The following is a 70,665-nucleotide window of genomic DNA, read 5'->3' as shown; positions in this document are numbered from 1 at the left end:
AATTCCGGAATCCGCGTAAAAAAACGCGGAAATTCCGGAATCCGCGTAAAAAAACGCTAAAAAGCGACCTTAGTGTATATAAAATTGCGAAATTGTATGGGAAATTATATTAAATTAAATATTAAATTATATCTTGCGAAATTTTTTGAAGAGCTCGGGAATCCCGGGAATCAATATTTCTGTTCCCGGGATCCGGGAATCCCGGGAAAAAGTGATTCCCGGGAAATCGTTCCCGGGATTGCAAACCCTAGGTCCTAGATCCTGCAAAAAGAAAACAATTAGGTTTTAGTAAATATAATTGAACCAAGATTTTCTTAATATAAATTAAGCACTCACCAAACACTGGACCAGATTGAGTCAGTGTTCGAAGGCAACGTGAGAACTGTAGTTGGCATATCCCTTATAAATATTAATGGCACCATTCCTAATTGGTAGAGATAGTTGATTGTATTTCATTGTCTTAGTTACTAGAATTATTCGTTAAAATTTCGGTAAATGACCAAACCTGGAAGTTTTCTCGTTGAAGCTGGTTTTCTTAAGCCAACGAGTTCAGCATGAAAAAAAAAATTTTTTTGTGATCCAAGCTCACTCGAAAAGTTTATAGTTTTGTCAGTCCGTGTCGTAATGATTCTCACAGGGTTTAATGTGGATGTCGTAGTGATCCTCACAGGGCTCAACACGCTTCTCACATGTGAGTTCCAATATGAATACTCGTACAGCCTAGCTGCAAGGAATCGGACGGGTCCCAGGTTGTGGATAGCGAAACGGCCTCCATACATGTAGGTTAGGTGCGAATATAATGGATAAGTACCCCCGAACAAGCAGCAGGAGTTAGTTAGGGCCAGGAGATGTGTAGTGAGCTCTACACAATCTCCCCTAATGACTCCTAAAGATAATTCGACGCCGCCATAAGCGTCTTAGCCAAAAAACCCGGTGCGCCTGTTCTCCAGGAGGATCGGCCCAAACAGCGTCTGTACTACAGAAGAGCAGCTGAAGTAAAAAATGCGGTGTAGCTACACCCAAGACTACTGCAGCCCCGTAACGAGACTAGCCATCGCAGAAGAAACGGATCGGAACAATCGGCAGCGACCTAGGCGACGAATAAAGGACACCGATTAGAAGCTCGGAACATGGAGCTGGATATCAAACATTCCGAAGGGGAGCTGCGTAGCCGCAAGGTTATAGAGTCCGTTTTGTCAAGCAAATTGTCGTGGGTTCGAATCTCAGTAGAATCAGGCCATTCGATGTCAAAACTGGACTTTAAGTATGGGTTCATTCTCAGGCTCCCCACCACTTACCCTTCCTTCACGCTAAAATCTATAACACCTTTGCGTAACTTCCTCTAACCAAAAACATAAGTCCTCTTATTAATAAAACTGGCCAGAAGGACGCACAACGAAACTTCTCCAGGGTATTATAATTGATGATATTTGGTAAGAAGAACGAGCATCGGTATAGCAGAACAGTAAGCGTGTGAAAGGAAGAGTATCACATTACACACAAGCACTGATAAACAATAATAATAAGCATGCCACTTCTCAATAGCGGTATTGCTAATAATAGAAGTGCGGGATACAGCAGACACCCGGGCATATCTCACAATAGATCTACGATTCTGGTCGCAGTGAGGAAGTCCATACAGGAAAAAAAAATCAAACATCCCGGGTGGCGACTGGATCAGTTGGAACCACGTCGCTTCGGCATCGTAGCGCTGCAGGAATTTCGCCGAAAAGGAAAAAAAATGTACGAAGGATGTTTTGTCGCAGGACCCAGTACTACCAGAGCGGAGGCACAACAAGTGAGCGGGCACACCAGGACGAACAACAACGGGCAAAGATGCGTAGTCCGAAGTATAGATGCTTTCCCCGCAAGGACATCCTCAAAGCCACTTGGAAATCAACTGAACAACGAACAACAAATAAAATTGACCATGTGCTAACCGAAGGACAGATTTTCTCGGACATCACCAACATACGCACCTACCGAGGTGCGGACATTGACTCAGACCACTACTTAGTGGCGATTTGTATGCGCTCAAAACTGTCGACTGGCTATCAGTCATGACCAAGCCGATCCCCACGGCTCAACATCAAGCAAGCTGCCAAAGTCTACGCGCAACAGCTTGGACCGGTACTACCCACGGTAGAGCAGTTCGACGCAACTACTCTCAAGGATGGCTGTATCATGATCCACACGGCCATTAGGGAATCCGCGACGACGCCGCTAGGAACAGAGGCGCCGAGTGGCAGCAACGACTGGTATGATGGGGAATGCGAGGCAGCCGCGGCAGAGAAAAGCCAGAGCGTACAGATGACAAGGAACGACATGACCACGATCTTGAGACGTAAAAAGCGCCAGCAGGAGGATCGTGATCATGAAGAGTTAGAAGATCTGTTCACTGCTAATGATACGCGAAAATTTTACGAAAAGATTAACCAATCCCGTAAAGGCTATGTGCCGCGAGCCGACTTTTGCATGGATGTGGAAGGTAATCTCATCATGAACGTTAACGAGGTGGTCAACAGTTGGAAGCAGCACTTCGATGAACACCTGAATGGCGATGCAACAAACAGAAGCGGAACTGAAACGGACCTGGGAGTGCCAGCAGTAGATGACCGGTTCGGCAGCCCCGACCTTCACGAAATCCAGCGGGAGATTGAGAGGCTGAGGAACAACAAAGCCTCCAGCAGAGACGGCTTGCCGGATGAGCTCTACAAACATGGTAGAGAAACACTTGCTAGAGCACTGCACTGGGTTATTCAAAATGCGGGAAAAGGAAAAAATGTCGGAAGACTGGAAGGAGGGAGTCGTCTGTCCCATCTACAAGAAGGACGAGAAGCTAGAGTGCTGCAACTAACGCTGCTTATGAAATACAGTAACAGGCGGGTTTCATGGGAGCTCGCGCAACCACGTACCAGATATTTTCAATACGACATATTTTGCAAAAACGCCGTGAGTACTTCAAAGCAGCCTATTATACAGTTGATCGGAACAGCTATGGCAGATCATGCACGAGAACGAGTATATTTTCCCGGATAAATTGACGTGGCTGATCCAGGTAACCATGAATTGTTTGATGTGTTACGTGAGATAAGGTGTTGGACTTTCCTGTTTCCTTTTTAATATCGCCCTCAAAGCTGCTATACGAAGAGCGGGCATGGATAGGAGTGGTATAATTTGCTTAAAGGCTCCGCTGATGACTTCGGCATCATAGCACGAAACTTTGCGACAGTGAAGGAAATCTACCCCAGACTCAAAGCGGAAGCTAAGCGCTGATTAAAACAAAGTCGAATACAAAGTATAAGAGAGAAGAGGCTTCAAGGAGAACAATGTTAACCTCCCACCTCGTATCATCGTAGACGGCGATGAGCTTGAGGTGGTAGACGAGTTCGTGTCCCAAGTAACACGGTTAGTCTTTAATAAGTTTAGGTAATTGTTACATAACAAATCTCGTCACTGGTACAATAACGTATAAACTTATATACAACTTGTTAACAACTCAAAAAGCGCAAGGGGCGGAGCCAATATAACACATATATTCAACTTTAAATTAATTGTTCACACGACTTATATAAAACAACTTTATAACGACTATAACCACCACTCTTAGCGGGGGCCTAGTGTGGTTGGTAACGTCTCCGCCAACCACGCTCGACGCCTGGGTTCGAATCCCACCGCCGACATAGGTGTCGATGGTTGTGAGGTGGCGTGATCCACTCACAACCAACCCAACTGGTCTAGATTCAATCCTAGCCGACACCGGGAGATTTTTTGAGGCGAAAAATCTCTGGGATCATGCCTTCCATCGCATGAGGAAGTAAAGCCGTTGGCGCCGGTCCGTTAATAAACGGGTCGTGAGTTAGGGTCCTGGGTGTGGAGTCGCCTTCCTGGGCGTCGGTGATTGGCCACAACAGTGGCGGAACTAGACCGACGGAAAATAAGCTATGCTCAAAGATTTTGTCCGTTATATTACCACTATCTATAAAGTTTATTACGGGAAAAATATCGCAAAATAATTGAAAAAATGTACATTGAAACATCACCCATACAAGTAAAAGGTGAACTAAGAAGTCAGGGACTGTGTACTAATTATTTGAACTTTCTTACTCTTTAAGCGATAATAACGAGGAGTAAATTCTGCCACAATTTGGATATGGAATCGTGAAACCAATTAAGCAAGGCAATATAAAGCTACTAGAATCTATAAAAAAAATCGCTGTCACCATCTTTATTATTGTAGTAGAGCAAATAATATAAAAATTCTTCAAACTAAATCACGCATTAAGTAATATATTTTGAAATTTAAGTAAAACCGAAATATTCAAACGTTGATCTGAGGTTATTAACGATGATCAAAATAATAATAATAAAACCGCAGATCGTTGAGCAAAACAAAAAAGTGAATTGAAACAAATCATGGCCGATGTGTTAGTCGATGCTTTTTCAACTACTTTTGAGTTCATTTTTTTCATTACTGCTAATTATTATACCAAAAGTTTGGGCAAAACATCACCTACTGAGTTCAAGATCTGTTTAGTGAAAGTAATCATGCATATGTATATTCAAAACGGCATATGGCACGTAGACTATACTATACTATCCTGTTCTCAGCTTTAGAATCGAACCGGTTTAAAAGTTGTTTTATAAATTGACGAAACCGTTTCCTTCTAAATAAACATTTGAATTCTTCGCTGCACCACATGTGTTTTTTCCTAAAGTTTCACTCGTATGTGTTGCCTATTAGCTGGCATTGCTAGCCAATGACCTGATGTTTAGAATAATTTCATGTTACTGTCCGCGTAGGGGAAATCTAACTGACATTAAAATTATTCTTCAATTTATACTAGCAAAATGAAGCCAATAATCATCGTATTCTAAAAACCATGTAATTTTAAGAGTTTTTCTGACTATTCAATGACACATTAGTTATTACATTTTGTTCGGTTATGTTGAAACTATGAACATTTGAAATCCTTCATCCCTAAAACGTTACATGCTCATTATTGTTTTCATGGATGGTTCGTGGTATGCAGAAAAAATGACGTATCCTCAAAAAATCAAAGAATGGTAATTTGCATTGAAATATAACTTTGATAGTCAGTGAGTGCGTCTTGAACTGTCCTACAGATCAGACGTTTTTTCGGTTGCTTGTGGACTGGTCTTTGACTGCCTATAGCTTCAAAGTTTGTGTTTTGTCAGTGTGTCTTTTAAAGACTACCTGAAAGTTATTTCCCATCAGTCTTTCTCAAGACTACCTACTTTTGAATTTAACATTTGTTTTAACTTTTTTCGTATCACCTGAAATGGCTGGACGGAAAAAGAAACCTCGCATCGCTGCGGGGAGGAAAAAAGAGGCATCTCTTTCTGACACATCGAGTGTCTGTAGTGACAATCCTTTTGATATTTTGCCTGAGCAAGAAGCTGGTGAAATGGAAGTTACCAATAATGAAACTATACAAAATATAAAATCTTTAAAAAAGGAGAAAGTTCCACCTATTGTGGTAACTATTTCTTCTGAATTTAATATATTCAAAAAGGAACTTTCAACGTTTGTTTCTGACGTTAAAGTTACCTATCAAATTGGCCGTAGAGGTGAATGCCGCTTATTAGCCGACTCAGTAAAGGGTCGTGATCGTCTTGTTCAGTATTTAACTGACAAGATGTACAAATTTTTTACATATGACACCAAGAACGCCAAGCCGTTCAAGGTTGTCTTGAAAGGTCTCACCAACGATCAAACCGTTGATGAGATCAAACTTACTTTAACAGAATTACTTGGCATAGCCCCTACCCAAGTAATTCTAATGAAACAAAAATCACGAGGCGAAAACAGTCAGAGAACTGGAATTTCCCTTGTTAATTATTAAATTCATTTTAACCGCAATGAGGTTAACAACTTAAAATTTTTTGAAAAAGCACATGCTTTGTATAATGTGCGTGTAAAGTGGGAAACTTATAGGAAGTATGGCGGAGGTGAAAAGCATATCACCCAATGCCGTACTTGCCAACGTTATGGCCATGGTTCCAAATTCTGTAACATGGACCAAAAATGTCTTAATTGTAGACTCTTCTCACAAAAAGGACACATGTCCTGTGAAAGAGAGTAAAAATTTTCGCTGTGCGAATTGTAACGGCAACCATATGTCAAATTTTTATCAATGCCCAGTCCGTTTAGCAATTGTTAAGGCAAGGCAAGGTAAACAAAATTCAATTTCTCAATTAAAACCAACTTCAAAACAAAATTCTCCAAGCGTACCAGTGACGCAAAGTTTACCTACTCCTTTGCATACCCGTTTAACTTATGCACAGGTTACAGGTAGTTCGAACATTATACCGCCTAGTGTTGGTAGTTCGAAAATGACCGTTAATATGGGTAAGCAAAACACGCTAGAAAATAATTGTACACCTATTACTCCAGCTAATATTGCTGCCGAAAATATTTTTTCTAATGTCAACTGCCTGGGGCCTATTACGGCAGGTAAACTTTCTTTTTTGCAACAGGCAATGTTCGATCTTATGAACGCCATGTTGCAGGCAAAATCAAATTTTACTATTAAAATTGTTTCTAATTTAAAATTTAGCAATGATTTTAAATAAAACAATTAAGATATTAAATTGGAATGCTCGCTCATTGAAGGCCAATGAGAATGAGCTTTTTAATTTTTAACAGTAAATAATGTGCATATTGCAATTATTACTGAAACATTTTTGAAACCTAACATAAAATTAAAATATGATCCCAATTACGTGGTTCATAGATATGATAGGATTCATGGTTCCGGCGGTGGAGTTGCAATTGTTATTCATCGCCGAATCAAACATCGTGCTCTTCCCCATCTTGAGACGAAAGTTATTGAAACTTTGGGAATTGAAGTTCAAACTGAACTTGGGATTTTATTTATTGCCGCAGCATATTTACCATTTCAATGCACACGCGAGCTCAAAAATTATTTTAAAGGTGATTTACAAAAACTCACCAGAAATCGTTCGAAATTTTTCATAATCGGCGATTTTAACGCTAAACATCGTTCATGGAATAATTCTCAAAGTAATTCCAATGGCAAAATTTTATTCAATGATTGTTCTTCAGGATACTATTCTATTTTGTCTCCGAATAGTCCTACATGCTTTTCTTCTGTAAGAAACCCTTCAACAATTGATTTGGTGCTGACAGATCAAAGTCATGTATGTAGTGATTTGATCACACATGCTGACTTTGATTCTGACCATCTTCCAATAACTTTTTCATTATCACATGAATCAGTTTTAAACCCTATGAGCTCTGTTTTTAATTATAACAAAGCTAATTGGCTTGATTTGCAAAACGAAGTGAATATTGATTCCGCTTTGGAAGCATTAAAATGTGCAATTGTTGATGCCAGGAATTATTCTGTTCCAAAGGCTCAAGTGAAATTTGATTCACCAATAATTGACGAAAATCTTCAACTTCTAATTCGTTTGAAAAATGTTCGCAGACGTCAATATCAACGTTCTCGTGACCCTGTTTTTAAAACTATTTATAAAGATTTACAGAAAGAGATTAAACATAGATTTACTCTTCTGAGAAATCAAAATTTTGAGACTAAAGTTGAAAAATTGAAACCATATTCAAAACCATTTTGGAAGCTGTCGAAGATTCTTAAGAAACCTTCAAAGCCTATTCCAGTTTTAAAAGATGGTGAACGTTTTCTTGTATCCAATGAACAAAAGGCTCAAAGACTTGCTCAGCAGTTTGAGAGTGTTCATAACTCAAATTTGAATTTTGTGAGTCCAATTGAAAATGAAGTCACACGTCAATTTGATTCAATTTCTTTCCAGAATTTTTTACCTGCAGAAATAATTGAAACTAACTTGAATGAGATTAAATCAATTATTAGAAATTTCAAAAATATGAAAGCACCTGGTGACGATGGAATCTTTAATATACTAATCAAACATCTCCCTGAGAGCACAATGGATTTTCTGGTGAAAATTTTCAATTGCTGCTTCAAAATTGCATATTTTCCCAAATTATGGAAAAATGCAAAAATTACTCCCATTTTAAAACCGGATAAGAACCCAGCTGAAGTTACAAGTTATCGACCAATCAGTTTGCTTTCTTCAATAAGTAAACTGTTTGAGAGAGTTATTCTTAACATAATGATGTCACACATCAACGAAAATTCAATTTTTGCAAATAAACAGTTTGGATTTCGCCATGGGCATTCCACAACTCATCAATTGCTCAGAGTTACTAATATGATACGAGCTAACAAATCTGAAGGTTATTCCACTGGAGCTGCTCTTTTAGACATAGAAAAAGCATTCGACAGTGTTTGGCATAAAGGTTTGATTGCGAAATTGCAAACTTTTAATTTTCCAATTTTCCTAATCAAAATTTTAAAAAATTATCTTACTGATCGAACTCTGCAGGTTGTCTATCAGAATTCAAAATCTGATAGATTTCCTGTCAGAGCAGGTGTGCCTCAAGGTTCAGTCTTGGGTCCAGTCCTGTACAACATATTCACTTCAGATATTCCTGATTTGCCTCCAGGATGCACAAAGTCATTGTTCTGCGATGACACAAGCATTTCCGTAAAAGGAAAAAGTCTTCGTGTCATATGCAGTCGATTGCAGAAAAGTTTAGATATTTTTTCTTCCTACTTGCAAAAGTGGAAAATCTCTCCCAATGCTTCTAAAACTCAAATGATAATTTTTCCGCATAAGCCTAGGGCTTCTTTCCTCAAGCCAAACAATAATCATGTTGTCAAGATGAATGGGGTTATTTTAAGTTGGTCCGACAAGGTTAAGTACTTGGGACTAATTTATGATAAAAAACTTATTTTCAAAGAGCACATTGAGAGTATACAAGCCAAGTGCATCAAATATACGAGATGTTTATATCCTCTCATTAACAGGAATTCTAAACTTTGTTTAAAGAACAAACTTTTGATTTACAAACAAATTTTTAGACCAGCAATGCTTTATGCTGTACCGATCTGGTCAAGTTGCTGTTCAACAAGGAAGAAAACGCTCCAAAGGATTCAGAATAAAATTCTGAAAATGATTTTGAAGCGTCCTCCTTGGTTTGGTACACTCGAATTACATAGACTTACTGGTGTTGAACCATTAGAAGCTATGTCAAATAAAATTATTAACAATTTTCGACAAAAATCGTTGCAATCCTCAATTGCTACGATAAGCTCTCTTTATAGCCAATAAGTTAGCAATTAAGTTAGTTGTAAGTTTACTTCCCCTTTTCTGACAAGTAGGTTTAAATCCCTACGAATGATAAGTCCTAATTGCGAAAGCAAACAAATCCAAACAATTAAAATTACAAATTTCTAACAGTGTTGAGAAGTCACCATTTGTGATTGGACACACATACTCATTATTTACTAATATTTATCATAAATACTTAAGCTACTAACAAATCCCCCCTTAAAAAAAAAAAAAAAAAACTTTGATAGTTTTCATACAAATGTGCGAACCCTTAGTTTTCTAAAAAGTAATGAAAGTCCATCCTGAGAGTTTTCTATTGAAATTAAGATGAATCACAATTACCTAGAGATTGAGATTACCTATTACCCAGATATCCCCATCACAGTAAAAGTGTTCGTATGTGATTGACCTTGAAATGTTAGACATACCACTTGATGGATGACTGAAATATTTTGCTGCGAAAAGACTTTGATAATTTTGTATTTTTTGTCAAAAATTTGGTTCGTGGCTTCAAAAAGCAGAATCAATTGCAAGCCATTTTCAATGTAGAATTCCTGGTGATCTTTTTTTCAGTGATCAATAACGTAGCTAGCCACGCCCAATGCAGATCAATAGAGAAAGGCATATCGGGGGTGTTACCCAGTAAACATTTTCATAGGCATATTCGTGTTTCGTTTGAAATACCCGTACTCATATAGGGTATCGAACGTCTTCGTCAGTGGTTTTCTTCGGCAGGTTTCTCCAGTTTGATGCCTATATCAAACAAACTCGCATTGGATTGGAAAACAGCATATACGTACTGTTTTGGAGGCGATGTACATACTGAGGGATAATAATATGCAATTCATTGATATAAGTATCGATATACGATATTCTGTATGCCTGAAATGCCACTGCGACATTCTTGCTGATTGTCTTTTGTGGCGGGCCCCGATTGCTGTGCACAGGTTACGGATTGCTCGTACTCATTGATGGAGTAAAACTGTTTTGTTGTAAACCTGTACCCCAATTAGGTACAACATAGTCGATGAAACTAATTACAGTCTTCGTTCGATAACTGCAACATGTTTACATTGCAGTTATCGAATGCCGTTCGATAACTGCAACACTTGACACATGCCAAAATTAAGAGGGGGATCCGTCACTACCATTTTTGTTTTCAAGCTTGTCGATATGTATTTTTATAATGGAATAGTGGCAAAAAATAGCCGAAAACTAAAATAGGGAAGCTTTTCGATTGATCAATTTGATATTCATATTTCCGTATCATAATTTATTGCGTTTTAGTAACTACTTTACATAACCAATATGTCGACGAAGATAAAGTTCATCACTACAATAGACCATTTTACGAGGCGCTGCTGAACTCAATTCATGAACGAAATTTTGACAGAAAGCAACATTAATGTCAGCTGGATCCGTGACACCTGTCAGTTCCTAAAATGGTCTATTTAACGCTAGGTCAAAAAATATTGTTTGTGATTCACTATGCAATACAACGCTGAGTAGTGTAAGCTAGCCAAACAAGGCACAAGGGATATTTTTTTCTCTCATAATAATTACGGAAAGTGAACCACATAACATGGTGATTTTGCTTCATTGATTAATAGTGGAGATCTATAATCTCCCATCTAGAATAAAGAGACAACAAGTAAACGAAATCGAAAAAAGAAATCGAGTGAAATGAAAGTGTCCTTTTGAAATGTCTCTAGAGATTCAACAATTTTCATTTTCGAATGCATTTAGAATCCCCCGCGAGATCTGTTTCTTCAATTTCAAATATGATTTTGACATCAGTTTTGACGGATTGCGGTCCGATAACTGCAAAGTTGTTGCAGTCATCGGTCTTGCAGTTAAAAAGCGTTGCAGTTAAAAGTCTTGCAGTTATCGAACGGCGACTGTACCTGTTTGGGATTAGAGCTCCACACTTGGTATGGAGTTAAAAGGTAGCTTCCTAAGAAGTTGTACCTAGAGGAAGCAAGAGCTTCGCAAGAGCAAAGCAAATGCTCTGAACTCTCTGGTTCAGGTTTGCAGAATCGGCAGGTGACGTTCAACACTACACCGATTTTTTTTAAATGATAAAAAGCAGGACAGTGTCCGGTAAGGAGTCCCGTGATTATCCGTAGGTCACTACGATTTTGACTAAGTAGCTTTCTGGCGGTTCCAGAGTTCGGATAGATAAACTGTTTAGCTTGTCTACAACCCTGTGGCTGTTGCCATTGGGATACTATTTCTAGCCTTTCTCAAGTTAGTAGTTCGCTTTTGATAGCGGAAATGGACGTACCCAGAAACGGCTCAGGGCCAATAAACCGCTGAGCTGATCCCTGTCTTGCTAGGTAGTCAGCGTGTTCATTACCCTCGACTCCGCAGTGTCCGGGCACCCAAAACAGAAAAACTGAATTCTGTCGGGAAAGTTCCCGTAGAGTTTCAGTGCATTCCCAAACAAGTTTGGAAGCGCATTTGACGGACTTAAGTGCTAGTAGTGCTGCTTGACTGTCCGAGAATATACCGATTTTCGCATGTCTGTAGTTGCGTTGCAGACATATTTTTGCGCAGATATATATGGCATATACCTCTGCTTGAAAAACGGTGGGCCAAAAAACTGACGATGCCAGGTGGAAGATTAGGCCCTCCATTGTTCCACATAGAACGGTTTGTTTCAATCACTCTATATGGAATATTCATGTTGGTCCTAACGTCCATCCAAGCGGAGACGGTGGTTAATAGCGGAGTTAGTTTGAACTCCCTAAGTATGCGAAGGTGGCCGATTTGGTCCCCTCAAGTATAGTTTTCCTCCTTTGTAATCTTAGAGCGCCAAGCTCTGCTTCCTTTTCCACATGAAGATGTAGAGGTAGTAGGCAAAGCAGAGCTTCCATGGCTGCAGTTGGAGTTGTTCGCATAGCGCTGATAACCGAAAGACATGCAAGTCTTTGAACTTTTTTGAGTTTGGCTTGCGCAGTCACTTCGTTCACCTTAGGCCACCACACTAGGGCAGCATAGGTGATTCTTGGTCGGGCAATGGTCTTGTAAGACCAGAGTGCCAAGTCTGGTTTCAGTCCCCAGGTCTTACCGAACAGAGTTCTGCAAGCCCAGATCGCTGAGATCGCTTTCTTAGCGGCATGATCCAGTTGTGCAGACCAGTTCAGTTTCTTGTTCAGAATAATTCCGAGGTATTTGACTTCATTGCTGAAGCCCAGTCTAACTCCATTCAGTATTGGAGGAGTGATGGAGATCTTCCTTCGTCTGCCATATGGAATTAGGACTGTTTTAAGGGGTTTATGTTTAGACCCTCCTGTAAACACCATGACATGGTGGTATTCAGAGCCGTTTGTATTCGGCTCGACAGAGTTGCGTCATCTTTACCTCTGACGATGAGGACGATGTCATCGGCGTATCCAATGACCTCGTAACCAAGCTGTGAAAGTTTGTTGAGAAGTGCGTCGACAACTAGTGACCATAACAAGGGCGAGAGAACCCCTCCTTGCGGGCATCCCTTGATCGCCGACATTGTAACAGACGAATCTCCAAAGATTGCTGTGATTACTCTGCTAGAGAGCATTGCGTGTATCCAGCTCCTTGAAGTGTGGTCGATTCCCTTATGAGAGAGAGCCTTATCGATTGATGCAAAGTACGTGTTATCGAAGGCCCCTCCAATATCAAGAAAGGCACATAGCGCCGTCCCCTGATAACTCAGGGACTTTTCAATCATCGTTACTAAGTTGTAAAGAGCAGTTTCTGTTGACTTGCCGCTTTGATAGGCATGTTGGTTCCTATTCAGCGGGGAGTCTTTAAGAAACTCATCACGGATATATTTATCCATTATTTTCTCCATCAACTTGAGAAGTGATGAAATCAAACTTATGGATCTGAAAGTTTTAGGTAGGGTTTTGTCCTTTCTTCCAGCTTTGGGGATAAACACTACCTTCACCTTCAACCAGTTATCCGGAATATGGCCCAGGATAAAGCTGGCTCTGAAGAGGTTGATGAGTTCGGACATGATAACTGCGGCCGATTTTTGTAGAAAGATGGGTAGTATGCCGTCTGGACCTGGAGACTTCATAGGGTCGAATGAGCTAAGAGCCCAATCTATTGAAGCTTCCGTGAACAGTCGACGGGCCAGCAGGATGGACTCCCGAGGCGCCATATGTCTCGAATTGCCCTGCCGCGACCCATCACTATTCAGTTCTTCGGTCTCTGTCGATCCAGGAAAGTGGGTGTTCGTAAGAACCTCCAGCGTTTCCTTGGTAGTGACAGTGAGGCATCCATCCTCTTTCCTCACTTGTTCTAAACCGTTAGTATGGTCTTTCGACATCGCATCGATATACGATAATATCCGACTAAAAGCGATTTATTTCATACTGTCTAACGATTCTAAGCCTCAAATCGTAATTCAATCAGGTTTCGGAACGATATACGATTTAAAACTAACCTCTGCATTATCCACAAGTTTCAAAGGAAGGAATTAGTGTTCGTGGAAAGGAATTGATCTAGATCCATCGAGGTTGATGGTGCGATCTTTTCTGCACAAATTCGCGCACGATATGGTTACTTCTTGGTCTCTGGGAAACCGGCCACCAGAAGACGACATCAATAGAACCGCGCCACGATCGCTGCATCGGCATACAGGAGAATCGAAGTTTCTAGTTATCTTCGGCAACCTACCAATCGTAAACAGTCTGTATCACACCAACCAAAATAACCCCGATATTTGTTGCGAATAATTACGATATTTTGTCGCAAATAATTAATTTATTACGATATTTTCCGAAAATTTGGTGACTTCAGAAAGAGTTCCAAAACTAAATGTTTTGAAAGGTATCTAAGTACAGTGCTTTTTCGATTTTCACAACATTCGTTTTTATCTCTACTCGCCAAATTTACGCTCGGTTTTCTCACGCTTTCTATTTCGATTTTATCACGCTTCTCCATAAGAATTCTAAATCAGGAATAATGGAGTGTCAGTTATAGAAAGTGCATTGAAAACATAATTCTCATCATGTTCTTATTGCATGTGTATAGTTTTATGAACTCAGTTTATTGGCTCATTTTTTTGTGTAGGTCAACGCATTACATATCTGTTTCAATTTATTTATGCTATAATTTTTATGAGACTGAATCATAAAAATTGTATTTCATTAATTTTGAAGACAAAATTATGTATTTTTCGAGCAGTTGAGAAAGAAGATCTATTCAAATTGCCGAGTAGTTTGGTGCTCACGAAACGTCGTGGGCCCCTAGTTACTCATAAACTAGAATTAGTCTCTCCTAACAATACAAAAGGGGAAGAATAAAATCAAATTAATATTGCATGTATAAATACCCTTTTCTCAATAAGAATCTTTTGTTGAAGTATACATATACATAATCGTTTATTTACGTTCAATTAAACATTGCTCAAACGGAGTTGAACACGATTCAGTTAATTCTTTGAATCGCTTTAGAGAGAGTATTGTACGATGTAACTGGAATGAAACGATTGCCTCTGTCGAGTCAGTAGACAAAAAACTCAATGTACTTTTAACAATAAATTTGTTATAAAATATTTGCCTAAAAATAAATCTATTAAAATTTGATACGCAAGGAACCCAAGCAATACTGAAGTAATATAGAAAAGTAAAACTAGTATAACAAAAACCAACTAGTATTACAAAAACCAACTAGTATAACAAAAACCATATTAATATTGTGGTGTCCACAATTACCACCAGTGTAAAAATATTGTTGTAGTCAAAATAATTCAGCATTTAAAGAAGGTACCATACCGGAAGCGTAACATAATTACAATAAAGCTTAAATTAATAATTGTTTCGAAGTAAAATTGGCAAAAAGAATCCCTAGAAAACAACTTCAAGATACAAGTTTCAATAAATTAATTATGTTTTCCACAAACGCAAAAACTACTCAACGACGTTGAATTTTGTAGCTGATCGTACTAAGCTTTGCGCTCCAAAAGTGCCAACTGCAACAAGTTGGGCTCACCCTCAACCGGCAAACTTTCGAGTCGCTCTGCACTTTGACTTGTCGCCGATTTACGCTGCTTGGTGCCCAATCCCAAATGCACCTTAGATCGATGCCAGCCGAGGTCACATTTGCGTCGAAAAGCCTCTCCACACTCACCACAACGAAAAGGTGTCTCGACACTGTGCACACTCATATGTCGCCGCAAATCGGCACTGCGTATGAAACCTTTATCACACTCTGGACATCGGATTGGCCGCTCGGTCGTATGCTTTCGAATGATGTGCGTCTCTAAAACGTGCGCCTGTTTAGCGAGATAATCGCAGTGGGGACAGTTGAAGCTTTTGTCTGGATCATGCGACTTCATGTGCTCTTTGAGATATGGCGCGTGGGAGTACGCTTTCGGACACAGCTCACATTTGAAGGGTAGCTCAGTTGCATGCATTTTGGCAATATGGGCAGTTAGGTAGGATTGGTGTTTAAAATGATTACCACAAATGTCGCAAATAGCTTTTTTCTCAACCGAGCGATGTTCTTTGTTTTTGTGGGACCATAAGGAGTTTTTAAAACGGTACCACTTGCCGCATGTGTCACAGCTATAACGATAACCAAATTTCTCGCGCTCTTCGCGTGATCTTCGTTTGATGATTTGCTCCTGTTTTTGTCCTTCGCTCTCCTGTCGGTTGTGAGCATCTTTATTGTGCTGTAGCAGAAATGGTTCTGTAGTGAACTGAGCATTGCACTGTGGGCAGTGGTGGAACATTGCACCATTGATGGCAATAACAGTAAACCGTTTAGGTTGTGGTTCTTTGCTACTGTCCGTTGAATGCTTCATGCGTTTGTGCCGATCCAAAAACGTTTGGCTCAATGAAGTACGATCACATTGGTCGCAAGAAAATAACATATCTGGATGCTTCCGTCGCGTATGTGCAATCCAGGTGGCAGTGTCTGCGAACCTCTTATCGCAGTGTTTGCACTGGCGATGTTCAGCCATATGAGCGAAATGATCCTTTTGCCTGCAAAAAAAAAAAAAAAAAAAAAACAATATACATATACAATCAATCGCCATACGTTGTATTTATATAACCTACTCCATGAATCCTTCTCCACAGTAAAAGCATGTGAAATTTACCCCTGAAGTGTTGTGAATTTCACGCACATGTGTCATCATGCTACCCTTAGTAGTGAAGGTACGATCGCAAAATTCGCATTTTGCTTTTTCGCCGTCGTGCAACAAAACGTGGTTGCGAAAGGAGGTCCTTGACGCCAAAACTCGTCCACATAGGTCACAGGCCCATCGGTGGAATTTCCTCTCATGTGCCAAATAAAGCCCGCGATTGCCCAGTTCATATTCTTCATTACAACCAGCTAACCCACATAGCTTAAATCGAGCTCCATCACGATGTATTATCTTCCCAGCTGTTTTTGGTTCATGAATTTTTCGTTTTCGTTTTCTTTTAGACGAAACCAGCTCATCAGAATCCGTGTCCGTTTCGGGTTCGCTGCTTTCATTAAAGCTGTCATTCACAATAGCAGGTGACGGAACACTTTCTGTCTCAAGCTCTTCAACTTTAATCTCCTCTATCTTTAGACCTACTACTGGATCGGTTTTAATCGTTTCGTCCGGTGGTTCTGACTTGCACAAGATATCCTCAAACAATTGCTGCAGACAAAAGTCGCTCTCAACAACGTTATTCAATGCACATAAACGCTGCTTCAAAAACTGTGCCCCTTGTTTGAATAGTTCCTGCATGGAACTAAAGTCTTTGCACCTCTTGCCGTCCACCAGGGCGATGCAGAAATGTAGAACCAACGTACTTTGCTGTTTGAATTGGACGAATTCGTCAAGGCGACCGGCGCACTCATCGCATAGGAATGATGGAATTTCATTCGAAAACTCCTGCAAACAAATTATAATCTGTAAAACAAACGAAATAATAAACCATTATTTCCACCTACCTGCTGCGGAACAAAAGTTATCTCGTTAAGCACAGTCTCATAGGTAATCCGCGCGTTATCGGAAACAGAGTTCTGAATACTGCAGTCTTTTGTAGGTTTGATACAAATACGGCATACAGATGGAAAAGCGGAAAGATTGTACATCCTTTATCACCAGTATGGGTTCATAACGTTGAACTTATTTAAATTTGATAAAAATCACTTGCTTATTGGATGCATCCTTGTTTACTACAACTTGTTTTTATTTTTTCCAATTAGTTGGATTTGGGCAAACTGTGAACGTTTTAGAGTTTTGTGTTATTCTGTTGAGTGTTGATGTTTTTTATATATCCTTTGAACAACTGTCAAAATCTTTGAATGGAAAAGGCTATAGATCAAACCACGCACTGATAGAAACGATAGAAACACGAATCAGAAATGAACCATGTACATGAAAGCGACATCTAGCATAAACTTAAGACACCAGCGTCAGATGTTTCTTAAATCAAAATATGAATCAAGCACGAATTTTTCAAAGAAATCTTTGTAAACTATTTTAAGGCACGAGTCATGAAATATTTGATAAATCTGTTGAAATAATATCAGATGAAACATGAAAAACAGATCAACGGCATTATTCTAGAAATAACCATGTATTATAATGACCTCGAAAGCGAACTAGGACTCGAGCTAAGTAGAAACCTTAAATATAGATTTCGCCAATAAAGTCCAGTAAAGTGGGTAATAATCGTAGCGTATAACAAAGCAGGGCACGACCCTATTTCTCTAAAGAAGATACATCGAATATGACTCTGGTTCTTCTACCGACAGTTTGAAATTTTATTCTTCCTTAAATGTTATAGAACCTTCTTTAAAATTATGTATTTCTTCATGCCATATATCGTCGTCCCCATACACGTCATTCTCGGACTCGAAGTGAGTGGGAAAAGCAGGCGCCTCTTTACACTTCCTCAAAGGCAATATAGTGTCGTAGATATAAATCAAACCATTCGTACTGCCGGCTATGTTGCTACTTTGCACCCACATAACATTATACTTGGTATTGATTCGCCATATTCTGAGACCTCTTAGAGTACGCCACCGATTTCCCATATGGCCAGGCAATTTAGTACCAGGCCAAACACGCGCCTTTTCTCCACCGGCTCCGATGTTGCCTGGTCTACGATGAGTTTTCGTTACACCATGGGACGCGGGCATTCCTTTGAAACCGTGTCGTTTTACTACACCTTGAAAACCATGATCCACCCTAAAATGAATTTTTATTGTGGTAATCATATACATAACCGAAATTGTCTTTTACGTTTTTCCACGAACGTCGACGTAATCGCCCACTCTAAAATGCGACACATTGAGCGGCGTTCCGGGCAGCAGCCGAGCCTCTGGTGACACGAAAAATCTGCACAAGTGCTGTTTGGGCATTACACCGGAATCCTTAAACAATCCACAGTATTCCTTGGTGAACACAGAGGGATCCTTACTTTCTGCTCCCACGAGTAAACATCCGTATGGTTTTCGCCAGTTTCGTTTCTGACGCGGCTCTTGAGCTGGATTAAGCTCTTCTGGAGGTATATATTTAACCACGTGATTATCTATGATCTGCAACATAGGCGAAGCGTTATTTCTGACGGTTGAAGTATACGTAGAATTAGGTACTAACCTGTAGCAAGGTGGTACGAATTTTCGTTCCATCTTTCTTCCATAGAGGATATTGTCCTATTTTCTTTGCAATGACACCTGTTCGTTTAAGACCAGGAGTCCATGTCGTTGCCGGAAGCTCTTCTGTTTGAATAAGGGACTTACTAGCTTGATCAAACGTTAACACACCCTTTACCAGTGCTGGAGGACCAAATTTGTCGTGTAAAACTTCTTTAATAAATGCGGTGTTCTCGGGTGTCAGATGTTCGTCGTGCACCTGGAAGTCAAAGGCTTAGCAATATAAATAAGATATAATATTCATCATTACTCACGGTTCTTTCTTTTCTGACGAACCAAACAGGATTTCTTAGTCGAGGCCGGTTTAGATAGTTCTTTCCTCGGAGCTGATTGAGGCTGCAACGGTCCAAAACAATTATGTGATACCTTTTGAATTGAACTATTTTCTATTTACCCTGGTAGTAAAACATTACGAGCAATTAACCCACTCGGATAAAAGCTGGAAATAAGCATTTCCTGATATTTTTGAGGCAAAACAGACGGCTTCACACCACGATTCACGTAATATTTATGTGTGCACGAATGACAGATCAGAACAGAAGACATGCACTATACACTCATTCTACTGTTTGTCGAAAATGGGTTGGAAGTTACTCATCTTATCCTTGTTCGGGTTAGTAACGAAAGGCTGAAACTCAAAAGGCTGAAACCCGAAAGGCTGAAAAGTATGTATCATAACGAAAGGCTGAATGCACAAAAGGCTGAAACCACAAAAGGCTGAATGAACGAAAGGCTGAAACTTTTGTTACTTGAATCATAATCGTTGAAAAATTCGGACACATGGATGGCAAATCTTTATAAGGTGACAGAGTTCAATGTTTGAGTACTAATTGGTTTGTGCAATGGAAAATGAATTTTCGGCAACATTTGAATCTATATTGACTCTTGTACACGTTTCCTAGATGATTCAGGGCGAGACGGCCGAAGGCCGCAAGTGTGTGCCGGCGCCCCGCCGTCGAAAGCGCTGGCCACTGCGGGGGGGGGGGGGGTCAGCTCCCCCGCAGAAATCACCTCTGCATAGGTTCGTTTTCCTAGGTCTACTGACTCGTAGGGATGATCCCCTAGTTTAGTCCGAACGAGCGATAGCGAGTAAGGACAGCATACATCTCGGACAATCGGCCGTAGGCCGCTAGTGTTCTTTTAGAAATAAACTTTGTGAATTTCAGCCTTATGATTTTTCACCTTTTTCGTGATTCAGCCTTTCGTGTTTTTTAGCCCTATGTTGCTTTCAGCCTTTCGTGATTTCAGCCTTCCGGATTTCAGCCTATCGTGTTCAGCCTTTTGAGTTTCAGCCTTTCGTAGTAGACCCCCTTGTTCTGATGTTTTATTCATTTATTTATTTATTTTTTGATGCGCTGTTGAATGGATTGCAATAAACTTCACTTTTATTGCAGTAACAATTTTAACGGAAGAATCGCTAATTATGAACAACTAAATACTTGCACAAAAAACCCTTACTGAGCAAGAGAGTGACATGGAATGAGATATGAAATTTCAACTTGGTAATCAGCAAGCCGTTAACTGATGTTGAACAATGGTCCATTAAGTAATCTACAAAGCATGTAGGAGATGCAGAAGCTGACGGTTAGACCAAAACTAATAGAAGGTTGTAAACCGATTATGAGTGGTCACGGGGTTCAGTATGTGAACAAAATCGCGGACTGGTTTTTGGCAGGGGCCTATAAACGTAAACATTTTGCCTACCAATCATAAATTCATCACGGCGGTAATCATTTCAAATGCTTACAAAACTTATCTTATTCATTGAAAGTGCCCATTGTACTGAAAACAAATGCTGGGCTCTTGTTTTTTCGCATCTGAAACGACATTTACTCGAGAATAAGTCTACCGACAAAATGGGACGTTTACTCTATTTCACTTGTTTTAGGGCAAACCAACCAAAAAGTGGGTACCAGAATCAATGAGTGGTAGATGGAAAATGTACCGAGTTTGACAGCCACAAGAGCCCCCTGGTTTTTGGTCCCTATTTCCGTACTGCATCGCATGTGACCAGTCCAATGGCATCGCGCCTTGTTTCAAGGGCGAACATCTCAACATATGTGTAAACGAAATAGCATATCATCGCCACTTTTCAAACACCTTTATCTGACAGCTGACAACGGGCACAAATGAGTTTGAGCCCAGGACATGAGTTCATTGTCATTAATTGTTACTCGGTATAGGGATGCCAATGGCTCGCATGTAACAATCCAGTAATTAGTACACCGTAGAAAATCTACACGTTTATATAAAGTGATTTGCTGTTGAATTTTCACTACTTGCCTAACATTTCAATTTGAAATGTCGATCCATTGAATTAGATGAAACAAACCTACACATTGATATAAAGTGATTTGCTGTTGAATTTTCACTACATGACATACGTTTAAATTTGAAATGTCGTTCGCTTGAATCGGATGAATACACGGTAAAAAATGGACACGTTTATTCAAAAGGATTCTGCATTTAACTCAATTTGTAACAAAGCACTACGAATTGAAGTGAATGCGTATTGATTTTCAAGTGGTGCAAATTTTGCAGTGAAGTGATCCTTAGTTGAAACTCATACAAAAGAAATCACCTCCAAGTTGCAATGCCTATCCCTTGAATTAGCACCACTGTTTTAATCCTTTGCATTTCTGTTGTTTTTCACGCTATAAATGTCAAAACAAAACGAGGATGGCGAACCAAATAAACACGCTTCAAACGCAGACAAATATTTCTTCCGGATGAAGTCATATCTATTCTAGAGCGTAAGTATGGAATAATTATAATAGTATTTTGACTAATTAACAGCTTGTTTCCAGAACACGGAATTGATCCGACGGACACGACAGCTTTTTTTTTTTTGGCTTGACTGACTGCACATATCAATGGTTGCACTCCGTGATTGATCCGAATCAGTAAAATTGCACAGTGAATCAACTGAATGGGGTTGGGAGTGACCGAACATTTTCATTGTACAAGTTTAGGTGACTCAATGCTTTGAAGGATCAATAACGACGCCGGCCACATCCTTGCAATCAGGTGGGAAGAGGAAAGGAATGTTAGTGTGACCTTTGCTATTTGGAGACCGTGTTTACCTCTGCATCTCCACAAAGGTCACAGGAAGGAGCTTTTGTTAGTAGGGGAGAGGTCGTTAGATCAGGATTCACTTTGATAAGTGATGCGATCATACATATAACTCCTACCCGTCTTTATTTAGCTATTTTCGGTTTATTCTATATTCAGCCGGTTGACTAGAGAAGCACAATTAGCTTATTTCCCAGCAAACAAATTTGTTGATTTACAGCTTAATAGGCTATTATTCTATGGATTTCGGCTGAACTACAGCTTAACAAGCCGTTATCCAACAAAATTGTTTGTTGGGTTATATTTGATACCGGTTTAGACCAAGAAACATTAACAATGCCTTTGGGGCCACGCACAGGTGTGCATGGTTTATTTTAATAGAGAACAACATTGTTTAAATTTGCTGATTTGAGACCGATATACACAATACAATGCTATTGAAGCCACACACATTATATTACACGATGTTGATCTGACTTAAACCAATTTTTGGGGACACACACACAAGTGTGTGTGATTTACTTGAATGAAATACAAAGGTAAATGTTCCAATTTTTTGGAAGCGAGTTAACCCAACACAAAATAAGAATGTGGTTTGTATAGTAAATGTTGAAGCTGAAGCAAGCCTTGAGTTTTAGCAATTATTATTACATGTCAGAAATACAGTTATTCATATTCTAACCACTACCAAAGACAGACGTCTTAACTAACCCTACAATGGGGCTTAGTCAATGCTAGAAAATGACTACGAGTTCAAATAGCACTTCAAGTTCCAACGGAGTTTCCGGATCATCCAGCATTCCAGCCATTGAACGTTTGAGAGGACGTGAAAACTGGTCGTCATGGAAGTTTGCTGCGAAAACTTTTCTTCAGCTGGAAGGCCTCTGGGATGCCATCAAGCCGAAGATAAAAGAAAACGGAACCATTGAAGCGGTAGATGAGCGAAAGGATTTACAAGCCCGATTGAAGCTAATCTTGCTCCTCGACCCTACAATCTATGTCCATATCGAAGACGCGGAGTCAGCGCGTACGGCGTGGGACAAATTGGAAACGGCGTTCGAGGACAAAGGACTCTCCCGGCAGATCGGATTACTCCATAAGCTCATCAAGACGAATTTGGATTTTTGCGACTCGATGGACGAATATGTAAATCAGGTGATTTCGACAGCGCATCAGCTGAATGGCATCGGGTTCAAATTGTCGGATCTCTGGGTTGGTATGATTCTGTTGGCTGGCCTTCCAGATGTATACCGTCCCATGATCATGGCCTTGGAAAAATCCGGGGTCGCCATAACGGGTGACTTCGTGAAAACCAAACTTCTCCAGGAGCAACCATTGCTTAGCAGCAAGAAAAACAGTCAGGCCTTCGCAACCAACAAACGAAATGAAAAATTTTCAAAGCAAGTGAAACAACCAACTTCTTCCAAGGGCCCGAAGTGCAGAAAATGTGCTCGATTCGGTCACATCGCCAGGGACTGCAAGGACGGAAGGAAAGGTGAAACATTTCACACGGTGCTTTCTACGATTTGTAAGGAGGACAAGAACGATTGGGTTTTCGATTCTGCGGCGTATGCACACATGACAAGCAATAGAGAGCTCCTAACAAATCTCGAACAAGCGCACGGCAAAGTTGTCGCGGCTAATGGTGGCACGATGGATATCGTTGCCTGCGGAATGGCAAATCTTAAGCCATTGTGCAGGAATCTTCAGGACGGCGTTGTGGTGAGTGACGTGCAGCTTATTCCTGGGTTGACTGCGAATCTTCTGTCAATTAGCAAAATTGTGCAGAAGGGATATTCCGTGATGTTCAACAACAATGGCTGCAAGGTTTTCAATCTCAACGACGAGCTGGTGGCTATAGGGAGCCACTCCAACAATCAATTCAAGCTAGACCGAGCGGTGGATAGCAAACAGGTTTTGTCGTGCACCGTTGCTGGAAGTCTTGATCTCTGGCACAAACGGATGGGCCATCTTGGTATCAGAAATTTAAAGAAACTTGTTGGTGGCTTGGTGACTGGAATTTCACTGAATGATGAAACTAATGCTACGGACTGTCGTGTTTGTCCGATGGGTAGGCAATCGAAGCTGCCGTTCCCAAAAGGTGGATTTCGTGTGTCCGAGGTACTACAGCTGGTTCATTCAGATATTAGTGGACCGATGGAAATGAACTCGATCGGTGGTAACCGTTTTTACATCACATTTATCGATGATAAGACCAGACGCATCTTCGTGTACTTCCTAAAAACCAAATCAGAAGCGGAAGTGTTAGCAGTATTCAAAAACTTCCACGCCATGGCGGAGCGCCAAAGCGGAAAGAAGCTCAAAGTGATTCGGACTGACAACGGTAAGGAATACCTAAACAAAGGTTTCAAAAATTACTTACAGAAGGAAGGTATCCGACACGAGAAGACCAACGATTACACACCCGAGCAAAACGGTTTGGCAGAGCGCGCTAATCGAACAATCGTAGAAAAAGCGAGGTGTCTCTTGTTCGAAAGCGGCCTATCGAAAGGATTTTGGGCAGAGGCTGTGTCCACAGCCGTTTATTTGATGAACCGATCGCCTACGTGTGGTCACGACCTGACCCCCGAGGAAGCATGGAGTGGAAGAAAGCCCAATCTTTCACATGTTCGAGTTTTTGGGACTAAAGCCATGGTCCAGGTCCCAAAGCAAAAGCGGCGTAAGTGGGACCCCAAATCTCACGAGTGTATACTGATGGGATTCGATAAAGAAACCAAAGGCTATCGTCTGTATGATCTAAAAAAGAAGACTACAATCAAGAGCCGTGAAGTCGTTTTCCTGAACGAAGGCGTTCCATCCGAAGCAGCGTGCCCTGAAGCGCGGCGTGTCAAGCCATCATATGTTAGACTGGACATCGAAGATCCGGTTGAAACCGTGCTTGAGCCGACACTTTCGACTGCAACACCCTGCGAATCGGAATCAGAAAACGAATATGATGAAGGTGATTTAGAAGACGATAGCGAAACCAGTTCAAGTACCTTGACTGATCTTGTGCTCCCTTCGCGACAATTTTCACAACCACCTAGGTCAAAGGTGTCGAAGCGCAGCGAACGGGAGCACGTTCTTGCAGGCAAGTACAATAAAATTCATGTTGATAGCACTGGCCTCCCTGGTATCTAACTTCCACAGTCAACCCCTGATAAAGACTCGAGCTCGGACTCGAGCGACTTCGCTGGTTTTTCCGATGATGAAGGCATCAACGATGGTTTCGTGGCAGTGATATCGGGCATGAATGGCGAATTCGGCAACGATCCAGTCTCACATCAGGAAGCGCTAGCCTGCGACGATAGTGATGCCTGGAAGTGTGCTATGCAGGAAGAATTTGACGCCTTGGTGGACAACAAAACTTGGACTATCACTTCACTACCGAAAGGAAGAAAGGCAATCAAGTGCAAATGGGTCTACAAGACGAAGCGAGACGCTGAAGGCAATGTTCAACGGCACAAGGCACGTTTAGTCATCAAAGGTTACTCCCAGCGAAAGGGGGTAGACTACGATGAGACGTACGCTCCCGTCGTTCGGTATAGTTCGCTGCGGTACCTTTTCGCCCTGGCAATCAAACACGACCTTGTGATTGACCAGATGGATGCAGTGACGGCCTTTCTACAAGGCGATCTCGATGAAGAGATTTACATGGAGCAGCCTCCTTGTTTCACGGACGATAATCAAAAAACGATGGTGTGCAAGCTGAACAAGGCATTGTACGGCTTGAAGCAGTCAAGCCGAGTTTGGAACCAAAAACTCGATGCGGCTCTTCGACGTTTTGGCCTGAAACCAACACAGTACGATCCATGTGTATATATTGGTAACAAAGGAGGCAAAATGATGATTGTTGCAATATACGTCGAGGATCTGATGATCTCTCTCTCAGCTGCTTCCGGATGAAGGATCTGGGACAAGCGCAACACTGCCTTGGAATCCGAATCAAAAGAGCCAATGATTCCATCAGCTTGGATCAGGAAGCCTACACAGAGTCGATTCTGAAACGTTTCAACATGGAACGATGCAAACCAGTAAAGGTGCCGATGAACAGCAGTGAGAAGCTTACAGAAGATGCGAGCCCGAAAGATGACAATGAATCCACTGCTATGAAGGACGTTCCGTATCAGGAAGCAGTCGGGTGTCTCATGTATTTGGCGCAGAGCACTCGACCGGATATTCTATTTGCGGTGAACACTCTTAGCCGGTTCAACAACAATCCCGGAGTCAAACATTGGAACGCAGTGAAGCATGTTCTGCGTTACCTACGTGGAACTTTCGGTATGAAGCTGATCTATAGAAAGGATGCAGATTCTAGCGTGGTCGGTTATTGCGATGCTGATTGGGGAGCGGATCCAGATGAAAGGAAGTCCACAAGTGGCAACATCTTCATGGCACAGGGCGGTGCAATCTCGTGGATGTGCAAGAAGCAATCAACAGTGGCGCTCTCAACGTGTGAAGCCGAATACATGTCCGTTTCGACTGCCGTGCAGGAGGCATCTTGGTGGCGTGGTCTGTCAGCACTTTTCCATAAAAACAACGATGAACCGATTGAGATCCGATGCGACAACCAAAGCTGCATTGCGATCGCGAAAAATTGTGGTTATAACCCGCGCACGAAGTACATTGACATACGCCACCATTTCATAAAAGACGCTCTACGCCATGGTGTGGTAAACCTGACGTACATTAGCACAGAGGAGCAAATTGCGGATGGTCTCACCAAACCACTGCAACGAATAAAGTTTGAAGAAAGTTGCAAGTTGATGGGACTCTCTGCGGCTTGAGGAGGAGTGTTGAAGCTGAAGCAAGCCTTGAGTTTTAGCAATTATTATTACATGTCAGAAACACAGTTATTCATATTCTAACCACTACCAAAGACAGACGTCTTAACTAACCCTGCAATAGTAAATATTAAAATGCGTGAATTTTACGTCTTTATACTATTTTCATGGGTGATTTTAAGGAAACGTAGCAAAAATACTATTTGAATTGTATATATAAAAACCCATACGGAGCGGTATAATGTAGAATTAAAACGATGAATCCGCGCGCAGTTATTTTTCCATAAAAAAGGTTACTTATCTTGCGTAGCATACGAGCTATTTTCTCCATTCCACTCAAATCCTGAAGCCCTACTAGTTTTTTTTATTGTCAACGTTTTTGTTGATATACGGCGCACGAAATGCGGGCACCGAGTCACAAAATGTGCTAGGCCGACCAAGAATTCAAATATTTGCCTATTACTAATCCAGAATATCCTCGAGAAAGCAAACGCGGTTCTTTGAAAGGCATGTATCGCGTTGTCATTCGATTAAACACGATATATATTGACTGAACGAAACCTACTCCGATTTGCGATGTATGTATTAATATAGTTTGCGCGAGCAGATTCCGGCTAAACGGTGACGATGATCAGACAGATATTATCAAATATCTGTGTTCATTTCGCGAAATCGTTACACTCCAAAAATCCATATATCAGCAAAACTCGCCCGGGTTAAATACGCGTTTACAACGAAACGTAACGAACGACCTTCAATCTTCCTGGCCGACACAGACGTGCAGGAACCCGCCGTTTATGTCGATTTTCTCTTCTCGACGTACGAATCGCCTATTAGATAAGAAAATTGGCAAAGTTTCATGCATCCAAAGCCTCAAAAATTTAAAAAAAAGCAGACATATATATTATACAGAACATAGTCTTAAATTTGTTGACAAAGCCATAAATAGAATATATAAAAAATTACATAAAACAACTGCTCAAAAGCTGGAAAAATCAAAAAATCAAAGCAAATGATTATGGTAAAACGCATATTCCAAACTCCCACAAACTACACTAACACTTTCTAGACGAAAACAATGCTTGTCAATGGAACCCTGCGAACTAGACCGCGCATAACCGTGGTAATCGGGTGAATTAAATAATGTTACACGCTTAGTTCATTACTTATACTAGCACCTTTATAGAGAAACAAAAAAACTGTGTACTAATCTGTAGATAGCCCCTAGACTCACATAGCCCAGCAGAATTTCACCGGGGAAGCAGCACATCCAAAGCGATGATCCTGCTTCACGACCTAACTGTCGGTTTCACCAAGAACTTGGACTTTGTAAGCGGATTGTGAGCTACGCACAGTGCGCTCCGCTTTCCGGACAGTCAAGATAGGTAGCGAACCTATACATTAGAGAAATGACAAAACACTCACCGTTAAGGCAACTGTCAACATCAAAACGGGCGAGTTGTATCATTTTGCATTGCCGTTATCCGTTTTGATGTTGACAGTTGACTTAACGGTGAGTGTCTTGTCATTTCTCTAATGTATAGGTTCGCTAACGCCGACCGATGATTCTTCTGCACTTTCGGCCTCCTCAACCTCGTTGTAGTGAGTATCCACCGGATCCGGTCCTCTGTAACGCACAGCACTCCAGCGTCGAATCGATGCGGCAACTGTCAGCGATGAACAGCAACAAAAGACCTTGAGCGCAGGTTGATTGGACATAAAGCACAATCGAAACTTTCAGAATTGATCCGACGGACACGACAGCGGCAATAAACTTGTTAATCGAACTCAATATTGCTTCCATCCAGACGAGGAGATTGTGGTCATTTTTAACCCGTCGAAAACATTAGTCTTGTGTAATTCAAACGGATTACGAGGCTTTGACCGATGCTGATCTAAAGGTACTGTTTAACTTTCTGATGAAAAATTTCGTTATAACGAACTCTCCGCTATTCAAATCGTTATGAAAATTTACGGAAATTTTACTACAATTAATTATATTATTGCGTAAGCATGCAAGAACTTCTCTTGGACGCCGAGAGTATAAACTGCAGAGGGACAGCCGGTTACTTGCGTAACTGTATAGAATTCACAATAAGATAGCGAGCGGCAGTGCCATCATAGTTGTAGATCTTTTGAGAAAATTTTCTTGCATTTACACTAAGGTCGCTTTTCACGCGAATTCCGGAATTTACGCGGTTTTTTTTACGTTGATCCCGGAATTTACGCAGTTTTTTTTTACGCGGCACGTATCCCCCGCGTAATTAGCGACTTTAGTGTATATGAAATCAATTCACAAGCACGAAAAACTCAAGCTAAGTAGGTTAGATCCCGCACATGCTTCAACATTAACGGCCCATCGGGCTTACCCCGAACGGTATGAGCATACCAACAAAGAACTGTTGATATGTGTTGAAACCTGATTTTTTTTAATAATTTATACTTATGATATATAACGTTACCATAATGTTTATTTAAGTTATCAAGTGTGGCATGTACACTTAAGATTCTACAAATATCTAAGGGATTGATATTAAAAATTGAACAAGTTCTTTGCGTAATGACTAGTACTAAGAAATATAAACTTTGCAAACGGTAATTTTGTTAGTACTCGCTATCAGAACATCTGATTCAAAGCCAGAATGTTTTGTACAGACAGCGCAAAGTAGATCTTTTTATTCGATGATTTCTACTGAGTATGGTTAGAGCTCAGAGATAAGCTGCCCGTCAACGATTATCCACAGAAACGCATTGCAACTTAAAATGCATCCGGCATTAAGCCCATGGCATCCAAAAACTGTCCCATTGGACTTTGCTTCACTCCAACGATTTCAATGGTATTCGTGATTTTATTTTTGATATTACGAAGCCGCAGAGAAGCGTGAACAAATGTTACTAGAATGTAAATTTAAAAAAAAAATGACTAAATAGAAATTTTCAACGATGATGTCACCATTCAGGCAAAGTAACTTACGTGAGAATGGTAGCAAAATAGCGAACATCACTATCAGGACAGAGTCAAACAAAAACAACACCAGATAACTGCAGCCCAGAACACCTCCTAGTACGGCCCACTTGTTAGGCTGGTGACCGGCAGCAGCACTCAATGAACGACGTGATTCAGCGGCAAAGAACTTGACAAACACGTACAGAAGAGCCATGATTATGGTCACTCCAAGGACAACCTTGTACGGGTGGAGTAGTCCAACCAGGATAAAAACGGCAACACTCATGAGAAAATAGTTTGTTTGATAGTAGAGCAGATTCTTCACAACTCTGTTGCCCCATTTTTCGAAATCCTGTAAGTTGGGAAGCTGGAAACGCGCTGATTCTAGCAAAAAATCGCTCACCGAGCGAAGAGGTGCCAGCTGGATGCTGCTGCCCGGTTGAGTTGCCATAGTTCTACACGGCGAAAAAGCAATCTCGATGAAATTTATTTGAAAATAAATTGTCCGGGTCTAAAAATAACTTTGAATGGGACACTTACCTACCACCTTTCAATAAGTGTAGTAATTCCGGCGAGTGATTTGGCTCAAAAGTTGAGTAAAATCTAAGGGTAAAACGAATGTTCAACTTGACTGATCAGAATCAGAAGCAAAAGCAAAATAAAAATTCTGATGATTCACTCGTTCATTTTCAATGAACCTACGATGATACACATCGTCTTCGACCAATAAGTATAGAGATAAGGTATGGCAAGATGCAGATTCCTGTTGAATTTTTGTAGTTTCCTTAAATTTGCCAACTTTTTCAAAATGTGTGAAATTTTTGGCAGACGTTTTTCTGGGCGCTTTCAATGGTCAAGAATCCACGTAAATACTATAAGTTCTGAGGTAATGATTGGGATGATTGATTGGATAGTTTCACGGTTCAGCTATTGATTTTACAAAAAAGTGAAGATAATTTCAGGAAAAAAGGTCTTAAGAAAAAAAAAATAAGACCATATGAAAATCAACAAATTTTTTTTTCTTGTTTGAATTTTACTAATGTTTATTTCTAAACGTCCGTTTCTCCCCAGCAAACAATTTTGCTGTATAACAGCTTGTTAGGCTTTATTTCAGCCGAAATGGTAGCTTGGCAAGCTATAAATCAACAAATTTCTCGAAGCAAGAAATATCTTCGGAATAAGTTAGTGAGCCTTTGATATACTTAAAAAACAAACTCGTTTTAAGTAATGGAAGCTACGCTTCGAGCAAAATAAAAATTTATCGAAATCGATAAGCAGAAGAACACATTTTTGCCAGCTGCTCAGTTTTCCTGACTTCACGATCACAACTAATTTAATGTAGAGAATTATGATATACTTTCTGGGCGATTTTTACCTTTGGATTGAATGATTGTTTTTGAATGTGTGCTCTGACAGCTGATGAATCACTGAATATTTGTTTGTTGCATGTGTGCGTGAAAGCATTCATCCCCTGCTCTATCGTTTCATTGCTGGCAGCGCCGCCAGGCGTCCGAATCATGCATACAATTATTTTAATGTCGCGTTAAATGTACCAAAACTACGACGCCGGACTCTGTAAGTGAAACAATATCGGTACATTTCTAATTAATTATATTAGTTTTTGTTGTTTAGAGCAATTTATTATGTACTCTCATGTGTTTTCTTCAAATCTTGGCATCTTTTGTATCGCGCGGCGGTAGAATTCATTAGTTTCTTTCCTGAACAGTACAACTGGCATCTCTGGCTGACGACAGAGGCGAGTTGAGTTTGGAAGAGCGTAAAGACTTTTTTCGGACAGGTTTTATATCAGCCATCATCGCGCGGTCATTGGTTGTCGCTAGAATCGGCTAACAAAACTATGGAACCATGAGCCATTGGTAGAAAATATCGTTATTTCCTGTGCCGTGCTTGGACACTACTCGGAAGTAGGTTTCCGAATTGTCGGAACTCGGTTTGTGGTTAGTAATTCTAGTGGAAAAGTGCTGGCTGTGAATATTTTTCTAAAGAGAAAAAAGGCTTGGAGGCGTAGAAAACAGCAAACGGAGGGAATAATAAGAAGCTGAAGTTTTGGTGATGAAATTACAGGAAGAAGCAAGAAAAGAAGTTCAGTTGTATAAAAGCCAAAATAGTTAAGTAAAATTTGCATTCTTCTGAAGGTGTAAACTGGCTATTAAAGATCAGTTCTTTTGATCTCTGGAATTTGCTGAGTTGAGTGAAGGTGTAAAAACTCGAGATACAAGAAAACGGGAGCAGTGTTATTTCCTAGTAGAATTTCGAGCTCCCGTGGATGGAAAATAGCAGAGTATTATCTCTAGCGGACGTAACAAAAGTCAGAATGAGTTCTAACAATACAACTAGTAGCAGCACCACCAGTAGCAGTAGTGGCGGAGGAACAAACAGCATCGAGGCTGAATACAACGATATAGAATCCCGTAAAGCTTGGTGTTCTGTTTTCCAGGTAATTTCTTCGTAGCCAATGGCTTGTACTGTTCATATCTGTAAGCGATTGATTTTTTATCGACACATTTGCTAATCGATTGTTGGATGAATTGTCACATCTTCTAAATCAGGATTACGCGTATGCTCTCGAAAACAGAAAAATATCCTTTAAATTTCTATAGTGACTTTACCCCCAGATGTATTGTAGCTGGGGGATCCCCCATTGTTCTATTTCTGCTAAAATTGCTTATTGTGTTGAGTGTTCCTGCCTCCAATGACCAGTCTAACTACCACGGATGAACACGTACTGCAAAAGTAAAAATTAGTCATGGTCTTTCGTAACGCTGAGACGGAGGCAAAAAGGCAACCCCATGACAGCGAAGAAAATTGCTTGTTCTTTTACTGCTTGTGTAGCAGTTCGCATGGCCAAGTGGTCCTGAAACGCAAGAACACCAGGGAAAAGTTGTAATTGTAGATAAGAAAACTTATGCGCTTCCAGGCAGATATTAAGTACACGAGGCGTAGTATGACTAACTGTGAAGAAAAAAAAATGCGTTTGATGCATATTGATTCAATTAGTGATTGGGAATAGTAGGTGTTCGAATAAACTATTGACAGCAAATTTTGAAATTTACCCTTTCTGTATATCTCTATTTCCATAGTATGTCCCGACATAAATGTCTTTGAAAAACGATTATTTTTTAACAACTGTTTACAATGCCAAACACGTCTCGTTTGAGGATAGTAACATACTGACAATCTCCACAATTTTTTTGTGATTATTCGATTAATACGGTCTCAGATCCTGACTCATCTCGCGTGTAAAACTTATTAGGCTAAGAAAATAAAAGTGGAATTGAGCTTTAGATCCGCTCAATGAAAATTCGATTCCTGGTCAAGGAACTGTTCGAAGGTTCTGCAAAATAAACTGAGTAATTGCCATTTTTTGCACTGGTTTGACTTCAAGGGTTTTACGCAAGATTCAAAAATTAAAATTATAAAACAGAACAGAGGCAGAGACCGCAGATTTAGTAGTTTTTCATTAATACGTTATGAACTAATTTAGCATATGAAATCATATACTTTTTGACGGGATGGAGTATGTCCGAATGAAATTATAACGATGTTTTGAAACTAAAACAACAAAAAACTACCGGTTTGAAACGTAAATGAGATATAACATTAGCTAAAAAATATCCCAAAGTTCTATCAACCAAAAAGTAAAGAAAAAGAATGACGGCATGCACATGGGGTAATGGTTTTTTTTTTTATACTCAAAAATTGCTTTATTTACAGTTACATTTTTCTAAACATACATAGTCATGTAATTTCTTAAAGATTCCAAGTTTTTATCATTGTCAGAGACTTCTAAATTGTACATTACATATCTAATGAACATCTTTAACACTCTACCTCTAATTCTTCTACTACAATTTATTGTACAGTAATGCAGATCGTCAAAGTTGATATTGTTTTGCTGTAATATTTGATTAATATTTGTAATGGCTAGTTGCCAGAGATAGTTCACTATCCTGCACTCTGCAAATTTGTGTTTGAGGGTTTCTGTTTGTCCGCAATGTAGACAATCGGGATTTTCTCTTCTCTCCTGACGGTAAAGTAACTCATTATGGTATAGTTTTCCGTGAACTAGCAGAAAATAAATAGACTTTTCATCAGACGTCAGGCACCTGTGATTGATATTTTTCCACACCTTTTCCCAATTCCTTGTGTGCCTTGTAGTTATCCCCACTGGGGGAAGCTGCTTTAAGAGGTGTTTATATATGCTATTAGCTGACGGGTCATCAGCTATATTTTGGGGTATGCTCTCCAGGGCAGGTTTTATTATTTTGAGATGAATAAGTGAAGTGAAGGCGTCATATTCAGATATTTCAAATATCTGTTGATTAGCAAGCTCTTCGATTTTAGATCTGGAGAATGCAGACCTAAACCACCTTTTGATCGTGATCGGAAACAGTCGATCATTTTTACTCGTTGTGCAGGTACACCTTTCCACAGAAAATACCCAATTTGTTTGGTGAACTGTGCCACGCATTTATTCGGCATCGGTATGATAGAAGACAAGTACCATATTTTCGAACATATGTATGTATTAAGGAGAATGACTCTTTGCTTTATATTCACCAGACATGGACGATGCATCCACAGCAGGCCATTGACGTTCCGATAAAGATTTTCCCAGTTTCGAGCAACAGTGTCCTTTATACTGTTTTTGAAAAAGACACCGAGAACTTTTATAACATCTCTCTTGATGAAACCATCCCAATTTGGAAATGGTTCACCGATTTCCATTGCCTCCGTTTTCGTTAAATTTAGTTTAGCTCCTGCTGCTTTGCCAAAACGGTCAAAACAGGCTCGAATGCGACTTAGTTTCGATGAGCAGCGCACTATAATCGTTATGTCGTCAGCATATGCTGTTACACATTCCCCTGGACCGTTACATATTTCCGTCAACGCATCTAGAAGAGGTTGTAGATATAGGACAAAGAGTAGCATGCTGAGAGGATCCCCTTGCCTAACAGATCTTTTGATTGAGAAACTTTCCGTAGTGCAACCATTGATGACTATTTGCGATTTTGACGGAGCTGTTAGATTGGTCAGTAGGTTAACAAATTGTGTATTTATTCCCATTCTACGCATCGTCGTTAGCAGGTATGGGTGACTGACTCTATCGAAAGCGTTGCTAAGGTCACAGGCGATGATAATTCTTCCTGTTCCGTCTTGTTTTGCTAATGCAATGTGATCCCTGATCATACATGTGGCTTCGAAAATTGTACGATCTCCATTGCTGCATTTTTGGTGTGCAGAAAGTACGTCCGTAGCGATCTGTTCCAGTCGATGCTTCATCACTCTTCTTAGTATTTTATAGTCTACATTCAATAGTGTGATGGGTCTTAGCGAATTCAAACTGTTATCTCCTCCTCTTTTTCGTACCAACACAATTATTCCGTCTTGCAGGTCATGTCTAATAGCTCCGTTTTTCATCTCGTTGATCACCAATCCAAATTCCCGCTTTATTATGTCCCAGGCTTTGATGTAGAACTCTCTTGTGAGGCCGTCTTTCCCGGGTGACTTGTTAGCGGCAGATCCCTTAATAACAGTAAAAATTTCGTTTAGCGAAATATCTGCCATGATCCGTTCGTTTTCCTCGTGGTCTGCATTCAGTATTCTTCTAGGATAAAAAAGTTGATCGTCTTCGATTTCCTCTTCGTCAAACAGATTTCGATAATGCTCCAAAACGCAGCGACTAATTTCTGCGTTTTCCGTGATCTGTCTTTGGTTTACCTCCAATGTTGCAATGTTGGTTTCCAGGCGCCTATTTTCGTGATCCGCAACTTGAAAAATCGATACATCTTCACCTCCCAGAAATGACATAGTTGTTTTTCGTCTCGAATCGGTAAACTGTTTTTGCTTTTGCAGCATTATCGCTTTGATTTTGTTTATTTCGGTTGTACAATCTCGTTGCCGGTGCTCCTCAAAAGCGCGATTCAGACAGGTATAATAAAAGCCTAAGGTGTTGTTGAACGTTTGTATAGCCACAGAATTTTTCCACCGAAAAAAGGATGCAATTTTTCCTTTCACGTAGGATGCCCACCAGTCAACCCATGACCTGTAATTTCTCTTTTGACGAACCCAATAGCTCCACTTAAGCCGCAATTCATTCATGTTTTCATCGGTCAGCAGCTGGTTATTCATCTTCCAAAAAGGTCGCTCAACGTTACGTGCGCGCAATGGTAGGACTATCCGTGATACAACTGCCTTATGATCGCTGAAGCAATTTGCCTGAAGTCTGCAGTATCTGGCGTTCACTAGACATGTTTGGGTAACATATATTCGATCAATTCTGGACATAGATCGTCCACGAACAAAAGAGTAGTCGATCTGGTGGTTGAAGTGTTTCCAAACGTCCTTGAAATCTAAACTGTAGCACAATCTTCTGAGCATAGGGCTCATATTGGAGATGCCAGTAGAATCAACTGGGTCAGTGACTGAATTAAAGTCACCCAACATAATGGTGTGAGCTGCGTGATTTTGTAATTATTGCGGAACTGTTTGGTTGAAGAAAGCCTCTCGAGCGACTCGATTGTTTGATCCCGAGGGTGCATATATGTTTATAATTTTGATCAAATTTTCATCATTTCCCAGCTCGATGCTTATGGCCCTCGAATCTAAGCTCCGCTGCACTCGCCTAACATCTATACCGTTGCGGACAGCTATTGCTGTACCACGCTGCGTTTCATTGATATTTAAAATCATAGTGTAGCCAGGAATACTTATACAAACCCCTACTACCTCTTGAAGAGCAAAAAAATCGAGATCGAGTGTGTATATGAAAGCCCTCATTGCATTTATTTTAGTTGTATTGCTGATGCCGTTTAGATTAATTGTCGCGAAAGTGTAAGTGTAACATTGTGGACTATTTACGTTTGCCATGTCGTACTCAATTACTTGCCTTTTTTAAAGAGGTTGGATAATCCGTGGTGGTTTGTGTTGTCCGGTATCTCATGCTCCTCATCCGAAATCTCCATCGTGCCCTTCTTTTCTCGGGTGAGAGAATTCGATCTACTGTTCGTTGGTGTGGTACGTGGACTCGCAGTTGCCACGCTGCTGATTGATGTCCTGTGTGCTCGGGTTCCGTGTTGCTTAGTTGTATTTTGTGTATCCAAGATTGTAGTTTTAATTGCTTTCTCTCGAGGCTGAGTGTCCAAATTTTGCGCCGGCCGTTTGAAGAGACTTTGTGGTTGCTGTTGTACTGTGTTGTTTTGTTGCGTCGAGGAGTGTGCTTGTTGCTGTTGTTGGGCTGTTTTGTCTGCTAGGCATCCAGTTTGCTCCCTCACTGGACCACTTGCGAGTACCTTGGAGTATAGCGAAGATGTTTTGTTTTGCGTGGTTTGTTTTGCACGGTTTTCTGCACAACTGGCTCTGAAATGAACCTCCTGGTTGTAGTGTCTGCAGGTTTGAATTTGATTTGTGTACGTGCAATGGCTGCTGTACCCTCGAATGTTGACAAAGGATGGGATTGGATCGGTCATGCGGATACGCGCAACACGTACGCCACTCGGTGTTTGTGCGAAAAATTGTGATTTGCACATTTCATGCCTGATGTAGATGATCTCGCCGTAGTGAGATAGATACTCCACAATCCACTCCTCCGGCATCTTTGGTGGTAGATGATGTAGCTTAACGTCTGTTCCTCCATCCTCGACGTACAGCCTCATGTGGTGATTTGTGCCATTGTGATTAATTGCGTACTTATTGTCGTATGCGTCCACCACTTCTTGCACCGCTTCTTGCGTCTGTAGCTCCACGAAGACTTTACCTTCGATTCGATCGATTTGTATGGCAGCAACTTCCCCTGGTGTCAGTTTTAGGTTTTTTGCGATGAAGATGAATATATTTTCATCCCTAATCTTGCGCAGTCCTCGTATATCGATGAAGAAAGTATGCTTCCTCAACGAATCCATCGCCGCGTTTGGGGGCTTGATCCGCAAGCTTTAAACCCCTGTTCGATTTTTGTACCGATATGAAACTTTCGAATAAAATAGCAATCGCTTTGGTTTACGTCTGCTCAGCTTAAATGCTCAGCGATAACTGTATATGAAATCATATACTTTTTGCCGGGATGGAGTATGTTCGAATGAAATTATAACGATGTTTTGAAACTAAAACAACAAAAAACTACCGGTTTGAAACGTAAATGAGATATAACATTAGCTAAAAAATATCCCAAAGTTCTATCAACCAAAAAGTAAAGAAAAAGAATGACGGCATGCACATGGGGTAATGGGGTTGAGGGGTTATATACCTTTTTGGTCGATAAAATGAGGGAAGTTTCAATCTATTTTTAAGTGCATAGCACCATTTTCATTGCATCAAAAGGGTATTTTTCTGAAAGTACAGTTCTTCAACAACAAAAAAATACGTTTGATTTTGAGATATACCAATTATTACTGGAGAAATGGCCGTTTCCCCGAAACGCTATTTTTTGCAGAGGCTTGCGGTGATCCTGATAGAGACTCAGCGGGTCAACCGAAATCAAAAAACTCATATTATTTCATTAGTTTAGAAGTGTGCCGGGTCCTTGAACGATCGCTTTTATGAGTATTTTGTTTTCAGTGCAAATGGGAACATTTTTCCCAAAAAATGCACGTTTTGAGCGCTAAAAATTGCATTAAAAAGTTTTTTGCGGCAAAATGTAACTGTATGTTTCGAAAAGCGATCGTTCAAGGACCGGCGAATTTAATAACGAAAATTCAAAAAAAAGATGAAGGAAATCGGTTCAGTAGTTTTCCCGCAATCAGGATCACGGCAAAGTCATTTTTCGGAAATCACTATTCCGAGATAATCACGTGTTAAGTTTCAAGTTTAGCGCGCTGCAAATCGCTCTAACTTTCTTCCTATTGCTCAGATCTTTATGAAAATTTGTGAAAATGTTCTCAAGATGCTGTATTTGAAGATAATACAATAATTTTTTTTTCGGTTTTTTGAAAACTAAAAAAGGTATATAACCCCTTAATCCGCCATTGTGTGTAACACGCAAAAACATTTTTCTTCTTACCTAATTCAATCAGTCATCAGTTAAAACTTCCTGAATAAAAGCTAAATAAATTGTCATTTAGAGTGGGGTTTGTCTGTTAGTTGACGAATAAAGATAATGAAACTAATGAAATTTACGCGCTTTTTCACGTGAATTTTAGTGTATTCAAGTGTACTTTCACTATTATACAGCTAGATTTCAGAAGCTCGCATCTGCTTTGATCGCTTTCCTTGATCAATTTTATTTTGTTAACAGTTCAGTCACAGACAAACAGACGTGTCTCTTCGAAAAAAATTCCTGAAAAGTCTTCGTCCTTATTCGAAAGTGTAACGCTCATGCACTTATGAGCTTATTGCCTACTAATTTATTTTCGTGATTCGTGTTTTTGCTTATGGGTGGGCTTAAATCAACACCAGCGGCATTACTGAAGGTTTTTGCTTTGATAATGAATGTGCACGCTTGCTTATTGCGACACTAGCGGCATTACTGCCCAATAGGTAAAATTTCGAAATAATCGTTTTTTTTTTCTGGTCGATGAAATCGTCATCGCTTGGCACGTCTGTTTGTCTGTGGTTGACCTTCAGTAAATTTTCCTAATGAGTGTGCAAAGAAGCAGTCTTGAAACGTGTCTAATAGATCATGGTGGTTGATGGTAAACAATCGATAGGTCCTTTTCAAATAGTTGAAGGAAAGATTAAAAATCACTGCGAATTGAAATGTTACTTACTTAAGATATTCCTAAAAGGGGCAATAAAAATCCGATATGCAGAATGCCGGAGATTGCCGATTCACTTGGAATAGAACCTTTTCTTAATAACTGCTTCACTACTATCAATCTTCTAGATATCATTTGCCAGCTCCTTGGTGTCACCCCACTTGCAAAAATACCGCTATGGAAGCGTTTTTAGCTTTCCAGAAAATAAGAATCGCTAGCTTGCGATTAAAAATGATGTTGGACACCAATTTTCGGTTTCAAGACGTTATGCTTATTCAAAGTTGCTCTAGATAAACATTTCAAAAGGTCCTATCTGCTTTCATCGTTTTTCCGGAGCGTCTTTCCATTTTGGTAATGGTTCAGCCTTTAGTAACTCTCCCAAGCGTTCAGAAGGCTAGAGTGATCCCTCCGCTAGCAACTTACGCAAATAATGTGTCATCAAAGGTGTTTAATAAGTTGTGGTGATTGAATGAAAGTGATCGATCAAAAAATCGACCAAAGCAGACAGGACCTTTTGAGATGTTTCTCTAGAGATTCTTCAGCCTTTTACAGTTCTGGAGAAACCGAAACTCACCATCTTGGATATCAAAATAATACCGTAACAGGCACTAGAATTAGTCAATTAGTTTCATATGTTCTTTCTGCTGCCGGGAAATCTCTCCTCGGTCCTGCGCTACTCGTCGCTCATTTCCCAGCAATCTCGAGACTCGCAAATCTGCCTTAACCTGGTCAAACTAGCTAGCACGTTGGGCCTCTCTGTTTCTTGTGCCGGTGGGGTCCTTGAAGAGAACCGATTATACCGCATTGGCATTATTTATACACCTGCGCCACTTTTCGCTTTCGGTTTGTATTCTACAAAATATTGTCAGCAACACTTTCCGTTCAAATACTCCGTGAGCAGCAACACGGTTTCAAGTCCAAAGAGAACTACTGGTCTAATTAGGGTTTTGTATATCGTCAGTTTTATCCGGCGCCGTATGCTTCTGAATCGGAGCGTCCTGCAAAGATCAAAGCATGCCCGATTTCAAGCTTGAATAGGTACGTCGTTGGATCTCCTTACTTGTGTTATTGTTGGTGGTTACCAGAGGTCCGCAGCATCAATTTCTAGTCCAACTCTCCCTTTCCTAGTCTGGCGTAGATTGCCTCTGTCGTCGCAAAGTTTTTCGTAATAACGTCGAGGTCGGCAATGAAGCCTATGAGTTGATTAGGGGCCATCCACATACCACGTGGACAGATTTTTGACGATTTTTCAAGCTGTAAAATCAAAACACGGCCAAAACCGAAATCTTTTAATGTCGGCAATAATATCAAAAGTGATTTTATATTGTTGTATTTAGGATTGGCACTCGCGATACTAGAGCTACCGATCGGATAACATTTGTTTTTCACGCTTCTGGATCCGGATTGCATCCAAGTTGAGACCGATCGAACATACATAAAGCTGTCATAAGTTGAAAACAGACTGAAATCAGCTGATCGCAACTGTCTCGTGGATTGCCTTATGCGAGGTTCAAGTTTTCGAATGAACAAAATGGGTGTAGAGGTTTGAATGAAACTAAACATCGACGGAAGAATTCCACCATATTGACAGAAATAATGAATGAATTTGCTCGTTTTTTATTTGCACTACGAAAGCTCTGAAGATGGATCTGCAAACTCTCGCGGCCACGTGGTCTCTTTCAAATTTCAATGACGTCGAGAGAAGAAACAGAAAAGCATAACGAAATAGATTACCAGACACTAAAGAGGTGTAATGAATGTTTACTCTCGCTGACATCGGTTTTGTTCAGCAAAAAGTTTGAACCAAAAATGTCATTTTTACGCGAGGCGTCGCATTAGTAGTGGTGAGAATAAATGACTGCGTCTATCCTGCCGCACTTGAAGGTGCAGAGAAGTGTTGAACGACGGTTAGTTCAGGTGAAAGGTCTGAACAAACGGTAGTCATTATTGCGTGTGGGTTGCGTTGCGTGTGAGTTGTATGGCGTAGTCTGAAGTGTAGCCCATCAGGTTACATTCTTCACGGTGCATAAATTTCCACTATGTAGAAAATAAAATGAGGATGTTCGGGATAACATTGAAATTACAGATAAATTACTCCGATGATTTTTTATCCACCCTACAAATGTGAAAAAATCACTCTTTTTCTGAGATTGTCTACCTGTCCTATGAACAGGTTGAACAGGTGGACGAGACGCCTCTGCCTTTACTGAAAATTGTGACTCTCGCTTCGATGCCCGCTCGTCAGATCACAAACTCAAGCGCTATGTTGAACAACGTGCAGGATAGTCCATCTCCTTGTCTCAACCGTCTGTGCGCGCATGTGAGAGTCGTCTACATTTCAACCGGTCCATGGCTGCAGCTCGCCAGTTCTGCAGTCTGCGTAGGGTCCGTAGGTCGTCTTCCACCTGACGATCCACCTTGCCCGCTGTCGTCCCTGACAGGTTGTTTTCAAAGAACATCTTTACCGGGCTGTTGTCCGACGACTTCACGACATGCCCCGCCCATCGCAAGCTGCCAATCTTAGCGGTGTGGACGATTCATGGTTCATTCACCTGCTCCACGCTCCGTTCTCCATCTGCATTCCGCCGAAGATAGTATGCAACACATTTTGCACGCAGACCGCAAGTGTGCATTTGTTCTCCACGAACATAATCCATGTCTCATGGCCGTAAAGGACTACCGCACAGTAGGACCAAACTGAAGAGAGACAGACAAAAGTCTTTTTCGACGTTTTAGCATATTATACGTGTCTTCAGAGAAGTTTCCTAATCCGCGACTTTTAATATTTTGAGATATTCGTTAAAAATGTTATCAAGGGGGTATACAGTCAAAATAAAGGCAACAACGTCTAGTTGCAAATATCAAATTTAGGTCTTCAGCAAAGTTGTAGGACTAAAAAATTTATGAATTTTTCTCGAAGAAACTATTGTAATATCATTGACATATAGTTAAATTTTTATCAATACCCCCTTAAATTTAGTTTATTGAGTTTCTTGAGTTTTGATTGCATTTAATCGAATTGAAATATTCTATAAAGTTGTTGATATCATGAAGATACACAACTTTTCCTTAGACTTCGATATCGTATATCGAATGGCTTGCTTAGAAAAAGAATTTTAAGTCAAAAATTTACTCATTTTTCAATTACTATATCTCAATAAATGGCACTTTCGGGCAGCCAAAATAAGCATCATTTAATCAGTTGTTTTATACGCTAGAAGTATACGAAAAATCATGGCCGGGTATGATCGGGTATTACGGTTTTCTCAGCAATCTTTTCGATCATACCAATTACATTTCTGAATGACCTCGTAGACGGATTTCACACTAACTCAACCAGGTGTTGGCAGCAACCTCTCAGAATTCAATGATACTTTGTGGATGTGTGAGCCTTTTCAAACTAATCTAATTTGCAAATTATTCTTCACTTCTATATGCAAAGATATGAAATTTTTAGCTTTTTCATAATAGATATATCTAAATGATTGTAAGATATAAAAAAACTTATAGGGAATTGCCTGAACTTTTATTTGAAAATAAAAAAAAACAAATTGCAAAAATCTTGTACTGAAAAAAAAAATCAAAAAAAAAAATTACTTCAAGAAACCGGTCAGCTCAGATTTTTTTGAACTTTATTTTTCATATAAAAATTTAATTTTTCATATAGAAAGTGGCTCATTTCAAGATGGCTTGACAAAGTTTTTTTTTAATTCTTTTGGCACCAATATTTAGTGGTTAATTTGTGGTTTCGAAATCCAATTTGTGGTAATTTGTGGTTGAGTAATTTTTGAAAAATTTTCAGAAAACTGAGTCAAGCCATCTCTGAAAATGATTTCGCTTCAAATGAATCGGACAACGATGTCATATACATCAATCGAAAGCTCTCAATTTGTGGTTCACGAAAATGTAGTTTTTGTAGGCATAGTTCATATTAAAATAATTAAAAAACTATCATTTAAATTTTTGAACATTGTTTACCTCTTGTTGTCAACACCGACCGTACGCGGCGTTGGATGAGCATAGTACTGGCACCTGCCGATGTTAGTGCTAGTGGGTTATCTAGAACATATCGACAGTCGTTCATATACACTAAGGTCGTTTTTTACGCGGGGGATGCGTTCCAAATTTGTATGGGCCCGCGTAAAAAACGACTTTTGTGGGTTGCAAATATAACAAAGAAAACCGTCCTAAAATGTTAAAACCTCATTTGAATATGATGGCCAATCTAGAAACCAAAATTCAATATTTTGAATTTTGAGTATTTACACCAAAAATTGTGTTTTTTTTTAAAACTGACATATGATCACTCGTGGCCTAAAACGGAAAACGTGATTGAAATGAGGTCGATATCTTGTACCGTTTTTGAGTAATGGAGGAAAGCAACCCGCGTAAAAAAAACCGCGTAAAAAGCGACCTTACTGTATACGACATACAGTTGTCGCTGCCGTTGACAGCTTTTTTGTTTTATTATTCAGGGGGTAGTTGTAGTAGCATATTCCTGAGACGAGAAAATATCGAATTTTAATTCTAGTCAGGACTCACACCTATGGGCATTTACCATGCGTTTCAACCGTTCCCTACAGTTCTGAGGCCCATTCCCGATCTTCAGGCGTCATTCCGGTTTCTAAAATACCCAACAGTCGAATACAGTTGCGTAGTTGATTACCAAAATATTATTATATTTATCGGCACAAAAAATTGTTCTTTATTATTATCAGGCTGTAATTTATTCCAAGAGTTAAAACGTATGTGCTAATAGATTTTAACATATAATAGATTTTGTATGAGAAAGACCAGTTCACACCCCTAGGTGTATTAGTTTAGGTTTTTTTTTCAAACAATCGGTAAACGGCAAAACTACATTTCCGGAAATGATTCGACCGAAGATCGAGAAAATTACGCTCGCATGTCTACCTAAAACTTCATTTATTTTGAGGAAATTTACGTAAAACACACGGAGGCTTGTCAACTACAAATATCTGCTAATTGATCAACATTTGCATTTCGCAGAAAATCTGCACATATAGTATCCCTGCTGTTTACATACTGTTTCACCTAAAAATACTCAGAGGAAGAGATTCGCGGTGAAAAAAATCGCCAATTCGGCAACTGGGTTTCATATGTCAGAGGTGCCAGATCTCTTATCAAAGCGCAATGTTGACTAACATTCGACTTGTATAATCGGTGGTGACGATGAAAGTCCTTAAGAATAATTTAGTGCTTCGCAAAAACTGTTAACGTGATATATTTTATGCTTATGTTTAATTTTATACACCTTCACTTATTTTGTTACCTATACACAAGGTTTGTTGAACTCCGGGTAAAAATCACTCACAGCATTCTTAATGCATTCATTGGCAATAGAGCAAAAAATCGTATAGAAATAAACACGTTCTTTTTTGTACCTGATTGCAATACCTCTCAATGTGGTGTTACCTTTCTTGTTCGTTTGGCTCCAATTTTGACGGTTCGTTTGGCTCACCGCATATCTCTCCCTCTGAGTATCTCTAGTTTCACCATACTCATCGCTATACGAAAGCTTTCTGAGATAAAATCATCTTGATGGTCTACCAGCGCCGCGTACGGTCGGTGTTGACAACAAGAGGTAAACAATGTTCAAAAATTTAAATAATAGTTTTTTAATTATTTTGTTATGAAGTATGCCTACAAAAACTACATTTTCATGAACCACAAATTAAGAGCTTTCGATTGATGTATATATCATCGTTGTCCGATTCATTTGAAGCGAAATCATTTTCAGAGATGGCTTGACTCAGTTTTCTGAAAATTTCTCAGAAATTACTCAACCACAAATTACCACAAATTGGATTTCGAAACCACAAATTAACCACTAAATATTGGTGCTAAAAGAATTAAAAAAAATACTTTGTCAAGCCATCTTGAAATGAGCTAGAAAGTGCCATTTATTGAGATATAGTAATTGAAAAATGAGTAAAATTTTGACTCAAAACTAATTTTCAACTCGATTAAATGCTATTCAAACTCAAGAAACTCAATAAACTGATTTTAGGGGGGTGTTGACCGAAATTTTATATCTCAATGATCTTACAGTATAGATACTTAGGGGCCATCCACATTCCACGTGGACCACTTTTTTAATGATTTTGACCATCCCCTCCCCCCTCCCCTCCATGGACAACTGCCCATATGAATTCTAAAAAATTTGTATGGACCGTGGACATTCTTCTGCTCGTGCATTGTTGCATCGGTTAGTATAGTTTCACGAAAAAATCGTAAACGATTGCACTCGCGCGGTCGCAACGGTTCTTTCAAATGTTGTTTGCCGGCAGGCAGGATTTGTCTACCTCAAATCGTGCTGTAATAATTTTAGGAGCAGCGATGGAAAAAAATCATTTTTAGCGATTTTGAATACATATAAAGCAAGCCTAAGGCCAGTGACATACTGGCGCGTTCTGCGTTGCGGAGACGATTCGCTTTGCCGTGAGTTAATGTACAGCGCTAAGCAGAGCTGTACATTAACCCACGGCAAGGCGAACAGTCTCCGCAACACAGAACGCGCCAGTATGTAAACGGCCTAAGATGCGTTGACCATGCCAATGGTACAGTCTTTTTTTACTGTCTTCTAAGGATATGTTTTCTGTTGCTGTTTGTTCGTGATACCTATTCGCGCTGGCAGTCCGGTAGTCACATTGAGAACGTATTGGCAGCAGAGCACCACAAAAGGAAACGGAAAATGTACTCCGTGTGCCGTTTCGGCATTATTTGGAGGATGTCTGCGGGATTGCGAATGTTGAAAAGAAAAGAAGTTGTTTTTAATACAGACATTCGTGTCTGCCCTACACAAACAGCGCGTTCCGGTAACATCCCGAATCCACCGGAGACATTTTCCCTCTCTTAGTTTTATTTGCCTATAATGGATGTCGTGTGACGGCTGTTAAAAAAGGCTGTTGGAAGAAGAAGCGTAAGGACTGCCCTGAACCTTACCGACAGCCTTCGTGCAAAGAAAAGTGTATCGCACACCGAATGATATATACAACCATACATGCTTTGTTGACATGGGAACAAGGTGAACAACAAAGGAAAAATCATTCGTGTATGGAGAAGTAGACGGCAACGTTTTAGTCGCAATATATTTTATCTGTCGGCTGTCTTTATTTTTATTTTACTGTCAGAGGGACGCTCTCGGATGTCATCAAAAACCTGTCATCGATTAGTACAGTTTTATCCCCTGGCGTTAACATCACCGTCAGTATGCGAATAACGAAGTATCGGTGTTGATGCACTCTCTTTGGAAAGTAAACTTACGATATATTTCTTGTTTAAAGTGTACACAATACGTGGTTCTCAATGTGCACAACTCGGTATATGAAGTTATTCGTCCGATGTACACGAAGCGAATAGTTCTCATCTACAGTCATACCTCGATATAAGGCAACTTTTTTTTGTCGTTACGTTATATCGAAGCACGAAAAAAAATTTTTTTTGTATTGATGCAAAATTGTTGATGGTTACTCAAAAGTGCGCAAAAACTTATTTTCTATCACCTGTTAGTATATACAAACCTTTCTTATGCATCTTTAAGACAATTTTCGTTGACAAACGTAACCAGCCACAAAACAGTGGAAGAAAAAATGATCAATTTTACCCCATTTTACGGTACCTATTGATTTCAAAACTTACTAAAAACATTTATTCGGAATATTAAACGCCTCAGAAAAAATTTTGGAACTTTAATTTTAAGGTTTCTAAAAAAGTTACGGTATATCGAGGTATGAATGTATTCGTACTCATTTGACTAATGAATATGATTTTTTGTCAAAAAAAAGAAGTAAATGACAGAGTATGCTCTCTTCTCTCGTTCAACTGAACCGCAGCCGAAGTAGTCCGTTCCACCACAGGAAATTCTCACAGCGCCGTACGTCTTCTGCTACTAATAGCCAATTTCTTTATTCCACTGTGTGCGGGCAAACTGCCGAGGAATAATGAAACGTCATCGCCGTTTAAGTCGCAAGTAAGAAAGAGATGCCAGATAATTGTTCAAGAACTTAGCACGTATGGTGGTGGGTTGAAGCTGACAAATTTTACAGTGCGCTTCGGGCAGCACGGCAGGTCAAAACTGGGTCAAAATCGAGCGAATAAAGAAAAGTTTTGACAGCAGTTAGTGCGCCTCCAGGTCAAAACGAGGTGAGCTGGTGGAATAAAGAAATTCGCTATAAGTCAACATGATATTCTCTCGATAGCAACCCTAACGACGGGTGTATGGAGAGATAAACACAACGAGCGAATCTGTTTTTTCCCAGAAACCAATAATGCACCAAATCATCATTTCGTTATGGGTTGAGGTTGAGAAGATTCAGAATTAGTCGCAATCAGGAGTTTTGAGATAACATGACGATTGGGTAATATTCGTCTCATTTCCATCCCTGATCAGAAGTGAAAAACAATCAGCAGCGTTTCTATGGAAAACTTGTACGCGTGTGAGAATGACTGGATAATACGCGGTAAATCAAAGATTACATTTGCAACAAATATTGAGAGCGATAGAAGATTTACATGCTTGTCTACTGACACTAACAGGTTTTTCCGAGTCGAGACACGAACCTACGACGTGGGGCAGACGAGAAACCAGAGTGAAGACCTTTCTTTTTTGCTCGTCACCTTGCAGCGAACGTTACCTCTCAACGCTTTATGAAAAGAGGACCCCACAAAAATATCTGCCCCGGGCCCTTCAGCACACAAATCCGGCTCTGGCCAGCATCGTACCTCGAGACCAGCTGTGTCTAGCACAGACGACACGAATAAACACTTACTGTGTACTGTGTTCTCTATATCAGTATCAAAAAAAATCGTTCAAAATATTTTAAATAGCTCTCTTTCCTAAACAATTTGTCAACCTGCTGTTAGAACCTAATAAAAACGGATGTCTTAAAAAAAACAGTACCGTACAAGACAGGTAGAGCAGACCTCCACTGTTCTATCATTGCAGCGGTACACAATTGATCGGGTGCAATAAAAAAAAAACTGCAATGCTGCTGCTGATAATGATTTACAGTTTATCTCATGAACATGTTTACAGACCCCCCCACAATTATGGATTACATAAGAAGATGTATGAATTCAAAAAATCATTTCAAGCCAATTCATTGTTTACAAGTAATCTATAGATGTTTTCAGTCAAAGAAATATGTATTATTCCACTTGATTGAGTATTTTTTCCCATGTTTTATAAATATTTCTCAGAAAATATATTTATTTTATAACTCATCGAATATGCAATCTATTCCGCGTCGAACACCTGACGGAAAAGGACGTGCAAAGTGGTCGTTCTATTACAATCCGGTCCGTGTGTACGAATAGCCAAACAAAAGAGTGTATTATCGCGCTAAAGGCCAACTAGATTGTGAGTTGTGTCGCTACGTTCTGTACCCGGCTCGCATTGGTGCAAAATACCAGCTGCAGTTTTGATCTGTGCACAGTGAATAGATCTTTCGAGTTCAAGGCCATCAGTTGACAGTCGAGTCGTGTCGCTGTGCTGAGTGATCTCACACCCGGCTCACTGCTGGTGGCTGTATTGGTGCTGCTGTACTGGTGCTGCTGGCTGCTTTGGGTGCAGCTTCGAACGATCGGACAACCACTGCTGGAAGGAAGAAGTAAATAGGTACGTGTTCTTGTCGGCGCTAGTGCGCTACATTTAGCGCGATGGATATAGATCCCTCGCCTCCCGTGCCACCATCCCCGAACCCCCCTGACCCTGACCCTTCTGTTACCCCCTCCCCTGTTCATTCTCCAGTCCCCCCTCGCCCTAGGCTTAACCCGGACGGATCTCAACAGGGCAGCTATACTGTTTATTTTCGTCCAAAGGCAGGAGTGAATTCAAAGCGATTAAACATACTGCAAATTTCTAAAGACCTGACGAAGGGGTACAAGGCCGTGACCGAAATTTCCAAGGTCCGACCTAACAAGCTCCGTGTCGTGGCCAGTGATCTGGCACAGGCCAATGCTATCGCTTGCTCTGAGCTCTTCACACGCGAGTATCGCGTTTACATACCCGCACGAGACGTGGAGATCGACGGTGTCATAACCGATTCGAGTCTGTCTGTCGAGTGTATCCTAAAAAGCGCAACCGGTTGCTTCAAAAATACCGAAACACAGGCGAAGATTTTGGGTTGTAAGCAATTGCGGTCCATGTCTCTCGTCGGCGGTAAAAAAGTTTACACTCCGTCAGACTCGTTTCGCGTTACGTTTGCCGGATCTGCACTCCCTAGCCACGTCTCGATCGACCGGGTTCGTCTGCCTATGCGATTGTATGTACCCCGTGTTATGAATTGCACCAATTGCAAGCAGTTAGGCTACACAGCCGCCTACTGCTGCAATAAGGCACGATGTAGCAAGTGTGGGGAGACTCATGCGGAAGATTCTTGCAGTGTTAATGCTGAAAAATGTATTCACTGTGGGGAAAACCAGCATGAGCTCTCCACATGCCCGGTGTACATGCAGCGCAGAGATAAAATCAAGCGGTCACTTGAGGAGCGTTCAAAGCGTTCTTATGCTGAGATGCAGAAGAAGACCGTGACCACTTCTACCATAACAACGAACCCCTTTGACCTGTTGTCCTCTGATGAAACCGATTCTGACGATTCATCAGCGGGAACATCTTATGCCAATCCTGGAGAGTCTAGAAAGAGGAAAAATGTTTCTTCTCCTAAACTTCCCCGTAAAGGTCCTAAGATTTCCCAAAGTGTAATGAAAAGTACGAACAAACCAAACAGTGCTGCGAAAAACCCGAAGCAAACTCCTCCTGGGCTTGCAAATTTAAAGTCCCAGAAGGAGTTCCCAGCACTGCCAGGAACATCTAAAACCCCAGTTGTTCCTTTTGCACATCCAGTTGATGAAACAAACTCTGGATTAGTGAAATTTTCTGACATTGTGGACTGGGTTTTTGAAAACTTCAATGTACCCGATCCAATTAAAATTTTTCTTACAGCATTCCTCCCAACAGTTAGGTCATTTTTGAAGCAGTTGACTGCCCAATGGCCCCTCCTTGCAGCGATTGTATCCTTCGATGCCTAATTCAACTGCGTATATGAAGGATTCTATCTCTGTCTTACAGTGGAATTGTAGAAGTATTTTACCAAAAATTGATTCGTTTAAAGTTTTGATAAATAAAAACAAATGCGATGCATTTTCCCTTTGTGAAACTTGGCTTACTTCAAATATTGATCTCAACTTCCATGATTTTAATATTATTCGCCTTGATCGAGACACCCCATATGGAGGAGTACTTTTAGGGATTAAAAAGTGATATTCTTTCTATCGTATTAACCTCCCCTCGATTCCAGGCATCGAAGTTGTCGCATGTCAAATGACAATACAAGGTAAAGAGCTTTGTATTGCCTCAATGTATATTCCTTCCAGAGCACAGGTTGGGCAACGGCTGCTTTTTGATTTAATAGAACTTCTTCCCTCGCCACGTTTGATTTTGGGAGACTTCAACTCTCATGGTGTGGCTTGGGGTTCTCCTTACAATGATAAACGCTCCTCTTTAATCTATAACCTTTGCGATGACTTCGACATGACTATTTTAAACAATGGTGAAATGACACGTATCCCGAAACCTCCAGCGCGCCCAAGCGCTTTGGATCTATCCTTATGTTCGACGTCGCTACGGTTGGATTGCACATGGAAGGTAATCCTCGATCCTCACGGTAGCGACCATCTGCCTATTCTTGATTCAATTACAAACGGGTCAACTCGCATGCGACCAATTGACATTCCGTATGACCTCACACGGAATGTCGATTGGAAGTTATACGAGGAAATGATTTCAAAAGCGGTCGAGTCGATTCAACATCATCCACCACTTGAAGAATACAACCTCCTCGCGGGCTTGATTCTCGACGCCGCGTTGCAAGCCCAAACGAAGAAATATCCCGGCGTAACGATCAAAGAACGGCCTCCCACTCCGTGGTGGGACCAAGAGTGCTCCGATGTCTACACGCAAAGATCCGACGCGTTTTTGGCCTTCCAGAAGGGAGGTATACCTGGCGACTATATACGGTATTCGGAGCTTAATACCAAGCTTAAAAGCCTGGCTAAAGCAAAGAAACGCGGATATTGGCGTCGGTTCGTGAACGAGACGTCGAGGGAGACATCGATGAGCACTCTTTGGAACACAGCCCGAAGAATGCGGAATCGCGTAACGGTCAACGAAAGCGAGGAGTCTTCAAGTCGGTGGATATTTGATTTTGCTAGGAAAGTATGTCCGGACTCTGTTCCTGAGCAAAACATTGTTCGCGATGCGTCTCCGGGCCACGACGCGATAGAATCACCTTTTACGATGGCAGAATTTTCAGTTGCCCTCCTGTCCTGTAACAATAACGCGCCTGGGTTAGATAGAATCAAATTCAACTTGTTGAAGAATCTACCCGGCAATGCCAAGAGGCGCTTGTTGAACTTGTTCAATAAGTTCCTGGAGCAAAACATTGTACCGCAGGATTGGAGGCAAGTGAAGGTGATCGCCATCCAAAAACCAGGGAAACCAGCTTCTGATCACAACTCTTATAGGCCGATTGCAATGCTATCCTGTATCCGGAAATTGATGGAAAAAATGATACTCCGTCGTTTAGACCATTGGGTCGAATCAAATGATCTACTATCAGATACTCAATTTGGCTTCCGCCGTGCCAAAGGGACGAATGATTGTCTTGCGTTGCTTTCAACAGATATTCAGCTGGCGGATGCTCGCAAAGAACAAGTGGCGTCTGCGTTCTTGGACATTAAGGGGGCTTTTGATTCCGTTTCTATTGACATTCTTTCGGGTAAACTTCACCGACAAGGATTTTCTCCAATACTGAACAATTTTTTGCACAATTTGTTGTCCGAAAAGCACATTTTACGCACGGCGATTTGGCAACTTTTCGCATTAGCTACATGGGTCTTCCCCAGGGCTCATGTTTAAGCCCCCTTCTTTACAACTTTTATGTAAATGTCGACGAATGTCTGGCAAATTCATGCACGATAAGACAACTTGCAGACGACAGTGTAATCTCTGTTACAGGAGCCAAAGCTGCCGATTTGCAAGGACCATTGCAAGATACCTTGGACAATTTGTCTGCTTGGGCTTTACAGCTAGGTATCGAATTCTCTCCGGAGAAGACTGAGATAGTAGTTTTTTCTAGGAAGCATGAACCTGCTCAGCTTCAAACACAATTAATGGGTAAAACGATTTCTCAGGTTTTGGTACACAAATATCTTGATGTCTGGTTCGACTCTAAAGGCACCTGGGGTTGTCACGTGAGGTATCTGATGAGAAAATGTCAACAAAGAGTGAATTTCCTTCGTACAATAACCGGACAATGGTGGGGAGCCCACCCAGGAGACCTTATAAGGCTTTACCAAACAACGATACTGTCTGTTATTGAGTACGGGTGTTTCTGCTTCCGCTCCGCAGCAAACACACATTTGATCAAACTGGAGCGAATACAATATCGTTGTTTGCGTATCGCCTTGGGTTGCATGCAATCGACCCATACGATGAGTTTGGAGATCTTAGCTGGAGTACTACCATTGAAAAACCGCTTCTGGAGCCTGTCTTCTCGTATTCTAATCAAATGTGAGGTCTTGAACCGTCCCGTGATTGAAAATTTTGAAAGGTTAATCGAACTTAATTCTCAAACCCGTTTTATGACATTGTATTTCAATCACATGTCCCAAAATATTAACCCTTCTTCGAATATTCCAAATCGTGTCGACTTATCAAATACTTCTGATTCTACTGTGTTTTTCGATACATCCATGATAGAAGAAACTCGTGGAATCCCGGATCATTTACGCGTGCAGCAGATCCCTAAAATTTTTCAATAAATATCGAAACATCACTTGCGACAATATGTACTACACTGACGGATCACTTTTTGATGGGTCCACTGGCTTCGGTATCTTCAATAACAATTTAACCGTCCCCCATAAGCTCGATAATCCTGCTTCTGTTTACGTCGCAGAATTAGCTGCAATTCAGTACACCCTAGGGATTATCGAAAAAATCCCCACGGACCATTATATCATCTTTACGGACAGTCTCAGTTCCATTGAGGCTCTCCGATCGATGAAAGATGTTAAGCACTCTCCGTATTTCCTGGGGAAAATACGGGAACATCTGAGTGCTTTATCCGAAAAATCTACTCAGGTTACCTTAGCGTGGGTCCCTTTTCACTGCTCGATACCGGGTAATGAGAAAGCGGACTCTTTGGCTAAGGTGGGCGCAACAAACGGTGATATTTCTGAAAGACCAATTGCCTTTAATGTATTTTTCGCATTTGTACGTCAGAATACGATCATCAGTTGGCAAAATTCTTGGACGAAGGGGGAACTGGGAAGGTGGTTACATTCCATAATCCCCAAGGTATCGACGAACCCGTGGTTCAAGGGGTTGGATGTAGGTCGGGATTTCATTTGCGTGATGTCCCGGCTTATGTCCAATCACCATAGATTTGACGCGCATCTCCGTCGTGTTGGGCTCGGGGAGAGTGGTATCTGTGCCTGTGGTGTGACCGTGACCGTGACGCCAGGTCTAGATTAATAACTTCCCTGCAGGCCGAAGGTAGGCAGCCGGCTGTTCCTGTTCGTGATGTCTTGGCGAGCCGTGACCTATCCTACATGTCCCTTATATACGTTTTCCTGAAATCCATCCACGCCCCAGTTTAGTCCTATCCCCTTCCACCTACATCCAACCAAACGACAAGAACACGTTAAGACCCCGGATCCGGAAACAGCAATCAGACCCGCACGATACTCTCAAGGCCCGATGGAAACAACCCAATATGCCAGTCCGCAATATCTTGGCCCAGCAGCGGAACAAATTGAATATGCTGCTTACCTCTGGCAATGAAAACCATCAAATGCAAAATATTCTAGCTTTAAGTTAGATTTAGTTTCAGCTCGTAGTCGGCAGCGAGGATAAAAAATTTGCTTTTAGTTATTAAGATACTTTAGAAAGTAAGCTACCAGATATAATTGGCGCCGTTAAACATTGAATTGTATTTGTGCCGTGTCAAATAAACTATAGATGAAGAAAAAAAAAAAACGCAATTATGGAATGCTTTTAAAAGCGGTCCCAATTATGAAACAATTTGCATCATATTATGGATCAAAATAATAAAAACAGTTTTTGGCAACAAAGTTATTCTATGAACCTTATTTAAATTATGTAATAGGAAAAAATATCATGTTCCATATCGTATTAAAATCTCGCATGGCCTGGTCAGATTTCATGTGGCTTTTGAGGTTATAGTGAGAACGAGAGTCTAGGTATGTCGCTCCCGAAGGTAGCGATGACCCATTGAATATGGTACATCAAAACTTTTTGCCGCTTTACTTAGCTTTCCTGTCCCGCGTGCTTTCGAAACAGTAAAACACTGTTTAGATTTCGTTTAAAGCTCAATAGAAGTTAATAGGGTGTTTTAATTGGTGAAAATCACATTTGAATCGAAGTGATTCATAATTGTGAAAAACTACCTTGTCTCGGTCCCTATTATGGAACACTTAGAAAATAATTTATTTTATAGAGAAACGCCTATCAACCATCAACATTTTGATGAATCGTGAAGAACTTGTCTTGATCTTTGTGTATGAGCTATTTTTGACTCGAGAATTAGCGATTATATTACATAAAACCTTATGAATGAGGAGCGCGCTACTTACGCTGGTTGAGAAAAACAATGTCAATATTATACCCTCATAAAAAACGCATTTATTTAGGGATAAAAACGTTTAAATAACATGAAACACAAAAGTGATCCGTAATTGTGGGAGTGTACCATAAAAACGATAAACTTAACAAAGATATACGTAACGTATATTAGCTGTTTTTGTATATGTACAGTGAATGTAATTGCTGGCAAATGAATAAAAAAAAAATAGCAGAAAACAAAATAAATCTTTTTAAACTTTAACTTCGTTGTAATTGTTGATTTCTATGATTTATTGCTGGAACTTGTTGATAATTTTGATTTTACTATCAAAGAGCCTGTGTAACGGCTTCGATATGATTTTCAGAGAAAGATTCATATAACAAATTTGATTTAATCAGAGTTAAATACGACTAAAACATTAATTATGATAACGTATGTATTGTTGGATTTGACAGATTTGGTTGGATTTGGCTTTTGAGGAAATAGAAGTAATTCTGAGGAAAAATTATTTGTGCTTATTCAACAACAACAATACGCTTGTACCGTATCAAATAAATAAATGTCAACTACAGGCGTAATATCGCTAAATGTAAACGGAATTCCTTTGAGTGTTGTTAAATAAATTTTACGAACAATTTCTGAATTTCTAAAAAAAGATTTTACGGAAGAATGCGAATAAAAATACGTAAGTCACTGAACAAACCAATTGACTTTGTCTGCGGACTCTGTAACCTCTGTAACTAAAAATCCCTCTATTTACAGTGTTTAGTCCCACGTTACCATTTCATACAATTCCTAGGGCTGTATATCTTGTAGTATTTTGTGTGATAACGACAAACTTTTTAGTAACACAGTTTCTGAGTGGTATAAAAATTTAACTTAGAAAGAATTTTTATAGGTTCCAGGTAGGCCAACCCTAGACTATTATTCGAATTTTCTCAATAGGCGCATTTTTCACCAATTTTCTTCAATACGTTAAGACGGAAAAAAAAATTTGATCAAAGGGTAGATGGAACGATTTTTTGTTATTATATTTTTTTAGATTCTTTGAACGTCTGATCAATCTGAACTTTTTATAAAGAATTATAATAACGAAACTTCACTTGATTTTTATTCAATAAACAACAATTGTTCAAAACTGTGTTTCCGTGTATATCAATAATTTTGGGATGTCAGGGTTGAATTAGCTACTATTTTTTATTGCATTTATTAAAGAGGTTTTCAGCCACTAGGCTGGTTCTTCTCTGTGAATGAGCTACTAAAAATGAATCTCAAAAATCCCGAAAAATCTGGATAAAATATTGAAACAAACCCATGGGAGAATATTTTAATCAGAATTTAACTTCTTCTTTCTATGTACTACATTTTCAAAATTTTAAAATGCAGACAACAAATTTACATTGGATATTCACCATGGCACCCTTCTCGTAAGAGTCAAATAAAGAATAGAACTGAAGATTGCTGATAAGTTTTAGGACATAATCTGCTTTAAAATCTTTACAATTTTGGCAATTTCTGTGATCACTTCTATGGAATTAGATTTACCAAACTAAGCTCGCGCAAAAATGTGTCAACGCAAAGTAATTTGTATCAATTGAATTCTATACTTTTACCCCGCTAAACAGTAACGCCGCAGAACTTTGTTAACTTCTTGATTCGAAGTATTGAAATAAATTTTAATTTTTGGGATAAAAAATTGGGTTTCGAGAAATCCATTTTTACCGCTAGCATCAGCACTAACCGTAGCGTTTTCGGTCCACTCGATCAACCCTGCTAAATGGAACGTTAAATGTTTATCAAGAAAAGTTCGCTTATTTTTAAATATAAGGTAAACGCGCCAAGCCATTTATAAGAAGAAGCAATTACAATTTACATCGAAATAATTCTCTACCCTTTTCCGCCGTCATCCACTTGTGTTTTGCCCGAGTGGCAATTCTGGGTAAATGTACAACTGAGTTGCTGAGCCAGCAGCGAGTGCCGGAGAAATGAAAGGAGAAAGGAACAGAAACTGTGTTGCAATTTTGCATGGCACAATGAGAACACAGTGCCCGGGCGCAAGCTGAAAGCATACACCATCCATGAAACAACACAAATGTATTACTAGTAGAAAACTAGACGTGCCACGGCACACTGTTTGCTACTTTGCTTGGCATAGAATGAATAGCGGGGACAGACAGTCAAACCGAACCCCGCACTTCCTTGTTTTGCAAACCCGACCTCTCCGTTCCAGGCGGGACGGAATAAACCGTCACTCATTCACATTGGAGGAAACGCTGCTCCATCGAATGCAGACACTGGAACAATAAATGAAAACATTGATCCACAAAGCTGTAAGAGAGAGATTCGTTTACCACCGTTATAGGCTGTTGATTTGGGTAAACTATAAGTTATGTAATACATCAAACCACTAATTTGGCCTTCACACCAACATTTTTTTTTCTAACTGTGCTTCGACTTACGCGAATAATTTCAAAACTTCCGGGGCACAAAGTTATCCTCCGGTGACGGTAGTCTGTAATGCAATACATGCGATCTGAATTTGATTGAATTGACACTTGCCACTTAAGTAGCTTTGTTTTTGTTGGCCCTCTGTGTCCGACTTACCCATTTAGGTGCAGTGACTGCATATTGATATTATAGCTGCTAATAATTTCAATTTTACTGAAATTATATAAAATGCAGTTGTTTTGGTACGAGGGGAAAATCACTAAATTTCTATTTTTTTCTAGTTACAAAGCAACATTGGCCCTAGGGTCGAATGTAATTGTTTCTGCGCCTACATTTCGCACAGCCTTAACCGACACCTATTTCCTTCTCCATTCTAGTTCGGTTCCGCGCGAGGTTTTTCCATCTATTGCTTTATTTCATGCTACTCTATATTGCTTTTCATTGCAGGAAATCCGCGAAAAGAGTGAACAGGAAGCACGGCAGAAGGTTTTTTCCACCGATGAGTCAAAAAAGTTAGACAACCGACGACTGAACCGGTACCGCGATGTGTCCCCCTACGACCATTCCCGGATTGTGCTGAAACGAGGCGAAACAGATTACATCAATGCCAATTTGGTTAAGGTAAGAATCCCTTGAACAAGAATGTACCTTTAGGTTCATTTCATCCCAGCACGACTTCATGGATATCAGAAACTGAATACACTAAAGTCGCTTTTTACGCGGGGGATACGTGCCGTGTAAAAAAACCGCGTAAATTCCGGAATCCGCGTAAAAAAACCGCGTATATTCCGGGATCCGCGTGAAAAAAGCTGCGTAAAAAAACCGCATCAAAAGCGACCTTAGTGTACTCTAAATAATTTGTCAAATTCCTTGAGATTAAGTGTAGTTTTGTTACTGATATTCTGAATCAGTCCTTCTTATGACCTAGTATGTATTAAAAACACGTCACGTAACATAAACCGAGCCGAAGGAAATTTCTGTGTGTGTCTCTATTGTACAATAGCGTTTCATTTGGAGGGCCAAATTGTCTGAAAAAGACACCGATAGACTACAAGTGTAAACTAATAACTTACATTTTTCTCGCAGATGGATCGTGCTGATCGGAAGTATATCCTCTGCCAAGGACCACTTCCGCTAACCGTGGGCCACTTTTGGCTAATGGTGTGGGAGTATAACTCACGAGCGATCCTGATGCTGAACAAGCTGATCGAGAAAAAACAGATCAAATGTCATCTCTACTGGCCGGAAAAGATGGGTGAAGAGCACAAACTGGAACTGCCGGAAGTGCAGCTGGCCGTCGAGTACTTGAAATGTGTTGAGTACAAGAATTTTTGCAAACGTACTTTCCGGTAAGTTGTCAACTTAGTTATAGTTTAGCGATTGTTTCTAGCCCAACCTGGCGACGTGCAATTTAAATTGCCTTGCATGTGTCTTGTAGTGAGGGCGAATTATTGATTTCCCGTTCACACACGGAAATGATACCATTTGGTAACAATTGGATGCTATCTCATGCGTGAAATAGCTGTCCGGTCGACGTAATGTGACGCTTAGTTATTTAACTTTATTTCTCGTTCATATCAATTCCAGGCTAACAGACTTGGAATCGAGTAAAACTCGTGAAGTGGTACAATTTCATTATACAACATGGCCTGATTTTGGCATTCCTAGTTCACCAGTTGCATTTTTACAATTTCTAAAAGAGGTTCGTGATTCAGGAACACTCGATAAAGATGTTGGTCCTCCAATAATTCACTGCAGTGCGGGTATCGGCCGGTCCGGTACGTTCTGTCTGGTGGACTGTTGTCTGGTGTTGGTGAGTTATGATTGAAAATTATCTCCGATGGCGTATAAACCATTTGCTCGTTCCAGATCGATAAAGAAGGCGAAAATAAAGTTTCAGTTCAGGATGTGCTGTTGGAGCTGCGACAATTTCGTATGGGACTGATTCAAACTGTGGATCAACTATATTTTTCATATCAAGCTATTATTGAAGGCATGAAACGAATGAATAATTCTGTAAGTACTCTGATTATGTTTTGTAACTACCAATCAAAACTCTCCACTGTTTCAGTCCTTAGAAGACTTCGAAGAGCTGTCTGTGGTGGTGGCTAGTAGCCAACCGACATCAGATCAGGATACAGAAAACGACGATACTCCACCGCCTCTACCACCGCCTCGATCACACTCGCTCACAATCACCCAAAAGCCGCTGCCATTGATCCCGAACAGCGAGAGCGTACACGAAGATTTTATCACCTGTCAAGAGCGAGATATGGTAAATAATCTAATGAACTTGGAAAAAAGCAAGCAATACGAGATTAGTAAAAACCGACCTCTGCCGCCGTTACCGAAGGAGAGTCCCTTGGACAAAGTACATGAAGCGAAGAGTTCCGATGATAGCGGTGCCTCCGGCAGCAGCAGCGAGCCGGATGAACTTATCGACGAAATCGATAGCGAGGAAGAAACCGACGAAGAGAACAATAGTGATAACATTGAAAGTTCGGTGTTGGACGAAACCACGATAACTAGCTCTTCGACGATGACAACAACGACGACAAGCGCGACGGCCACTGGCGCGAGTAGTAACACATCCACACTAGAGTCGAATCGAGGAGAAGTCGGAAAGTCCTTTGACGCGACCGCAACATTACCACCAGTGCCGAACGGTCTGGATGGTAACAGTGCAGGCGAAGAGGGTGTTTCTAGCCCGGAAAGGGAACTGTAAGCATTCATCCTCAATGCCTATTTTGATTTTTCACATTCCTAATTTTTTTTTTGTTATGTTTTGTGTTTTTGTTTTCATGTAATTTATCTTATACTTTTTATTCCTATTCCATATCTTTAGTTTCGTTTCTCAATATCTGTATATGTAACATCACTTGCTTATTTCTTCTCATTTCTCTAATTTTGTTCTGTTGTTTAACCCAATTGCTCTTTTCATTTTCTACTTTCCTTTATTTTACTACACAAATATAATTATTTTTGCATCTAACCCAATTGCTCCCTTCCTTTTCAGGTCACCAAATGCGGAATTGCGTCGCCGGAAGCGCCTCGAGCGTCAAACAGCCATGGAGGAGAAGATTCGCGAAATCAAACGAAAACAGAAAGAGGTGGAGAGTAAGGCGTCCCCGAAAAAACGCAGGTCATTAATCCTTACCATCGCGGCCGGTGTCTGTATCGGTGTGCTTTGTGTGTATCTGTACACTCGAAATTTGTAATCACACCGAATGCAGACCAGGCGTCATATTGCGTCTTTTGGCAGTTTCTTTTGCGCTATCATTAACATCCGCTATTGTGGGCTCAGCTTCCTACCTCCTTAATTCCTTTATTGATCTGTGAAAGTTTGACCTTTGCTGTTCAATCGAGTGAGCAAGGTACTGTAGAGTGGAAGTTCAGAACCAATTCAGCGAACTATTGTTTCGTCGTCGATTAGAAACAGCAAGTATATACAACGGTGTTTTTAATCTTATCAATCATCAACTAAGATATAGTGAACGAATAATCGTATAAACAAAGGGGTTGATGTTTTGAAGCGGAACACAGTGACGAAATTTTGTTATTTAAAAAGTAGCGCAAGTAGACAGTTCAGAAAACGCCATCTGTTCCAGTTTATTTTGTTAGTTTTTTTTCGAATTTTTATTCATTCCAAGAGCACTTCTTGCAGGAAACCAGAACGCAGTTACAGTGTAGAAAGTAATGAACATATATCTATCGTCGACAATGTTCCATCATTCTTACAAACTCATTAATCATCCAAAAAATAAAACCACGGGACTGATTGGAACGCAGGATAACCTGGGACGCTTGTGCGCACAGGTGTCCCTTATAGTGGAACTTTTGGGCTTTAGCATTAGGTTTAGAAACAATTCGTGCTTTACCTTATCAAGCTTTTGTAATTACCTATTATATGTATACTATTTGGTTACCTATCTACACAGAACGCGCCCAAGCTTGAAAGCAGCGTACTGGAGATATACTTTGCTACGCATGATGCAGATTAGAGAGTATTTTTAAATTTTACCAGGCTAAGATAACAATTATTTATACGCGTTGGAAAAAGTTCTTTCATGAATAATTTGGAGCGAATGGTTAAAAATTTTCGACAGATGTGGAATTTTTAACCATCGTGTTCATGTCGGTATCACAATCTTAGTTTTTCTGCTTTTTTTAAAGATGATAAATTCTACACCCGCGTATCGCTGAATTAAACGATTTTCAATACATTTTAATTTTGTGGGGTGATTTCATTTTACGCAAAAAAGGAACATCGCATTCAACACGATTCGGCTGACGTACAGATGCAAGAAATACTGGAATAAATGTGATAGGCTACGTTTCGAAGTGGTAGAACTAAGACAGTAAAGCCATCCAGCTTAAGTAACCTTGAGAAGATTTGTGATTACCGAACCTATGTTTAACAGCAACATCTCTTTCCGGTACCACATGTAAGAGAACAACCGCGGAACAGAATGAGTTGTCCGGCACAAGACAGGGAAGAGAGCTCTGCACTTTATTTTATAAAACTGTTGAAGTTTTAAATTCCAGTTCAGGTAGTTTTTGTGGAGGAGAGGAAGTATGAACAGAAAAACAGTAGAAATACTGTGCAAGAAAAGAAGCTAGAGTTGTATATCCGAGTTACGAGAACATCGTCCATGTTTTAGAGATAGAGATTTACATTTTTCTACCAATGGAATATTTGATTATTTTCAAAACAAAAAAAGTGTGAATAATAGAACACAGCATTGTGAAAAATATAAATATTTCACTATTATTTTTTCTATCAAAGATGAGCGTAGTTTATCGTATTAGATCGTTTTGTAACGAAACATGAACGAACTTTATTCAGTGAACATACAGCTGCAGAGTAGGGAAGCTAAGATGAATAGAATAACTTCAATGCTGCACTATATATTAATAAACACATTGTATAGATGACTGTTTTAGAGAAATTATAAAAAAATTAAAGATAAAGATGCAATTGGTAAAACAAAATTACATGGTTTGTTTTATTTTAGCCATTTTCTGTTTTTACACTTTCGTTTCTTTATAGCAGAGGAAACCAAAAGCAAAAATGTATAGTTTAAGCCACAGAAACAAAGGTAGGACCTATTCCTTAATTATTACACAGTAGCTAACTCTTCAAATGTAATGCTGTTTGGCCTCTTCCCTGTCGGGTGCGAACGTACGTGAGCAGAATGAGAGAGTGCGTGTGCTAGACATATATGCACTGGAGTAGTTTTAATTTTCATAAAAGCTGGAAAGTTGAATCAGATTAAGTATAAGAAATTCTAATCCTGGTTGAACCCAGAGACTTTGGTATATCTCTTTACTTGAAACTATGAATTTTTTTCTGGTTAACATATTGTGAAAAAAATACAGATAAAACCAGCCTTATATCAAGTAAATCGTTGAAATTCCTACTAAAAAGTGTATCTAAAAGTAACCGTAAACTGCCGTTATTCGCATAACAGTCCTATGTAAAATTCCTATTTTCTTGTTTTTTTTTTTGCGGAAATATGTCCGTTTTGGTTTCAAGAATAGCCGTTAAAATTGAGGTTGCGAGAATCAAACCTTATTGTTTAACCTTATTTACATAGGACTATTATGCGAATAGCGGCAGTAAAAGGCTTTGAGAATTCATTTTTCCAGAAAATCGACCACTAAAATTTTTGACTAATTCTCTTGCCAGAAATTGAAGCCGAATTTTACATGATCTGGCAGAGATCATTGTTCAAACTACTCTAAAGTGCATATGTGAATGAGAGATAGATAAATCAGAAAAACTAGATTTCGTTGACATTATGTAGACCCTAGCTGTAGTTTCATGACGGCTTTGAGTAACTCTCTACGAAATTTTATGTATATTTTTTGTGTCTTATTGCTTAGTGTTTATTTCATAATAGAGGGAATAATTGTAAAACTCATGGTTTCCGAAACTTCAGTTAATTTCGGCCTCAAGAGTTGTTTTATGGGGGGACTTACTCTAGAAAGTTAAAAAATAGAATAATTGCTTTGATTTGTTTTTCGGATGTTTAGAGTAAGGTGATGGGTTCGGGTATTTTGGCTATTGATTAAGGTAGGGTAGCGAACGGCTTCGTCAGTGGTTTCCTTCGGCAGGTTTTTCGCAGCAATTTATGTAGAAACCTACCGAAGCCGTTCTCTACCCTATATTGATGTATTTCTAGTAAGTATTACGCTGTTGGCAGCGTTTCTATCGAAACCATGTTATTTTTCGACCTTCCAGAGTAGGGCCCCCCTTATGTTTGAAATTAGGTAAAAAACTAAATGACTAAAATGCACTTCTCACCGGAAGCTAGGATAATTTTTTTTATAAAATCTGGAAAATGGTAATTCTACAAATTCTTGCAGAATATTCAGTTGTAAACAATCTTTTTTGTGTCGTCACTTTGATCAGTTCGGTATTTTTTATGTTATAATTTTTCAGTTTCCAAATTGTCAAAATGGAAAATGCATAACGGTCAGCAAACCTTTTTCAAATCTGAAAGAGTCTGTTTTCGAGCCATTACTTTCCCGTTATGACCGACAGCAGAGATGATCATGCAAAGAAATGACGTTGATACTTATATAAAATTGACAACAGACGGATTTTATACCAACTCGACAATTGAATAGGGGTTCAACTTTTTCTTTTTTAAACTCAGAAAAGCAAATTTCATCAATTAGTGTAGGAATTGACTGAATTTATTTCAAATCGTGACTTTTTAAAATTATAACGTTTGTAAAGCTATAACTTTTTCATTACCGAATATTAAATGCTGAATGAAGTATAAGCAAAATTTTATTCACATCGAAAAGAATCACATACAGAGATTTTTTATCTAATCAAATCTATGCTTGACATGTATTTAGATGTGCATCAGATTGTTGCAATACTGCCTTAAATGCAATTTTGAATTTTTGTGAGCTTAAACTTTTAGTTATACTTTCTTTTACATGAATTCACATTATACATAAGGTAAATATTTTCTCAATTCAACACACTTTGTACTTACAGGAAACAACAGGAAACGGAAAAATGATATTTGCAAATCCCGTGGAAGATTTACTTCATCTGTTGCATCTAGATCAGTCGAGGTCTGCCACACTGAAAAAAAAGAATTGTCCAAGCGGGTTTAGCGTTATAGATATAGACTTTTTCAGCACTCTCACTATCCACGTCAACCAGCCGGCCATTAGAACAAAAAACACCGTTTAACAACACACCAGTTAGAATAGCATTAAACCTTAAACCTAACGACCTGTATTTGCGTACGTAACGAGTAGAAACTGAAATCAATTACTTTTGTGGGAATAACACGTTCTTACATCACTCACCTTCATCAAACCAAAATAGAAAAAAAGAAGACTGCATTATTAACAATTAACAATTTATACGATAGAAAATAGCAAGGCTTTAGTATGGAGCGTAGAAGTGCGTAACATTAGGCAGGCAAACATTACCGATACAATAGCATCTTGATACAATTTAATTTTCTACAGGCTTTAAAATGATCTGAGACTTGAGGCAGATTCGAATTGGCGCACGGTTCTGTGTGCAATATTCCTACACATTCATTTGTGACACTTACACTAGCAATCAGGTATTGAATTAACAATAGCAGTACATAATAAGGTCAGCAAACAAACACAACGCGTCAATGAATTATATAGGATTTGATTATTGTTTCATTTTCGTATTTTATTCGATAAGGGTCACGTAACGATAATTAGAAAACCTTGCCTGTTTCGTTCTGTTCGAAATATCGGTGGTTTGTTTTCGTTAAATCATAGGAATAATTGAATTGGATTTCACTGTTGTGTTAAAGTGATGTTGACATAATTGGTTGGCTGTTTATGTTTTCACATCTTACCATTTACGTAGTTGGTTGTGGATTGAAATACTTACGTATATTTCAACTTTATAAAAAGCATCGTCAAAATCTGTAGCATTTAAAAATTAGATATTTTGTAGCGGTTATTGTAATGCAAGAGAAAAAAGGTGACAAGTAAACTGATCCGTTTATAAACAGAAACATGGTTTGATTTTAGTTGTCTTGCGAAGATCCTGTTTAGTAATTTAGTTTTCCAATTGAAAAGTACTTATTCTTGGAAATAATCCTGGTGCGATATCAAGCCATGTGACGGTATCGACAGAAAAGCCTTTTTTATTTCATAACGTAAGGTGCGTTACGTGGCGTTACTTAACATGGGTGATGACGTTTCGACAAGCTGTCAAATTTTTCACCGAACTGGCGACTTTGAGCAAGCTGAAACATAAAGAAAAACAAACGGATTATGCGTGTCGCTGGGATGGATTTTGCAGCATAAAACCTACTAATTTCGGGAAACAGTAAGGACGTTTTATTTTATTTGTGATTCAGTTAGTTTGGCGTAAAAATTTTGCGTTCGTCATGTTTACGCTGTGGACTCTCGTTGAAGCATCCCTGCTCTGTTTGAATGCGATATGCATTCTGCACGAAGAGAGATTTTTGTCGAAATGTGAGTGAATATTAGGTCCTGCTGTTAAACATAATTAATATACTGGATTTTTTTTCCAGTTGGTTGGGGCGCAACTGCTGCTCAGATTCAGGGATTCGGTGAAGCTCCTACAGTGAAAGCACAGATTTTGAATTTGGTCCGGTCCATACGAACTGTAGCCAAAAGTAAGTATGGCAAGATATTTGATTCATGGTAAACTGTGTTCATGGTCCAAAATATGTATAATTAAAAAAAAAAAATAACTAAGAAAATTCAATTAACCTCTGATTGTTACCACATTTACATCTATTTTCAGTACCTTTGATATTTCTCAACGTGTTAGCGATAATATTTAAACTAGTACTAGGGTAGTTGAAACAATTGTATATGTGCGGCACTGTTTTGTATTATAAAACTGTATATTGAGAATTCTATACAAGCTTTAATATAAAAGAAATTTCCATAGGTAAAATAATCACCATTTAATACATATTACGGCATATAACTACTTGTGAATACAATTATCTATTGCTAATACCTCGGCAGTAAGACTATGATTTAATTTCAGATTCTCTACTATGAGTGAAATAATTACATGTTATGAAATTTTATGTACAAGAAATCAAATTAAAAATAATCACTTTAGCTAACATATCACAGAAACTCAATCATTTCTTAGCTTTCACTGATTTAAATTTGTTCTCTAACCGAATCGTATATGCGTCAAGCTGGTATGCTGCAGCTTCCAGTTTATCGACAGTCAATTCGATATCCTCTATCTTCCTTAATAAAGGTTTCTGAAAAAATTATACTATAAGCAAAGAATACCACGAATAGAGCCAATCTTCGCATACCAATTCTTCGTACTTCTGGTTAAGCTCACCGTTCTTGGCTGCAATGGATTCCGACATTTGTCTCATCTCGGAAACCTTTCCCATCATTGCTTTGTTCATGTTTTCGATCAGCTTGTAATCCTCTACGGTAGAACTCAACTCGTGAGAGATGTAATCGCCGGTTTTCTGAAACATTTTGGTCGCCAACCGGGATAGGTTTGGGTCGTGTGCATCGAACGGTTCGAAGCTGGACGTCGACGTAGATAATGTTGGACCCCGCTTTGGCGAATCTGTCACTCCGTCATATTCTTCTTCCATGGTTTCCTTAATGGAAAATAGAACAGAACGGAAAAAATCTTAGAGTGCCCACTGAAAATTGGTTGTTGAAAGCACTCACAATTATCAGTGTTATGTTTGAAAAAGTATATTTTTTGGAATTTTATTATATTTTTACGAATTCACGGCAACAAGACGATGCTAATGTTTTTATTTTGCAATTTAACATTTAACGAGATGTAAGCGTACAAAAGAGTCAAGCGCAGAGCTGCTAGTCGTTACCGACAGCAGAGATGCCAGTTGTTTTTGAAAAATATCTTCAACTTTCCGGAAACTGGAAAAATCTGCTTGGAATCTTAAAAAAAAAATCGGAATACTTCGTGCTTAGGGCGAAACTAAAAAATTGTATAAACAAAGATTTCATCGAAAAAAAAAACAAAGAGAGTTCACAAAAAAAAATCAGCGAACCGTTACACTGCGTGAAGTCATGGCAATATTCGTATACTACATAATACACTCAGTGAAGGGGCGTATTCTGAGAAGTGTGGGGGGCCGCCATGCAAAATTACATTACGTGAGGGTGGGCGGGGTATTGAAAATTTCTAAATTTCGTGTTACGTAATATACGAATGTTCCTCAACATGCTAAATTGGGTTACGTGAGGGTGGGGTGTATAGAGATAAGTGACTTTCACCTACGCACACTAGTAAACGTGTAAACCCGTGTAAAGTTGCTTTTGTTTCTTCCAACCTGTAAATAATCGCATCTCGTTGCTTCGACTTTTATCATTTTTTCACCATTTGTGGTCGATTATATTTAGCGCCTTCTTCCGAATTCTGATCACGAATGAGAAAATTTATTCAGAAACAAGTTTAAAACATATAATGAGTGTTCAACTGAATTTTTGTCCAGCGGCTAAAACATAGCATTGCAATCAAATGCTATTTATAAATATTTTCCCTAACTAGTGGCACTAACACATTCGTACGTAAAAAAAGGTCTATAAGACAATCCACGAGTGACGTTTCATTGCTTGTACGTTTGTTATTGTTGTTGTTTGTCGAGTTGCAAAACAAAAACACAACCGAACACAAGATCTTTTAGTGCTTGAAAATAAATCTAAAGTGATATTCTATTGCTGTGTAAAGGATTGCCCCACGCAATTGGCCCTGACACAAGTAAAAGAGATTTTTAAGGCTGTTCGCACCTACGCGAACTCTCATATGCAATTGTCAATTTATGTGTGAAAACAAAAGCAAAAATATTTCCCTCCTTCACCTTCGCAAGTAAAAACTAAACCAATATCAACAGAGTCGTCAGGGCCAATACCAGAGCAACCAATCGGACAACTTTTGTTTTTCACGCTTTTCGATGCGGATTGCTTCCAAGTTGCGACCGTTCGTACAAACCTGAAGAAGCTGTTAAAAGTTGGAAACAAACTGAAACCAGCTGAGGGGCCATCCACATACCACGTTAACAGCTTGGGGGGGGGGGGGGGGGTATGGGTAATGTCCACGGTTCATACAATATTTTTATAATTTATATGGGCAGTTGTCCATATAAATTCTAGAATCTGTTCACGTGGAATGTGGATGGCCCCTGATTAGGGATACCATCCGTCCTGATTTAGCAGGACATGTCCTGATTTTGAGCCCCGTTTGGCATATATCAAGATGGCTTGACAAAGTATTTTTTTTTTTAATTCTTTTATCACCAATATTTAGTGGTTAATTTGTGAGTTCGAAATCTAATTTGTGGTAATTTGTGGTTAAGTGGTTTCCGAGAAATTTTCAAAAAACTGAGTCAAGCCATCTTGAAACTTGATTTTTCTTTAAATGAATCGGACAACGATGATATATAGATCAATCGAAAGCTCTTAATTTGTGGTTCACGAAAATGTAATTTTTAACGTCATAATTACTAGTGTTTGTACAGAAATTTGTGTTTTATTGTTCACGTAGTTCTACGTTTTGTTTATTTGTTGATGACGCTGCTGTCCGCTAGTGGCGTTGGCTGTTTGCGGTTTTTGTCACTGCTATACTGAGCGTGTGGGGAATATGGTAAATATCGTGATTCGGGAAACTTAGCCAACACACTTGCTACTTGAATGCAATCCAAATTCGACGGATTATTTTTCGAGCGCACAGAGAACTAACTCGAGTGGAAACCTGGCCAAAATTATTTTCGCTACTGTTTAGTAACATGTTGGAAAATATTTGAGTGAGAAGTGGAAGTGGCTGGTTCGAGTATTGTATCAAAGAGTAACCCTAAATATCACGCACATAACATGATGTTTACATTTACAGAGCCTATGTGGTTTCATTAATGTTGTTGAATAGATGAAGAAATACGCTCGTATAATTTGTGTTCGCAAAACGGGCAGCGGAACAAATCGAAGAATTTACAAGAAAAATGATGTAGCAAAATATCTTCATTTTGAATTTTCAATTTGTTGCTCACAGATTATATGATGCCTCGTGGAACCTTCGTAGGTTGGAAAAAGGCTTTTGGACGGAGTGTTGTTTACCAGGACTACTGATTCTGTGCATCAAGTTAATTTTAAGTTAACTTGAATTAGTTGAAGTTCATTCACTTAACTAATCTCATTTAATCTTTGTTGAACTTAAACTCTGTTTTAAGCATGAGGCAGGTATTCGTCAAAATATGTCATGAACAACATTTTTCAAACGGGTCTGTTAATGCTATATTAGGACTATCACCCTAAAAAGGAACATCGAATGTAACTCTACACAACTCCACACCGCACAAAGAGAAACTCATTATTTTATTCGCTCTCTTTACTGTAAGCTAGATCGAAAGAATATTTCATTCTCAATCGAATAAAAAACGTCATAGACACAACACTATACATCTAATTCTCTATCGCGATCAATAAAGATTAGAGCAGAGAGTGACCACGTTGTTCAGTGGAACAAGATAGTGTCGAATTTTTGACTCTGTGATATCACGATCGGTCCTGCATCCAACTTAAATCACCATCCGGAGAACCAGCATTTCGCCCGTTACCGGATGAGATATTTGCGAGGATGTGATGTTATGAACTTCCATTTCCCCGATGATTATATGATCGGATTCTGCGAGATTTGATAACTCTTTCAAAATTGAAAACGCTCGAAAATACGTAAAAATCACTAATTGCAAAAACTTCCTAAGAGTAGCTATAATTTCTAATATCGAAATTTTTATCAACCGGTTTATTAGCATTGAACATGAAGAATTCATTTGGTGCATAATATTGATCAATTGTCTTTTTTTGACGCCTGGCCCAACTTGGTTCGATTCCCAAAAAATGCTGTGAAAATTTGTCGCTGTAAAAATGTTTACAGCGCTCTCAGCATAATACCGTTTAACGTTAATCGAGTGATGGTATATTGTGAAGCATTTATTTAAGCTGCAGAAAAAAATATAGCGGCACCAAAAAGCGACAATTTTTTTTTATTTTGGCCAGATTTTTGTTCTAGGTACTCCTCTGTGCGACGGTGCCACTAGTAGCTTAACAGACCCGCGGACAGCAGACATCTTCTTTGCTCATAAGTTAGCACATATGCATTTCAAACCCAAAATCCGAGCCCGACCCGTACCCGACGGGTTCGG

General features: G+C 39.7%; 6 protein-coding genes across 9 annotated transcripts; 2 read left to right on the top strand and 4 right to left on the bottom strand.

The window, feature by feature from the left end:
• Positions 1-14,200: 14,200 nt before the first annotated feature.
• Positions 14,201-17,469, bottom strand: LOC129724782 (zinc finger protein 845-like). The gene is made up of 3 exons (XM_055679944.1): positions 17,119-17,469; positions 16,251-17,059; positions 14,201-16,175 (listed from the first exon to the last, which is right to left on the bottom strand). The coding sequence occupies exons 1-3, from the start codon at positions 17,260-17,262 to the stop codon at positions 15,134-15,136; spliced, it is 1,995 nt and encodes a 664-aa protein (XP_055535919.1). The 5' UTR covers positions 17,263-17,469; the 3' UTR covers positions 14,201-15,133.
• A 439-nt stretch (positions 17,470-17,908) lies between these two features.
• On the bottom strand, positions 17,909-19,397 carry LOC129722658 (39S ribosomal protein L3, mitochondrial). Its single transcript, XM_055676277.1, has 5 exons — positions 19,226-19,397; positions 19,086-19,167; positions 18,776-19,030; positions 18,419-18,714; positions 17,909-18,364 (listed from the first exon to the last, which is right to left on the bottom strand). The coding sequence occupies exons 1-5, from the start codon at positions 19,375-19,377 to the stop codon at positions 17,938-17,940; spliced, it is 1,212 nt and encodes a 403-aa protein (XP_055532252.1). The 5' UTR covers positions 19,378-19,397; the 3' UTR covers positions 17,909-17,937.
• Positions 19,398-29,138: 9,741 nt separating this feature from the next.
• On the bottom strand, positions 29,139-30,313 carry LOC129722802 (PRA1 family protein 3). 2 transcript variants are annotated; one of them, XM_055676560.1, is made up of 3 exons: positions 30,175-30,313; positions 29,662-30,089; positions 29,139-29,582 (listed from the first exon to the last, which is right to left on the bottom strand). In XM_055676560.1, the coding sequence occupies exons 2-3, from the start codon at positions 30,083-30,085 to the stop codon at positions 29,446-29,448; spliced, it is 561 nt and encodes a 186-aa protein (XP_055532535.1). In that variant the 5' UTR covers positions 30,086-30,089; positions 30,175-30,313; the 3' UTR covers positions 29,139-29,445. The 2 variants fall into 2 exon arrangements, with proteins under 2 accessions (XP_055532535.1, XP_055532536.1); XM_055676561.1 differs by having other exon boundaries at positions 29,662-30,109; positions 30,175-30,312.
• A 1,049-nt stretch (positions 30,314-31,362) lies between these two features.
• Positions 31,363-64,799, top strand: LOC129722160 (tyrosine-protein phosphatase non-receptor type 61F). Of its 3 annotated transcripts, XM_055675425.1 has the most exons (8): positions 31,364-32,092; positions 57,911-58,084; positions 58,550-58,812; positions 59,051-59,276; positions 59,333-59,479; positions 59,535-60,184; positions 60,480-60,605; positions 64,479-64,799. In XM_055675425.1, the coding sequence occupies exons 1-8, from the start codon at positions 31,922-31,924 to the stop codon at positions 64,501-64,503; spliced, it is 1,782 nt and encodes a 593-aa protein (XP_055531400.1). In that variant the 5' UTR covers positions 31,364-31,921; the 3' UTR covers positions 64,504-64,799. The 3 variants fall into 3 exon arrangements, with proteins under 3 accessions (XP_055531399.1, XP_055531400.1, XP_055531401.1); XM_055675424.1 differs by lacking the exon at positions 64,479-64,799 and having other exon boundaries at positions 31,363-32,092; positions 60,480-62,458; XM_055675426.1 differs by lacking the exons at positions 31,364-32,092; positions 64,479-64,799 and adding an exon at positions 48,835-48,984 and having other exon boundaries at positions 60,480-62,458.
• A 140-nt stretch (positions 64,800-64,939) lies between these two features.
• Positions 64,940-66,370, top strand: LOC129722162 (immediate early response 3-interacting protein 1). The gene is made up of 3 exons (XM_055675428.1): positions 64,940-65,962; positions 66,022-66,126; positions 66,258-66,370. The coding sequence occupies exons 1-3, from the start codon at positions 65,875-65,877 to the stop codon at positions 66,311-66,313; spliced, it is 249 nt and encodes an 82-aa protein (XP_055531403.1). The 5' UTR covers positions 64,940-65,874; the 3' UTR covers positions 66,314-66,370.
• Positions 66,371-66,404: 34 nt separating this feature from the next.
• Positions 66,405-67,326, bottom strand: LOC129722161 (biogenesis of lysosome-related organelles complex 1 subunit 2). The gene is made up of 3 exons (XM_055675427.1): positions 67,172-67,326; positions 66,796-67,098; positions 66,405-66,738 (listed from the first exon to the last, which is right to left on the bottom strand). The coding sequence occupies exons 2-3, from the start codon at positions 67,090-67,092 to the stop codon at positions 66,610-66,612; spliced, it is 426 nt and encodes a 141-aa protein (XP_055531402.1). The 5' UTR covers positions 67,093-67,098; positions 67,172-67,326; the 3' UTR covers positions 66,405-66,609.
• Between the last annotated feature and the right edge of the window lie 3,339 nt (positions 67,327-70,665).

The sequence above is a fragment of the Wyeomyia smithii genome, chromosome 2, assembly GCF_029784165.1.
Source record: "Wyeomyia smithii strain HCP4-BCI-WySm-NY-G18 chromosome 2, ASM2978416v1, whole genome shotgun sequence".
Lineage (NCBI taxonomy): Eukaryota > Metazoa > Arthropoda > Insecta > Diptera > Culicidae > Wyeomyia > Wyeomyia smithii.
The sequence above is the reverse complement of the archived record's forward strand: the minus strand, read 5'-3'. Positions and strand labels throughout refer to the sequence as shown.

Bases quoted from the DNA above. Each gene is read 5' to 3' on its own strand.
- LOC129724782 (XM_055679944.1), bottom strand. From the start codon at position 17,262: ATGTACAATCTTTCCGCTTTTCCATCTGTATGCCGTATTTGTATCAAA. The intron at 17,060-17,118 runs GTAGGTGGAAAT...ATTTGTTTGCAG, and splicing joins TAACTTTTGTTCCGCAGCAG to GAGTTTTCGAATGAAATTCC. The intron at 16,176-16,250 runs GTAGGTTATATA...TTTTTTTTGCAG, and splicing joins TGTGGAGAAGGATTCATGGA to GCAAAAGGATCATTTCGCTC.
- LOC129722160 (XM_055675424.1), top strand. From the start codon at position 31,922: ATGGAAAATAGCAGAGTATTATCTCTAGCGGACGTAACAAAAGTCAGA. The intron at 32,093-57,910 runs GTAATTTCTTCG...TTTTCATTGCAG, and splicing joins CTTGGTGTTCTGTTTTCCAG to GAAATCCGCGAAAAGAGTGA. The intron at 59,480-59,534 runs GTAAGTACTCTG...CCACTGTTTCAG, and splicing joins TGAAACGAATGAATAATTCT to TCCTTAGAAGACTTCGAAGA.
- LOC129722161 (XM_055675427.1), bottom strand. From the start codon at position 67,092: ATGGAAGAAGAATATGACGGAGTGACAGATTCGCCAAAGCGGGGTCCA. The intron at 66,739-66,795 runs GTATGCGAAGAT...TAATTTTTTCAG, and splicing joins ACCAGAAGTACGAAGAATTG to AAACCTTTATTAAGGAAGAT.
- LOC129722802 (XM_055676560.1), bottom strand. From the start codon at position 30,085: ATGGCAACTCAACCGGGCAGCAGCATCCAGCTGGCACCTCTTCGCTCG. The intron at 29,583-29,661 runs GTAAGTTACTTT...TTTACATTCTAG, and splicing joins TATTTTGCTACCATTCTCAC to TAACATTTGTTCACGCTTCT.
- LOC129722658 (XM_055676277.1), bottom strand. From the start codon at position 19,377: ATGTCTTCTGTTCTGATCTGTCATTCGTGCACACATAAATATTACGTG. The intron at 19,168-19,225 runs GTAAATAGAAAA...GGACCGTTGCAG, and splicing joins CGTAATGTTTTACTACCAGG to CCTCAATCAGCTCCGAGGAA. The intron at 18,715-18,775 runs GTTAGTACCTAA...CCTATGTTGCAG, and splicing joins TTCGTACCACCTTGCTACAG to ATCATAGATAATCACGTGGT.
- LOC129722162 (XM_055675428.1), top strand. From the start codon at position 65,875: ATGTTTACGCTGTGGACTCTCGTTGAAGCATCCCTGCTCTGTTTGAAT. The intron at 65,963-66,021 runs GTGAGTGAATAT...TTTTTTTTCCAG, and splicing joins AGAGAGATTTTTGTCGAAAT to TTGGTTGGGGCGCAACTGCT. The intron at 66,127-66,257 runs GTAAGTATGGCA...ATCTATTTTCAG, and splicing joins CATACGAACTGTAGCCAAAA to TACCTTTGATATTTCTCAAC.